The 72089-nt window shown below is 31.2% G+C and overlaps 3 protein-coding genes and 1 pseudogene across 3 annotated transcripts; all 4 read left to right on the forward strand.

Moving 5' to 3' along the window:
* The first annotated feature begins 9926 nt into the window (after nucleotides 1–9926).
* Nucleotides 9927–11582, forward strand: LOC128185154 (uncharacterized). The gene is made up of 7 exons (XM_052854826.1): nucleotides 9927–9986; nucleotides 10119–10317; nucleotides 10408–10515; nucleotides 10741–10897; nucleotides 11038–11156; nucleotides 11290–11346; nucleotides 11428–11582. Exons 1-7 carry the CDS (start codon nucleotides 9927–9929, stop codon nucleotides 11508–11510), a joined length of 783 nt encoding a protein of 260 aa, XP_052710786.1. The 3' UTR covers nucleotides 11511–11582.
* Nucleotides 11583–14792: 3210 nt separating this feature from the next.
* Nucleotides 14793–33177, forward strand: LOC128183380 (uncharacterized). The gene is made up of 7 exons (XM_052852369.1): nucleotides 14793–14995; nucleotides 15308–15397; nucleotides 15513–15708; nucleotides 15843–15950; nucleotides 16053–16239; nucleotides 16382–16514; nucleotides 32202–33177. The coding sequence occupies exons 2-6, from the start codon at nucleotides 15320–15322 to the stop codon at nucleotides 16509–16511; spliced, it is 699 nt and encodes a 232-aa protein (XP_052708329.1). The 5' UTR covers nucleotides 14793–14995; nucleotides 15308–15319; the 3' UTR covers nucleotides 16512–16514; nucleotides 32202–33177.
* Nucleotides 17377–26493, forward strand: LOC128183395 (uncharacterized; annotated as a pseudogene).
* A 3195-nt stretch (nucleotides 33178–36372) lies between the features above and the next one.
* On the forward strand, nucleotides 36373–38212 carry LOC128183374 (uncharacterized). The gene is made up of 6 exons (XM_052852362.1): nucleotides 36373–36542; nucleotides 36653–36869; nucleotides 36999–37106; nucleotides 37234–37414; nucleotides 37573–37676; nucleotides 37797–38212. Exons 1-6 carry the CDS (start codon nucleotides 36489–36491, stop codon nucleotides 38105–38107), a joined length of 975 nt encoding a protein of 324 aa, XP_052708322.1. The 5' UTR covers nucleotides 36373–36488; the 3' UTR covers nucleotides 38108–38212.
* The last annotated feature ends 33877 nt before the right edge of the window (nucleotides 38213–72089 follow it).

Consider the following 72089-nt stretch of genomic DNA (forward strand, 5'->3'; position numbering starts at 1 on the left):
AGGTTTATATTTTGTTTGGTTTTCAACATGATAACATGTTCTTGAACATAACTTTTCAGCTGGTTCGTTAGGCGATGATAGAGGCAGGCCATATCCTGAAGGAATAGCACAATCAGCGTAAATATACGATATTACCACCGCTGATAGTCATGAAGATCGGCTTTTAATAAAAAAGTGATGTACGAGGGTTGTTCGGAAATTATTGAGACATTTTCTCGTATTCTTTTAGTAAAAAAGATAAACTCTTGAAATTTCACCAAAACGTAGATCAGGATAGAGATTACCAATGTGAAAAGTTTCTTGTCCATGGCGTGAATAGATCATTCCTTCTAAGCTGACCAACGTGCCTTCGTCCAGTGACCCGGCGCAACCGTAAACTTTTCTCAACGTCATTTTAACGCTTCTTATTGCTCCTTTGTTTTAAACACGTTACAAACTAACGGAAATAAAAATTATTCTTTATTTCTCATCTTTTGTTTTCATTTCAAGATGTTATCATTTACATTTTCGCTCATTCTTGTTTTTTTAGGGAAAAAAATAGTTATTTTTACCCGAAAGTCTAATTACTGTGAATGTCTACAGCAGTCATTTTTTATATATTTTAGAACTGTTGACAACAGTTAGTATGTCAAAAATACTTGATAATTTTTAGCATTTGCGTGGCTTTAAATGGTCTTCCTCTGAGATTTCCACAAGTTGGACGGTTTTTAATGCGCCGCCTTGACGTCAAAATTCAATGTAAAGTCGTTGTCAGATTTCTATTCTTTGGTAAATATATGTGTACCATATCGGTATTTCAACTCGAACATCAGTGAAACTTAATCAAAAGTTAGTCGCAAAGAATAGCAAAATGAACATATTTAATTTGATTTCTTTTATCATAAACTGTAATTCTACGGATACTATAAAGTAGATGTTTAGGTTGTTAAATCTCTGAGTTCATGGCTGCGCCGGATACCCCGACCACCGACTTGTTTACCTACCGTCGTAAACAAAATATTAAATATTCTTTTAATATTACTTTGTTTTATTATTTGTTGGCGTTCCTTCAGCAACTATGCCTATTTTCACCAAAATTCGTCGATTAGAAAAGAAAATATTGGAGTTGTCTCAATAATTTTCGAACAACCCTCGTATTTTCCAAATAACAAGAGCAGCACATTTCTCGAAATCCATAAACCGTCTTAAGGTTATTCATTTGTAAAAAAATATATTTGAATTGAAATTGACGATAATTGAATTAAGCTTCATTAAACTGTTATAATTCATCAAGTTTATTATGCACTCAGTCAATAAATCAAGTTTATGATATTCAAACAATCTTGTAAATATATTATGCTCCCCCATATGTTTATTCATTTGTTTCGTATTGTATGATCTCGACTTGTATGCGTTGTCAGTTAACTATAGCTTATGAATATGTTGGGACCTATATATATTTCTTAATATAGTTAAATATTTTGACAAAAGAGCATGATGTAGTAAATTACATTTAGAGTGTTTTAAGGTGCAAGGTCCATTATGGCGTAAAAATTGATTTAGTATATCGTTTTCCCGTACTTTTTGAACATAAGAGAATTATACAAAAAATAAAACATTTTCTTGACATTCCATTGGAAAGTCTTTGAAAGTAAAACAAATACCTATTTTTAATTAAACATAATTTGAAAGCAGATGTCCAGAGATATGCTGTAATTTTAGAGACTGCAGGTACTCTGGTTAAATTTGAATTCGTCAAAAGCGGAAGAAACTTTGAAATTTGAAGCATATTTCACTGAAAAAACAGTTTAAAACTATATACTTACTGTGTTTACCGTAAAATTAAGTCTGGATTGAAATATTTCAAACATCAGTAATCTGTTGGCCTCTTTCCATTATACTAGATAGATTTCGATCGTTTTAACATTTTTTTTTATTATAATCAGATTATTTCAATAGTGTATATGTACCTGAATAATGAAAAGCTAGTGTGAAGCATGTAGAAAAAAATGTGAAATGTGCGAATTATTCAGAATCTTTCTTTTCTAAGTGTTAAAAGATGTGCATGTTTATTGTAACTTTTGTTATGTGTTTTCACTGATAAAATTATTTACATTTATGTGTAAGTTATGTATTATTGAAATTAAAATACATGTTTGTTTCGTTGTGTAAGTAATTTGTTTGTGATAATGCGAATACGACGTTTATTGCCATTTTTATCACTAACATTTTTTGAACTAACATCTACGCCATAACATACCATACTTTCTGTCCATTAATATTATCATTTTCAATGTCTTCAATACGTTAAATTAAGTCATCAAACAAGATACACAGTCGAATGTTTACGATAATTGGTTGCTAAAACGGGATAAAAGTCACAAGAACATAATGATACGTTATAATTACGACATTATAAGTTTGAAAAACATAATGAGTGGTTATGACACGACATTCATGTATTATGCATACATGTGTTATCTTGTAGCTACATAAGACAATGTTTCCCTTACAAACGACGTAACGCAACGACATAGCGACTACTTGAAGGATCTTTTGACATGTTTTCTGGTATTTATAAAATGTATCTTTTATATTACAAAGATAGTGTACAAAACTTACATGTATTTAATGTTCTTTGTCCTACTTATATTTGCAATAATGATCTTCTAGTTGATTTTTTTACTCCAATGAATGGTTTATATTCTCGTAATAAGGACTACAGTCAATTCAAGCATAACTTTTACAATATTCACCACAGGAGAGCATTTAAATCTCATACCATAGCAATATAATCTCATATTACAGCAATGAAAGCTAATCCCATATCACATAATCTCGTAGCATATATTCACGTTCTCATAAGTCATAGCATACAATAGTATAGCTTACAACATTAATTCAACTTGATTTTTTAATTTTTTTTTTCAGAGAACAAACGTTTACAATGGAGATCATTTTTTTTTTACTTTGAAATTGTTGGAATTCTATTTTTTGCAGAGGCCGTTTTATTTAAATCTCATAACACAGTATTTCTATTTCATACAGAATAGCATATAATTCTCATAACACTCAATAAATATCTCATAGCATATCATTAAAATTGCAATTAAAAGCACAGCATAAAATTCCTAAAGATATGCATGAAATGAATAAGTGATCTAATTACATGTGTATCATGCCTTATTTTGTTATACGTCCAAGTTGGATGTCGATTTTTACTTGTAAAACCCGTTATTGTATATACAATTAGTATGTTCGAACAACTGGCTCCTTCGTTCGTGTTCTGTTTAACATATATGTATCAAAATTACGACGTATCTTTTTAGAGTGTTATTTTTCGTATGTACAACTATATTTACGTATACGTCTATAAGTTCTGCGCGCGTGTATTCCTAACAATCGTATTTATTGAAAATAATGGCTGCATGATTCACCCTTCATATCATTTTAACAAACAAAATTTTAAAAAAAATTCCCAAAAGGGAAAACCCGTAGTATTCCAATTATCTGTGTTTAAGAAAGAATTCTTTTTTATGCACTCTACGCAAGCAACCAACAAAACATATAAAAAAACTTTCAGCATAAAATATTGATTTATGTCCTAATAACTTGGTCGATTTAACTCTTTAAATTTTCGCAAGTAAGCCTTATCAAGACCCCATTGTTTATAGAACCGACTAGGGCTGGTTCAAGTGAGATATATTAGCGATGACGAGGATCTCCGAAATTTCGCGATATTTTCTCGCCGGCGAATAATGGTTCTTGCAGAAATCAATTGGTCAGCTTACACAGTGTGTTTATGGTTAATCGTGGGCTAGTCCCTTTGAAGCCCAACAGCGTTAAACCAAAGAATTTTCAATACATCAATCTGACTTTATCTTAGATATGTTGATTGATATTATGAATATATCTAATATTACACCCCCCCCCCAAAAAAAAAAAAAAAAAAAAAAAATAAAGCCAAAAAAAAAAAAACAACAACAAAAAACAACAACAACAAAACAAACAAACAAAACACAAAATTCATAATAAAGGACATATAAAGATTCAAAATAACACTTTCAGTTTAAATTGCGTGTTTTGCTGCAAACTTAATTACGTTAGCATTCATTTATGTACCCGTAACGCCAACTTTCATTTGATAAGCTAACGTTCCAAACAAATCTACTGAAATTGAAGCTTTTAAAATCAATGTAAAATAAACATACACATTTTATTTGAAACTTTGTTTACTAAATGAATTCTCGTACTTGTTCATGTTCATGAAAATTACATCTAATACCTCAGATTTCTTCTTTTTTGTTTTACACAAATGCCTGAGATTCTTTTGTGTGTTTTATATCCCCCCCCCCCCAAAAAAATAACAATTACATTATGCATTTTTTCCGGGTCATCCAGTTTGTTTGATGAATATCACTATGTTTTAAACGGTGGTATAAAGAATACAGATCTAGAATAAAATATGTTATCGGCATCAATATGAAAGACTTATCCTTTATTGAACGGATTTGTCGCCCTCATTGAAGCAAGCCAAACTTTATCTAATGCATTCCTTAAAAAATAATGATAGAAGTAAGGGACATACCCTAATCGCTCATGAATTAATTTGCACACATTTTAAGAATCCTTTTGTCCATGACATTATCAGAATATCAACGAGTTTTTAAAACCACAAATAAATGTCACACATACTGCAGGAATTTTAAATGTTTGACATAGGATACATGTACAAAGACGCACTTTAACAGAACACGTGTATTCCTTGTTTGTTTGTTACCAGCCTTTAGTTTAAGAGTACTTTCAGTGTAAATTACTTTTTACCTTGATTGATTTGTTTAAAGACATTGGAAATTGACTTACAGACGTGTAAGAATGAGCAGGTGATCAGATTAGCTCTTGACAGTGTTATATAAGTATGGCTGAGATATTGTTTGCGGATTTCAAATGAATGAATTTTGTGCCATTTGTTTGATATGCTTAACATCTATTAAGTTTCAAATTACTGTTTTTGTTTAGAGATCCTTTACAACATGCACTTTATAATATCAGTATGTTCATTGTATAACAAGTAATCTCTTATCACTTTCTGACGATTTAAAGTTTTGTTTAAAGTGACGTAAACATTTGAGATCCAAATTGTTTTTCTTAATCCATATTATTGTATAAAATGGAATAGATTTGCATTTTGAATGATTGAGCAAAATTTGATTGTTAAGTGACATAACGGAAACCTCTGCGTTTTTACGAAGCTCCCGCGGCGGTAAACTGCACTTCCACAGAGATCTGCATGGCGATTGACTGCGTTCTCGTTGAGGATCTGCCAAGCGCGGTAATGTGGAAAGAGATTTTACCTTGCGTATTCGACGTGCTCTACGCGTTGAAAAAAATGATCTTTGCATGCTGATATGTAAATTTTATATCTGTTCAATTTTAATTACCGGGTACAAACAAGAATTTTGATTTTTACAACTAGAAAATAAATGATGAAAACATTGTTAACTTTAAATTAAATAATTTACATTGTAAATGAAATGTAACTTCATGTTTTCTAAATAATAGACAAAGAACTATATATAATAACTGCTGTTGGTAGTTAGAAAACATAGAGGGTTATTATTATTATTATTCCATTTACGTCCTTTAATAGGTCTTTAAATTTTCGTAGATTCTGAATTCTAAATAGTCATAAACATCAAGTTTGAGAATATTATACTGTTTGCTATTGTAAGGCCATTGTTCAAGTTTTTGTAGTCTGGTAATAGAAACAACGAAAGCGCGGTATAAACGCTAATGAAGGCAGAATACACGTCAAGAGAGACCAATGATCGCAGCAAAAGCTCTTTGAGGTTTCTTTGTGAACGCAGCAAGATGAAAAAAACCCACATTCAAAAGATATGGATGCGCAGTAAGAGCACGGTATAGACGCAGTCTGTGACATAACTAAGGACTCCGACGAAAGGTTTCTGTGCAGCCACATCCGACTTCTCACTGCATCTATACTGCCATTATGTACTTTACTTGAACGCACCAAAGCAGCTCTATTGGCGCTGTTGGAGTTCGCACCATCGCAAGGCGTTTAACAGTGTTCCAGGTGATCCCACATTGGCGGTGGTACGTCGCCATAGGAGACTCTACTGCGTGTACCATGGCGTTTCTCATCATTTAAGGACGCAGCAGGGTCGCTTTGAGGATGCAGCCCCTATGTGACAGGGTTAAAGGAAATAACAATTTTTTTGGCAAAATGACGCGCGGCACAAAAACCTGACTGATTGATTTAATTTGTTCATGAACAATATTATCAACAAAAAAAACCCCAATAAACACCATACAATTGATTTATAACTATACCAATACAACACACATGTGAACAATAACAAGACAAGCTTTATTTACAAAACAAAGAATTTCAAATTTGTTTTCTGTTTTTAACTTGATAATCGGCTTTAAAGTTTTTGGAAGCATGAGTATTTGAAATATGAATCATTAGAAATGGAAAAATAAATTTTACAATGTTGAGCTCAAATTGTGTCTTATTAATAAGAAAATTTTCCCTATTTTTTCCGCTTGTAGTTAACCCCCCCCCCCGCCTCCTTTATCTTTGCACCCATGGTAACTAAACATGTCTCAATTTTTTTTTTTTTTTTTTTTTTATAAAATTGATATGCTTGCATATCCTCGATATTCGTCATTACTATTGTGAGAAAGTAAAAATTTTATTCTGTGTGACGGAAAGTTGCATATTATTAAAAACATTTTTTTTGAATATGACTACTTTAGAAATTAGTAGACACATGTCCTGTTTATTAATCGCACGCATAATTACAGGTATAAAACACTTACAAAAACGAAATTTATAAAATCCCACGATTAAAAAAAAATACCCAACCATTTATAGGGGATTTTTAATGTAAAGCCCGACAAAAAAAACCATTTTGTAAATGTCAACAAAAGTCTTGTGAAAAAGACACTATTCAGTAACTTCCTCATTAAAAGTTTTAATGCGTGCGTTATAGTTATAGTTTAATAAATTTCACCTTAAAATTCAAAACGGCACTATATAACTTGAAATCGTATTTGCTCACATTGTAACAGAATCATAAGTTAGTTTTTTTTCTGAAGTATTCATTTTAAAACGCATTTCCTTATAGAAAACACTGAACGTCAGTGACTTTACTAACTCTTTTGAATAAATATTTACATATTATATTTTTCGTTCTTTCGGACCACTTGATGTTTAAATTACATTAACGACAACACCCGCAAACACACGCATTACAAATAAATACAAATGTGAAATTAATTTTTAACATTATTTTCACCACTGAGCATTTTATCAGTATTCATTTTTTCGGAAAGAAAGACCGAATCTTATATATCTTAACAAATAGTGAAAAAAAAATATTTAATTGACAAAATGACGCGTGGCAAACAATAATCACAAGACTGGTTTTCAAAAAACTATCAAAAGATTTGCAATAAGACAAATCTGAAGATTTTCATTCGATCTGAATTATCACAACCATAAGACATGTCAGTTCCATTTTCAAAACAACCTTAAGTCTCATTAATACTAAAGTGTTTATCCTTTAAAACTTGCGTCAACTAAATATATTTAACGGGGAGAGGGGTTATTGCTAAACTGAGCTGTCTGAAATATAATAATGACTACAATAAATGATATCCAACGCAAGCGCCTGAATTAACACTTTACAAATTAAAAAAATGCAATGTTAATATGTTGATCCAAATTTTTTGTTCCCTGGTGTACATACTTTGTCTGGATTACTTTCATAACCTATTATGTCTGCGATGCCTGATAATCTCGTCCTACACTTTTGGTCATCTCACACGTATTGATATACCAAAGGTGTAAGCAGTTATTCTGGTGCAGATATTTTGTAGTTTTTTGCAAAATGTCTTAATTTTTATGTATAAATAATGTTTGGTAATTTAAACATTTAACAAAACACTGCATATTAACAAATTTATACATACAACTCAAGGTAAAACAGTTATTTTTATAAAGTATATTGCATTCCTAGAAATCTTTACTTCATTTACTGTTTTATTGCGCCTGTACAAAGAACTTGTTGTTTAAATGCATACAGTTTACCCCCTGCGAATGTTATTTTCATTTAAATTTTAGATCATGTGGTGTTTTTTTTTACCCTTTCAGGTTTGCAGTAATAATCGTGTCTCGAGTTTATAATCTATTTTCTAAAGTCTAAGTACTTGTTGTCAAATATAAAATCTAGACATTTATTGATTTTTATCCTTTACCTTCATTAATTTGTGGATAAAATGAGTAAAAGAAATAAATGTGATAATAGAAAATACACATGTATATGTTTTCCCCCCTGTTGTTGCAACAATTAACATGCTTAATAGCAAACTCCTTAGGATTAATTTTTGATCCGCACCTGACCTAGTAATAGCATCAAGAGTGAAACAGACTATACTATTTAAGCAAAATATTCCTTGAAAATGGCTCGATAAACTAAGTTTTTTGTTAAAGCAAGGTATTGCACACCAAAAGCCTAAAACATGGCTATGATTTTATTAAGTAGCCCAATGTATATTTTGTCAACATCGTGCATAGTGCTTGAACACGAACAATAATTCATTTCTGAAAATCATTGTTTAGTTTAAATAACCGCCAAATGATGAAATAAGACATTTATCTTAATAAATGGTCGTGTTTTAACATAAATCAGAGTAGGGAATGATATATAAACGACCAGTACTTAAACATTTTAAGAATATTATCCGAACACTCATACTTCCGTTTGAAATTTGTCATGAACTGAAATCTCGGGGAAATCTCATTCATTCCAGCACCTCTGGATTTTTTTACATACTTAGCAACGATAAAGCAAACTATCCAAAAACATTCGCAGGGATGAGTTGTGACCACAAAACAAACGGGTAACAACCTGAAAGTCCGTGCGGTCAGAAACACCCATATGAAAATGTCTACGATGTGTTGTGTTCAATTTAACAGCCGCGGTAGAAAGTTAGTTTCAATGCAGAATGTAACTGTTGGAAATGATCTTAGGAAGAAGAAAGAGAACATAAAAACGAAGCATCGGGGGGGGGGGTGCACTGAAGTCTTCAACTCGAACGTGCACGTGGTTCGGTGATAGACCAAAATATAGGCTCCCGATTTGTTTATGTTAGACTTAAGACATATGTGGTTGTCTTAAAAATATGCCAGAATTGACATAGATCTGACAGTTTTGTAAAACAGCTGTGATGAGATTAATCACACATTTCTGTTTTAAGATAGATCTTAGTCCTAAGATAGTTTTGCCAAACGAGTATGGTTTCTTGTGTTTATAGATAAAATTATCCACGAAAAAAGCAAAATTTATATGAAAATTACATAAATACAATACATATATACATGAAAATATACTTGTACAAATATAAACAATAGCAAAACTCGAACACTGTTTACAAAAAAAAAACAACAAAACTATTTATGCAGTACTGTGCTTGTAAGAAGATCTTTTTTTTTTCAAATACAAGTATTCAAAATAACATTATTTACAACTAGTTGTAAAATTCTTTGTTGTTGTTTTTTTTAAACAAGGATAATGTGACAATTTGTTCTCTTGGATTCAAAAAATGCTGATGTAATAAGAGATGTTTAAACTGGGTCTATTATGTCGTATTTGTAGAGCACTGGTTTAAGTTGTACGGTTTAAAAACGTAGAACACCTTTCACGCTGAAGGGAATACCCTATTAAAGCTATAAAGGGAATTTTTAAAAAGAAAAATATTTAAGAATCTTCTATCAAGTTCATATATTATTTTCTGATGCAGTTGGTCTTATTCTATATGTAGCTATGTTTTTCACTTGGACAATTACTCTTTGGTTATTCATATGTAAAGGATTGTAATCTCCATTAAAAATCTTTGCAGTTGCAATGATTCAGATAACCATGATTACTATTCTTGTGGTTCTGAAAATAATATGTGGATTGGTTTCAACAAATAATGAGGTAATCTAAATGAGTTACAAGTATTATTTCTTTTTTTGCATATTGTCATTGATGATAATCGTGATTATAAAAATCTGGTTGTGAATACATGCAATTTTGTTAAAATAATAAATGAAAATGTTCTTTGCATAGGCAAGTTGTCCCGAGTCAACATTTTCAGCTGTGTATGTGCAATCATGTCCCCGAACAGTCGATGAATGGAGAGAAGCAGGCAATAGAAAAAACTGTAAACAAATTGCACATAGTTGCACATCTTTCGAATACCACTGTGTAATAAATGCATGGCAAAATGGAACTCTTGAAGTATGTGCACCAAGCCAACAGATTATTGGTAAAATATCAAGTTTGAAGTGTCATAAATTCGTTCCGTATTTTAGAAAGCAAATGAAATTGAATAACAAAACATAATTACGTTTTCCAGGAAAGGTTTGTGCTGAATTTAACTTTGGAGGAAATAGAATACAGCGGAATGATAACACACAATGTCAAAAATGTCCAGAAGTCTACAATTCTAGTGATGCTTTTAGATGTAAGTATCTTCAAGTGCCTTTCTAAAAACACTGATAATGTTGTTAATGATATGATACATCATATTGATCAGAAGCTAATTTTACTGATTTAAGTTAAGTTCAAAGATTTATGATTGCATCTTGAACAAGTCATATTTTTTAGCTGTGGGAAAATTAATTTTTGAATTTGCCTTGCTTTATAAAAATTAACAAAAAGGGTTAGAGAATTTGTATTATATTTGCAGATCCTGAATGTTATGATAATGTGAAGCGTACGGAAAAGATAAATAAATCACAAAGTACTAAACAGTCACTAGACGTTAGCAGTGATTCCTACACTACACGATACGTATCGATGTCGTCACAGGAAAACGTGTCATTTCATGTAGAAACAAAGCTAAGGTAATTTCTTTAATAGATTAAACAAAACCATTGATCGAAATATCAAGACTACATTTTCTTTCACGCTGTTAAAAGTAAAATGTATGATTATTTCATTGCATGTGCATGTTGTTTTATGACATATGTAATTTGTTAAACAGTGTGGTGATTGGACTGAGCGTTACGGCGTTATTCGTTTTGGTTTTCCTGATTATCCTCCTTGCTTTTCTCTGTATAAGTCGATGTCGACGACAAACCGAAGAAAACCAACAAACGCAAGGTGTATGCTCTGCGTTAAAACCTACGTTTGGTGTAAATTTTTGCAATTTGAGTAATTCCTAACAAGTGATTTTAATGAATGGTTCGACATAAATGATGATGCTATAACATGTGCATGTATATGTTTTTTCAAGGTATATTCCTCATTCCTCACTGTATTTCTTCACGTTTCAACAGCACGACAGGAAAAGGTATAAAATAGCGTGTTTGAGAAAATCTTAAAAAATATTTAGCAACACACAATGTTTGTAGTCCTACATATTTTTTTTTAGGTTGCACAAGAGTCGTCCAAAGCAGCAAGTCTGATGAGGAAAGTAACATGATTTCTGAAGCACAAGAAGAAAAATCCCTCTAAACCATGCACTATTGTATAGAAACATATATGTGGAAAACGTATATAGGTGTATTTTTTATAGTATCAATAAGGATGATATGTTGCCCGATGCTGAAGGCAGATAAATACATTTTACTAAAAGGGTTTCGAGTCACTAACGCTATTATTATGATACCTTCCCCCTCCTAGAAAAAATGAAAAAAGAGCGAATGTGAAATTATCAATGATTTGATAACATTTGTATCAATAAAAAAATCAAGATGTCTAATTCAAATGTCATTATCATTATCCTAACATTTTCAGAATTTTTGTGTTTGGCTATTTGCGCAGGTAGATTAAGGCAACTCCGAGTTAAATGGCCGTCAAAATTATGATCAAGTTCAAAACTGTTTATTTTTATGAAAATGGTGCTGAATATTAATACCAAGTGAATGTGTTCACCAAGATATTTTTCTACTTCGGAATCGATTTGATTTTTGAAGATTCTGTGCCATGGTATCACTTGACAGTTAAAAATAGATCACTTTTACCTTAACAAAAAATCAAAAAGTGTAACACTACCCTGATGTTCATTTGTATGTATGATACGATAATTTGATCGGCAATTAGTTAATTTTAACTAATATTTCTGCTAAAATCATGTTAATTGCATCAAATAAATATTGTCATTATTTATCGGAAACCCTCTCAACTTCTTCAATTTCATTGAAATTACTACGTATTTTTCATTTACAACAACAACAACGCACAGAATTCTTGCAGCACTTTCCAGGTGTTTTAGGTCATACACTTTCGATATTTACCAAATTCATCTTTCATATTATTCGGGGTAGTGTTACACTTTTGCCTTTTTTTGTACACACTGACAGGGGAAAGGCCGGTCAAGCCATATAAATGTCTATCTGCTTACCTTATAACACTCGCTTATAAAACAAAAAATATATGTCTGTTTTATCTTGATTATATCCTTACTGCCACTCACCTAAATCTTGGGTATCTGTATTAAATAAGTCTTATTTTGGCATTGTTTAAACTGCATTCCGATGATTTGTCTCCCGACATTGATTTTCTCTATTAAACTTGCTTGTGAGGCCATCAGTACTAGTGGTAATTTAACATAATACAGAGAAATCGAAGATATGTTCAACTGAAAAAGTTTCTGGTGACATTTAACGCCCTTAATGTTTATAATTTAAACCACAGATAAAGTTAAACATACATATTTCTGATTAAAATATGACATCAAACTGCTTATTGTGACGTCGTATCTATTGGAATAATTTTTACTCAATCGATCGCTGAAAGTTGCCTTATCATACCCACATTGAACGTTGAACTTTACACGAAGATGTAGCGTTATTCATAATTGAATATAATACGTTATATCAAACTTTTATTATTCTATTGGCAGCATTTTTATTTATTGAAGAGATGTATAGTTTTGATAGAGATATAATATTGTACAACCAACTGATAAACTGATAAATTTTAATCAAACAAAAATATCATATCTTTGTATTTTGTATATAGTAAACCCGATATCCTGATATTTCACCTTATTCATATCTTGATATAAATAGGTATCCAGATGAGTCCAGTCATTTGTACAACAAAATGCAAATCGCCCTGATTTCTTAATCTAACCTAGACTGCTTAATGCCATTAAATATCACTGTATATAAGAATAATTACTAAGAGTATAAGTATCACATCCAAGTTGAATTTCTCTGTAATCTCTCCCTCCCCAGGCAAAAATAACAATTACATTGAAATCATAGAAATATGACAGTAAGCTTTATATGCAAATACAGTACCGATCAGACCCAACCTAACACCAGAGTAAACCCCAACTAAACCCCGGGTTTACTTTCTTGGTTTACTCTGGGTTTACTTTTTGAAAATTTTGGTCCACTCCAGGTTTACTTTGGGTTTACTCGGGGTTTACTTTGGGTGTACTCGAAAATTGCTTTTGGAGTCAACTATACGCACTGAAGTGTGAAGCAGACCTGTATTTTATCTTATCATCCTACTGCCTGTAATTCCTGTCCCTTGTATATTTCCGAATACGCATGTAGCGTCTGCTTTCAGGGTATTCTTCTGATCGGGGTTTACTCTCTGTGTCCACTCTGGGTTTACTCGGGGTTTACTCTGGGTCCACTCTAGTAAACCCAGAGTAAACCCAGAAAGTAAACCCAGGGTTTAGTTGGGGTTTACTTTCTGTTAGGTTGGGTCTGATCGGTACTATAATTCTCCAACGATGTAAAAAAGCACTGAGTACAATAACTACTGCACCATTACACTTAGCCGAAAAAGAAATAGCAAGGTGAAGCTTCACGTGGGCGAGTGGTGAAACCTTACCGATTTACCGCTTTACACTGAATAAAAAACCCAGAGTGTGATGTGGGGAATGCATAGCAGATGTCGATAAGTTTTCTTAAATAATCAGTGCAAACCAAACGATAGATTGTTTTTCGTACCTATTCTTCCGATACATTGATAAAAACTGTTATCGTCACATATCATTCGGTTCTAAAGACCAAAAAATTATCTCTTTTTAACATATGAACAATTAATTGCTGAAGTAAAGGTTAAGGAAATAAATTAATTTTTTTTATAAATGAATATGTTCAACTTGTACATGTATGAGTGTGAAGAATGAATGCCTTGAGTAATTACATAAGTGTTACTGTTATGAATTAATATACACAGCTGCAAGTGAAATTTTATTCATTAAATTGCTCACATTGTAGATAAGTAAATATATTATATTTATTGTATATAGGTCAAATTTGGTTCCTCATGATAATGCAGTAAATAAGGATCAATACTCAATTGCATTAATTGTTAACAATATATCCGGTCATTATTGTAAACGATTTTAATGATATTTATTACATTGGTAAATATTTCTGATCATTTGAGAATATTGTTTAAGTATAAATATTTGACTTAACTAAATATATGTTTTGTGAATATCTGTGAAATGTGTGTGTTGTCTTTGTTGTGTGTTTATATGTTTTATGCATGTATTGCTTTAAAGTGATCTACAAAATATTTCAAGTAAGTAAAATAACATACTATTAAAAGCAGTCGAACTCTACAATCGACTTGGTGTTAACATTTAAGACGCATCAAGACCGGTTTACGATATGGACTTTAAAAAAGGAGGAAATTTTACTCTTTAAACCATGCATTGGTTAAAACATATCTTTATACTTGTAGATAATACAAATTTATGACTCATCTCGCCAACTCATAAATGTTCCAGATAAGGGAATACCCTACGCAGTCCATGATTAAATTTTGTAGCTTGATGTTTGTTATTATTATCAATATTATCATTTGCTTTTAAAGAAAGCAGTATCACTCTATCTTCACCAGCATTTACCTAAAAACATTGTCTTGCAAATATTCATACATACTTCATTTGGCTGCTTCTGGTGAAATTTCGGATATTGATTTTGTTTTGGTTGGATTGCAAGTTTCGTTAAACTAGCATTGTAAAGGTATGTTAGCTTCATTGCCCTAATATAATAATTTCAAAACTCAATATCTGTTTACGTAATAATTAAAACTTTTGATCAAAATGTTTTTAATTTACACGGCCAATTCTTAAAAAAAAATTATGAATATATCAATAAAAGTAGCTGTATATATTTTATCACATTTTTCATATTCTATTCTGTAATGTGAAAGTTGAATGTTAAGGAATGAAGATTAAACATACATTCGCACACGGCTTTTTTTCATTTTCTGTGCCTGCTATGTCACAAAATATTTTGTATCAATCTGTTTATAAGAGATGTTATCAAAACTAGGGAGTTTCCTACATGAATATGGCTATGCTGAACACGTTCCTTATTTTCGCTGTTTTTTATATAATTGTTACACTGGCTAAATCTAGAGAGGTGAGATTTTGAAATATTTGGCCTCAAATAAATAATGATCCAATGAGATTATGATTAATTTTTAAAGGTACTTTCAACATTTCACAAAAAATGTTTTTAGCATATAATTTTTCAGACAAGTTGTCCATGGTCAGACCAGGTTGAAAAAGTTGATTCATGTCCACAAACAGCTGTTGAATGGAAAGAAGCAGCCGCTAGGAAAAGCTGTAAAAATATATTGCAAAACTGCTCCTCACTGGAATACCACTGCGTTATTAATGCATGGAAGAACGAAACGATTGAAGTATGCGCACCCAAAGTCCTTATCGTCGGTAATGCATATAAGTACATCCTAATTAAATTCAATTCAATTAGCTATTTCTATCATAAAACGAATCAGATCAAATGTAAATTACCCATTTAAATTAATTATTATTAATTAGTTTTTAAATTAATAATTATTTAGGAAAGGTGTGTGCCGAATTCAATTTTGGAGGAAACAGAATACAGCGGAATCATAATGCAACATGTAAAAAATGCCCCAAAGCATATCACTCCAGTAATGCTTTTATGTGTAAGTATAATTTGCTTTTTATTTTCAATGCTAATTATTGAATGAAGCGGCCGATCTTTACTAAAATCGACTTGACAGGGATTCATTATCATTAATTGACAGACAAAGAATGTTATGAATACGTTGAGAGGTCAAAAGGATTTGATACATCACACAGTAACACAGAATCACCATATGTAAACACACATGCTTACAATAAATTATCTGATCAAGATGATGAACTATTGCCAATGGAGGGTCAGTTTAATCACACGAAGAATGAATCTTCAGTTGCAGGATTTGAATCAAGGTTCGTCCTTTTTCGAATTATATTAAAGCTTCACTTACCGACACAAGTAAACTTACATAATTTACTCGATTTGAATCGGGTTTTTCCACTATAACAATTTAGAAAGTAGTTGTTAGTAACTTTTGTTATTGTTACATTACAGGACCGTGATTGGATTAAGCGTGACGGTAACTGTAACTGTGGTAACTGTATTGATTATCTCCTCTGTATTGCTTCTCATTCGTCGACGGCGAATAAGACATCACGAAGTATACATGCATGTTCAACAGTGAAACGTAAGTACACACACACACTATATATATATATATCTATCTATCTAACTTTCTATATATATATATATATATATATATATATATATATATATATATATATATATATATATATATATATATATATATATATATATATATATATATATATATATATATATAAAGTTGCTTTACTCTTTTTTATACATACAAGTATACATGCATGTTCAACAGTAAAACGTAAGTACACACACACACACACACTATATATATATATATATATATATATATACACCTGACTTATGCATTTGGTAGACCGATTGTATTATTTTATCTTTATTAGGGAGACCAGTAGATTAGGGAGACATATTTTGGTCTCCGTATTATTTTGACCTTGTCTAAAATGTAATTGGCTTATCTTTAAATGAATGAACAGTGTGTCTTTGCCTAAAATGCATCAATGTGTCTATCATTTGACATCCAATAGTTGCCTTTTGTCTATATTTTTTCGTAAAAAGGAATTCAATCTGCCTCCATCGTATAATTAGCAATGACTATTTTTCTGCATTTAGGAGACCAACGAAAACTTGCAATATTGCAAAAAATCTAACATATATAATTTGTTTAGCCTTTAATTATTCTAAATGAACTTGTTTTCAAAATACTTTTTCACTTTTTATGTATAAAGCCTAACTAGAAAAAAAGTCGTTAATTTCTTGACCATGTTTGAACATTTGGCAAGTGCTCTCCGCCATTTGTTCCGAGTACTCTCGGAACGTCTCGGGTTAAAACAATGGACCTTTTAACGCCAGCGTGTTGCCTTTTAGGAATCAAAGCCATTTTATGGTAAGTACTTTTGATAATCCTACTACAATTGAACAAAGAAATGTTTTTATGAAGTTTTTTTTTTTAAATATTCAAATAAAATAGGGCGATAATGTGTGCAACTTGACTATTTTACACCAAATGTTGATTAATCTTCGAGGACATTCGAAACGAAGTTAACAATAAAAGCATGATTTTCATTTCCACTGTACGTTTGATGTAATATGTAATTCAAGGATTTATCAGTACCTTCTCCAGAGCAAAAGTCGTCCCCATTCCCAATTGGAAATAAGTTCACTTCAGCAGCTGTCCAAATTATGATCCCAATTAGTATAGCAGTATTTTTCCCCAACTGGTAAATAGTTCTTATGTTCATTTCTTATCAAAAAATACTTCGTAAAATAACCAGAATGTCCATAAATGTTCAGTATTAACAAATGATTAAACCCATTTAGCAAAACTGCAGTCATAAAAGTTTCCAAACACGCTGTAAACATCGCCAACTTTTAATCCGATTTTCCTCTGTTTTTCTAAAACATCGTTATTTTGTGGTATACAGTACAGTACTGTAAATGGTACATGTTTTTTTTTTTCACACACTAGACTGATATAAAAGTAAAAGGTAAATGTTATGAAATATTTCAAACAGAAAAATACATTCTCAATTTAAAAGGGGACGTTGATAAATTCTTAATAATGTAATACTTTTATGACCAGTGTTGAAGGTGTTTATTTCAGGGAAAAAGACTTGTTCTAATAACTAAATATAGGAATATTATACATATATCTATATTGTGAAGTTAATTAGATTCTATTCAATTAAAGTCTAGCTCTTTGATTTTCCATTATGATAATAAATTCAGAAATCATGATGTATGCAACATATGATTTCTCCCAACTGCATGAAATTGTCGATACAATTTTCCCAATTCCAAAAAAATTGGCATTTTCAAAATAAAAAAAGGCTGAAAAATCCCTGTAATTATATAGCTAGTTTATTGAAAATGGACAGAAAAGTTAACCGAAGAATGTCGCCTTATGTAAATAGATCGACATGAAGAATTTTCTATATTACAGTTATATGTACCAGTAATATTGTTTTAAATTAATTATGTACGGAATGTAGATATATGTACATGTACCCCTTGTTACCTAAATGAATTAAAAGCAAATTAAGATCAGTTGCTCTTTTTCACTTGTATAGTGGAAAGATAGCCGACTATTCTATGTATGAATTGACTTATTATAGGTAAGAAAGTCAGGCCTCGGGATGCTCACCCCACATTTACAATTGTGACCCACACTTACAAATGTGACATCATAGTATCACTCTCGTTTGGCTTTTCGGATATTATCAGGTTTGTAAAATTTTTGGCTTTTGATGATTAATAATAATGTAAACAATGTGTCTGCAGATTCCCGTTGGGCTGAGTGTGATCTGTTGACCAGGCAAAACATGTATGTCTTGATTACACAGCGTTGTGCACAATGTGCTCTTAAGAACATTCAATCCAGAAGCATGACCAATGTAGCAACACTTTTAAAACTACTTGTTGATACTTGTATTAATTTTAATGTTTATGCGCACCCGGGGCGCCCTTCCCCCTGTAACTGTTGATTTATTAGAATAACATGACATGTTTCATACATGATAGCATTAGAAATGGTCGATGGTTGTAAATATTTTGTTGTTTACCAATTTAATGTATGTTCTCACTAGAACATGCACATATGATATATGGTAGACTATTATCACATTCAACTCTCTCTCTCTCTCTCTCTCTCTCTCTCTCTCTCTCTCTCTCTCTCTCTACAGCAACGATTCATCTTATGAACTTTAAAAATCATGCACCTGCACTCTTGCGAGTATACAAAATGTTGTAAAATGTTCGTACTATATATTGTTCGTGCATTGCACTGCGATGATTTGGATCGCATTCAGTCGCGTCTGAATAGTGTGCATGTCCACAATTTTTAAGGAGACTTGATGCAAGCACTAAAACTTTGCCTGTTGCCTAATCCATTTGATTACTCAAAAAATATGTTTTAATTATAAAACAATATCTAATATAGTGATTTACTTACCGTTTTCTTGCAGGAAACACACCTCTTTCGAACCATGTTGATCTACCAAAAGTGATGAAAATGTGTGTTTCTTATGAATTATGAGCAGCATGTTTATTTTGTGCAGACAAACTCATTGGTTGATCGGTTGAACGGAATCACATAAAGCAATGAATTTTAATTTTAATTGATGATAGTTTACCTGCTCATAACCATTCATGATCCGTCCGCATTCAAGTACAGAACTATAGTATACCAGATTTTTATAACAAATTCTTTTAAATTTGTTATACAATTCGCATATTAATGTTATCGATAATATACAAAACATAACAACATACTAATAAAAGCCATTCATCTTATTTTCCTAGTATAAATATATTTTTTCCCCGTGGGTACGAGTTGACTAGTGAAGTCGTACTCAAATATTTGGGTACGAGTTGGTTTGGGTGCGAGTCGGGTTGGGTACGACTTGACTGTAATTCCATGCAACAAATGCGAGACCTCATGCAATATATGAGAGAGCTCGTGCGAATCTAAAACATTCCGATCGCAAAGAGTTGTAAAGTGCTCGTACGCCAATTGTGAATGGGGCTTAATGTAGATGTTTATGAATCCAAAAGTTTTCTTTGCATATAAACAATGCTTTCACACAGGTGCTTGTGGTTTTAATGTAGGTTTTGGAGTTATTAGCACAACCAGTCATGTCAGTGGAGATTTTCTCCTGCAGGAGAAACATTAAAAGGACAGGATGGGGAGGAGAGACTGAAGACAAGCACAGAAAACAAAATATTTATCTATAAATATAATGGAAAAGAACTTCGGTAATACGATTTATACATATTTACATGAAGCTGGAGGTATGTAGCTCCTGATGTAAAAAAAAAAAATGAAGCAACGTTTATCCAAATTTTTTTTTCAGACCAGGAGATACAGACCTGCAGCTAAATGTAATATATTAACATTTATGTATGGCAGTAATGTTTATAGAAATAACTATAAACAATTCTAATTAAGTCAAGCAAAAATACCAGTAATTATATGCTTCTTATTTAAGGTTTGATTTCTTTTTATGTACACTGTAGTATTGATGCTGTCAGGAGTGAACAACCATACATGTATCTGCCAGTTTGTAAATGATGGCAAGGACGATGCAAACTCCACCATAAACTCAGAGTGTTTAATGGAAGGGAATACCTATGATTGTTTGCTAAGAGAGACATTGTGGTTGGGGAAGAGATACTTCATGTATATGACTATGGTTGTGATGGGAAAAGCTTGCGGTGGCGCAGCAAGGTAGGAAAATGGTTGGATTAATTATACACAAAAAATAATTATTAAGAGAGAGTTTAGTGATTTACAATCAGGCTTTGGATATCTTGTTATCTGGCTTTGGTTTTGTTTTTGCATTTTTTCGTACATTGATTTGTTTTAAACTAATCTAAAAAATAGGTTTTTCTCAAGAATTTAAAAAGTATCAGAATAGATAATTTATATGTTTTTATTGAAAAACAAGCCTAAAACTTCTGTTAGTGTTGTTAAATAGGTTAAAAATCGTGATCAATTAATCAGAAGAATTGGTTGTCTCTTGCCATCTGATGATCGGTCAATAATCGAATCGGTAACAAATTATATTAAATTCAATAATATGGGGCACTAAATTTTATGCTATGTATAATCTAAAATATATAAGTGCTATTTTCACTTCCTTTTAAAAGCTTATAAGACTTTTGCTGTATTTTTATTAGGTAGAATGTTGCACATCTTTTGAGATTGAAGAAAACCCCCAGCTCACAACAGTTTTCATTTCATTCAATACAGATTAGAAAACAAAATGATAGGTATAATATTAATCTAATAAACCCAGACTGAGTATAATTGATTATAAAATCTAAAATCGATTATGATAAATCGACAACCTTTTCAACTGATCATTGATTGAAATTCAATCATTGTGACAACACTAGCCCCTGTTCATGTACATGTTTTTACCGGTACTAGTTTTGATTGATTTCAGAAAAGGCTGTGATCCTTTTGATTTTGGTAATGGTTTTGTTAGGTTTTATTTCACTTTATTTTGTTTATAGTTGTTTGATTTTCTTTCAATTTTAACATTATATACGGTTCTTGTGCTGACCTGAATAGATTTATTTTGTTTTCATTATCAAACACTATTAAATTAAAAGCTTGAAAGAGGTGTCCAGTTGTGCAGTGGACAATGCACCTGCTTATCACCACTGCGACCCAAGTTTAATCCCCATGATCGACAGTTGTTGTATATGATAGGGTACATTGGTCGCCTGCTTGGACACGTGGGTTTTCTCCAGTCACCCCAACTTCTTCCCACATCATGACCCACTCGCGCTAACATCCATGCCAACAAAAAGCTATTAATATAAGTCAGTGTGCATTGTGAATCTGTCACTAATGTGGAGGGTCTCCTTTGCAGAACAAAATTGTTTTTTGTTAGATAAATTACAAAATCTGTTTCTGTAGTAAATATGTATATTTTGCAAATTGTTTACAGAATGTACTTCTTGAAAAATATACATTTACATAGAATTATCAGATTTGGTAGGTTAGTTAATTTAAGCATCAATCTGAATTGGAATTCATTTTTCACAGAATATTGGTACAGTCTTGTTTTTGTACCATGGCTGAAAAGTTTGATTTAGTCAGTGGTCTGTTGTCAGATTTATAAAAAAGAAACATCAATTACCAAATGTGGTAAACTAATAATTGATGAATGTTTATGAAAGAAAATTTCATAATTTATAATATTGTTTTAATTTCTTTCAGTTCCCTCTGATGTGGATTCTGACCCATTTAGTGTATCAAACTACTCGCCAAGTTCTGATTCTGAATCAGATGAAAATAAGAAGGTTTTGGGTAATGTTATTATTTAAAGAATAATTTTGCATCTGCAGTCCATTTTCACTTTGCAAAAAATACCTGAAAGAACAAGAGGCTGAGAGCCCAGTCATTTTAATTCAGACTAAAGTAAATCCATTTATATTAACTAGATATACTTTGAAATGTAGTTGTGTATAACAATCTACATGTTGATCTGGTCTCCCTAATGCTGTGATAATGCATAAGATTTACATGATATGAGTGGAATGTACTGGATGTAATATATTTGTAACAGTTATATTTATTTTGTTTAATCATTAGGAATAAAATTTGCAATGATTTAAAAAAGTAAACGTAGAAGCTTGTATTTACAATACAATATATTGGTATTTTTACAGAGTCCACCCCAAATTCATTGAGAGCTAGCCGCAACACAATGGAAAAACAGGGTATCTTGACCCTCAGAGAAAACAGTGAGCATTTTGAAGCAGGTAAATGAATTAAATTCAATGTTGCAATGTTATTATGTTTTTAAGCAAGAAACATTAATACAGTCAGTTGGGTAGCTAGACCTGAAACGAAGTGCATGCTTAAAATGGCAGGGGATGTGGGGGCCACCATGAGGCCCCCAGTGGGTCCAGGACAAAGCCCAGGGGGCGAAAGCCCCTGGAAGCTCATGGATTCTGACGATTTTTAACACCAAAAATTAAAGCAGAAATTGAAAGGAATGCTTACTATTTAAGCCTATTTTTAGGCAGTTAAAATTGTTTTGGCTATAGTTTAGGCATAAAATAAAATCACAAAACTTATTAAAAGTTAAAAGAAGAATTTTTGTTTGACATTTGTCTTTGACCCACTCAAAGCTTTTATTCTTAAGTTCATTTTCACATAGTTTATGGTAATGAATATCTCAATAAAGCTGTGATATTCTATCGGGGAAATTGAAAATGTGTAAAACTAAGTTCAACTGCAAAATAAATAGTTGCCTTTTTAGGTACATGCATTGTGTACTGTTTCTTTAATATGGTACTTTAAGACCATATTGTGTGGCTATATTTGGTGCTTAATACGTCTTTGTTTAGCATTGATTTCGGATAAAGTAGGACCGAGTGACGGAAACGGGCTGATGGAATAACTAAGTATGGACCTTAATACTTGAATTCTTTTTTTATATATTTTTTTTCTTTATTTATTTTTTTACTGATTTTTCCCCCAAATGATGTGCATGCTCAGGCATATAAGCATACATGGTAGCTACGCCACTGGCAGTGTACAATTTACTACTCAAGTCTAAAATTGCTCTTGATCTTGGGGCTTGGTCTCCCTAATGCTGTGATAATGCATTTGATTTCCATGATATGAGTGGAATGTAATGGATGTAATATATTTGTTATACTTATAAGTACATGTATAAGTCATTAGGAATAAGTTTTGCAAAGAGATAAAGAAGTAAACTTAGAAGCATGTATTTATGATACAATATATTGGTACTTTTTTACAGAGCCCACCCCAGTTTCATTGAGATCTAGCTGCAACACAATGGAAAAACAGGACAGCTTGACCCTAAGGTAAAGCAGTGAGCGGAGGTTGACAATGGTTTTCGAGGGGTGTCAATTTCAATAGATACCCTCCCAAACAGGCACTATTCATTTTATTTTACTGAATGTCTTATTTCTAAAGAAAATTTTACTGCTTTTATTTAGAAATGAAGTAAATTCTACAACAAACCGTACGCTCATAATTTAAGCGCATGTAACAGTTCGTTGTGTTACCAATTGCCAAGTGTGTTGCTAACGCTGAGGGTAATAGAACCAATCTAAACCAATCAGATTTCAGTATTTAACATTTAACATGAAAGTATAATAAAATTGTTTGTCTGGTCTCCCTAATGCTGTGATAATGCATTAGATTTCCATGATATTAGTGGAATGTAATGGATGTAATATATTTGTTATATTTATTTTTATTAATCATTAGGAATAAACTTAGCAATGATATAAAGAAGTAAACTTAGAGACTTGAAATTGCAATACAATATATTGGTACTTTTTACAGAGTCCACCCCAAATTCATTGAGATCTAGCCGCAACACAATGGGAAAACGGGACATCTTGACCCACAGAGAAAACACTGAGTATTTTGAACAAGGTAAATGAATTAAACTAAATGTTGCAATGTTATTATGTGATCCTGGGGCTTGGTCTCCTTAATGCTGGGATAATGTATTTGATTTCCATGATATGAGTGGAATGTAATGGATGTACCGGTAATATATTTGTAATATTTATTTTAATTAGTCATAAGGAATAAAATTTGCAATGATTTAAAAAGTAAATGTTGAAGCTTGTATTTACAATGCAATATATTAGTACTTTTATACAGAGTCCACCACAGATTTATTGAGAGCTAGCTGCAACGCAATGGAAAAACAGGACATCTTGAACCTCAGAGAAAACAGTGAGCATTTTGAACAAAGTAAATGAATTAGAATCAAAGTTGCAACGTTATTATGTATAACAATTAACATGTTTGTCTGGTCTCCCTAATGCTGTGATAATGCATTTGATTTCCATGATATGAGTGGAATGTAATGGATGTAATAAATTCTCCTATATGTAATAATATTCCTAAATATAAATACATTGTGTTAGAGTAAAATCCCAAGAGATCCGAATATCAACATGGTGTGTAATTTTGAAGCGAGCAAAAAAGTGTTGATTCCTTCAATAATATGAATTAAATATTTAGATGAAAAGTATTTACAGCCTCAGAATGGTTTGTTATGAATAATTTGACTGTTATTTTCAATACAACTTCATTATTTTTCTCAAAAATCGATTCGGAGCGATTCTGCAATTTTCTGCTACATTACGGGTATATGGGAGGCATTCCTGTCAGATTATTATAACTAAGCAGAGTGTAGTGAAATTAATAGCATTATTGTAGGCTTAAAGCTTGGTTCTGTAATTGTAAACAATACGGTGCGTCGATGTAGTGAATGTCCGATATCATATGCAATGTCAACCCGTGCACGCACGGGTCAAAGTCTAGTAAGAATAATTAATTTTGACTTGTGAAAGAAAGTAATCATTTTAAGATTGATAAAGCCACAAAAGGGGCAACTGTTTCTTTAAAAGATTTCTTGTTTTAAACTTTATTTATGCAATAACGATTCTTTGATCTTTTGCAGTTCCATACCATTGTTTTCCCTCTCTCAGTTCCTGTGATGAAAGAAGTCAACTTGATAGGTTTGTTTCAATCTATTTTGTGAATGTTTTTCTTGTTTGATAATAGGATAGTCATACATATGTAGCTGCAACAATGTAGCCCTCTCCGATTTTTTATAACTGATGTTTACTCCCCCCCCCTCCCCCCAAAAAAAAACAAAAAAAAAAAAACCAGGAGAGGGCTACATTATTGCAGCTAGGTGTTAGGCTTCTGGCTTTTGAATGACAATGTATAGATGGAGTTATTTCCTTGTGACTTGTGACAGAGGCTGTAGTGCACAATTCCATTTGACTTTCAAGAAATGTTCAGATAGTAATGAAAATGTAAAGTGTTTAATAACATTTGCTGAGTACCACTTTCAATACTGTAAAAGGGATTATTTACATGTAAGGGAAAATTTACACTTAAGCTTAAAACTGGGTAAAATACCCCCACATTTGCATATGGGCAGTGCTTTAGTGTGGTAAATCACTGTGTATGTATTTCTTTTTCTTTTTTCTTCATTAAATAATTTTTGTATTTGTATACATTTTTGAAATTTTATCTAAAAGGGTGAGTGTCGGAGTTACATGTGCACAATCCTAAAGGTCCAAGTACAGCACCTGAATCACATGTGACTGAAGAAGATTTGATGTCCAAACCCTGCGAGAGTGGAAATGCAAATGCATCGGATGTTACACCACAAGGTGATCAGTCTTTTTTTTTATTTGTGTGAATCTGTGTGTGGTAGTGGTGGGGGGGGGGGGGGGGGGGTAATAGAAGTCATATTATTGAAATGATAAAAACTTTTCTCAATAATTTTCTTTCTCTCTTTAAGATGACAATGGTACATTGATTTGCATCGTTTAATAATTAAAACCCATCCATAATGTTTGCTCTTTTCATTACGTTTTATGCATGCCTGTCCTTAGTATTTGCAAAGTAAGATATTCATGATATTGTTATTACAGAGTGCTTCTTTGAGATCGAAGATGATAATGGAACTAAAGTTCTTGCAAGCCCAGTTGCAGCCAAGAAGACTAAAAGCAGCTCAGGTGATATATCTTTGTTGCTTGGTCTATCTATCCACAATTTGATGAATTAGCAATTTTTAGGTCACCTGAGTTTATTGCAATCCGTTTTCGTCCGTTATCGTGCATCGTGCCTTAACAATTTTACATTTTTAACTTCTTCTTAAAAACTACAGGGCTGATTATTACCATTTTTGATGTGAGGCATCTCTATGGTGAGAGGAATCTAAATTGTAAAATTCATGGCTCTACTACCCCTGGGGCGCCACATGTGGGGCCAAATTTGCAAAAAAAGAGCCAAATTTTAAAAAATATTCTTCTCTATTCCCACACATGTTAGGAAAAAACTGGTTGCATAGTTATAATGTCCATGAAGCCCTCTACATAAATTGTGAAATTCATGGCCCCTGGGTCAGGGGTTCAGACTCTAGAATGGGGCCAGTATGGCCATATAGTATATATGTATTTAATCTTAGAAAATCTTCTTCTCTACCCCATATATATTTGTTAAAACTAAATGCATGATTATGATGTCCATATTGTGAAATTCATGACCCCTGGGTCAGTGGTTCAGGCTCTAGGGTGGGGCCAATATGGCCATATAGTAAAAATGTATTAAATCTTAGAAAATCTTCTTTTCTACTCCCATATAAATATATATATATATATCTGGTTATAAAGTCCATGAAGCCCTCTACCAAAATTGTGAAATTTATGACCCCCGGGTCAGGGGTTCAGGCTCTAGGGTGGGGCCAATATGGCCATATAGTAAAATGTTTTAAATCTTAAAAAATCTTCTTCTCTACTCCCACACATGTGGGCAAAAAACTGAATACATGGTTACGATTTCCACTAACTCCTCTACCTAAATTGTAAAATTCATGGCCCCTGGGTCAGGGGTTCAGGACATGAGGGGGGAGGCAATATAGTGTTAATGCATATAATGTTATAACATTTTCTTCTCTATTCTCACACATCTGTATAAAAAACTGACCTATAATTATGTTTACCAGGAAGTCCTCTACTGAAATTTTAATTTTCATGTCCCCTGGAGTATGGGTTTTAACTCTAGGGCAGGGCCAAAATGGATGTATAGGTGTTATTGCATATAATGTTAAAAAATTATCCTTTTTACTCCCACATGTACACACCTGAAAGGAAACTGAATTCATGATTTTGTAGACCCGATCTTTTAAGTTTTTTGCCAAAATTGTAGGTTTCACAGTTCTTTTTGAAAGATTTCAGGCAGGGAGGTGGCCGTCATTACTAATTTATAATTTTTCTACTCCAGAATAAAACCTAATTAATTAAATGCATATATGAGACTCCTCGACAAGTTTGTGTATGGGTTATATGCTACTCAAGTGACCGTTACAGGAATAGAAACAAATTTCTCATGGAGATTTATAATGTGAAATGTTTACATCTTTTCACCATTCGGAACCCACTTGAAATACCTCATACAATTTTTCAATTATGTCATCCAGGCTATTTCATGGCCGATGCAATGCAAAATCCCTATAGGCTTTCTATTTTGGGTTGTGTATTGAAGCTAAAGCGGTAGAGGGGGCATTTCAAAACAGATAATCTTGACATATAAGTGGATGAATGTAGTTCGAGCATGAATGTATTTATGAAAATCAAAATATTCAGCAAGAAGTAGTGGAAGCAAAAACCATACAGAGTATGGTATGCCTTGAATCAATACATAGGTATTATCCTTTTTACATGAATATGTAACAATATAATAATTCTGATTGTTCATATTATTTTTAAAATCTTTTCAAGGTAAAAGAGAAATCCAGGAGTTTTTGGAAAAACATGAAATGTATTCATTGGAACGGCTTGATGAGAGGACCAAATTTTTGAAGATTAGATCTAAAATCTTCAACGAGAGAAAAACAACAAGACTTAGGACATTTAAAAAATTAAATGAAATGAAATCAATGAAAAAGCAAACATAATTCTCATCATTTTACATATAATGTAACTGTAATGTAACAACAAGACGTAGGGCATGTATGATAATTTATTTTTAGCTCACCGAGACGAAGTTCTGGGGAACTTATGCTATACTGCTTGCGTTGGCGTCCGGACCTGGTAAAAGTTTTTGTTGCAGGTCCTTTATCTTAGTTATTTCTTGTCCTATCTTCACCAAACTTGCATGGATGATGCATCTGGACCTTTTTATGAACTTGAAAAACTTGGATGCTGAATCTGGGCAATGAATTTTAGATGCTGGAGGTTAAGGTTTTTGGAACAGGTTAAAGTTTTTGGTGCAGGTGGCCTTTGATAGCAATTTCTAAATTACTACTGATCCAAACTTGCATGGATGATGCATCTTAAGATACTGATGCACCTGAAAGGCTTGTATGCTGAATCTTAGCCATAGGTTTCGGATGCTGGATGAGGTTATGTTTTTTGGAACAGGTCATATATTAAATTTATTTAGTACTATTTCAAACTTGCATAGTTGATTTAACTATAATATAAATGAATTGCAAAGGTAGCTTCAGATGCAGAGCCTGATCTTCATAATCAAGGATGCTAAAAATATATCTTAGTAATGACTGGTCCTAACTTAACCAAACTTGAATTGATGATGCGTCTTATGATACTGATGCATCTGGCAGGCTTGAATGCCGAATCTGAGTCATAGGTTTTGGATGCTGGATGAGGTTTAGTTATTTTGGAACAGGTCACATGATTTATAGACAATAGCTTGCATAGTTAATTTAACTATAATATAAATGAATCATAGAGGTTGCTTCAGTTTCAGATCCTGATCTCTATTATCAAGGATGTTTAAAAAGAATATCCTACCTCACTCTAACCTGATTGATAGATGTGTTTGTTGTTAAATGATATAACATGATTCATATGATATAGTATTGTCAGATTTGATACACTATTATTTTATATGATACAATGTTATATCATATATTATATTATAAAAAGTTAGTAGGATATTGTATCAATATTTTTGTGCATAATGATATGATATTGTATCATTATATTGTAATGTAAAGTATTTTTTATTATGATGCAATGTTGTATAAAATGATAATGTATTATATACTATTTTATCACATGCTATTGTTTCATATTATATTGCCATATTTAATATGGTATAATATGATACAATATTGTATTGTAATATATAATATCTTATCACATGATATGATATTGTATAAAATGATGTTGGTTTATATAATATATTATTTTATCACATGAAATAGTATTATTTGATATTGGAATATATAATATTGTAACATATGATACGATAATGTATAAAGTGATATTGTATTATATAATATATTACTGTATCACATGATATTGTATCATATGATTTGATACAATGTTGAATCAAGTTATATTGTATCTTATGATACAATATCATATTATGTATCAAATATGATATAATATCATACAATATCATACTTAAGTATACAATATAATATAATGTGTTACAAAATTGTGATGTATTATGTGATATGACATTGTATCATATATTATGATATTGTATTATGTGATCAAATGCAATAATGTATTTAACATGACACTATGTCATATCATATGTTACAATATCATATTGCATCATTATTTATTACAGTATTTTATTTTTATTATTATATGTGTGTATCTTAATGTTAATATATGAAATGAACATATGATTATTATCCAATTTTTTAACATATGATATAGTAATATGATATTGTTTCGAAACAGTATCCATAGATATCCAAGATCATTAACTATGATTTTCAGGTAATATGATAAAGGTGGTCTCATAAAGGTGATGCTTTATAAAGGTGATGCCTCGTCTCGGTGCTTTGTAATCTGTGATTACCTTTGTTTCTTATAAGGCAAGAAAGTGGCCCCTAAACGTGATATGTATTGCAGACGACATCCTAATGTCTTTATGTTTGAAAATTTTGAATTTTTTTTAAGCTGCATAATCCTGTTCGTCCTTTAATATTTTTTTTGCCATGCATTTGATCAGTCATTTTTGCTCCCAGAGTAACTTTTAAACTTTGTCAATTTCTTACATGTGTACTTATTATCAATGTTATTCATTAACATTTCTTAATGAATGGTTCATTCAATACGTGATCTTTGATCACCTTTTTTTATTGTTATATATGAATTATGAAGAATATTAAGTAAATCAATTTTAAAAGCTTTATTTTCTTGAAATGTATGAAATTTAAAATATGAAGGTTGAAAATAGATTATGAATATTTTGATTTCATAAATTTACAGATCCTTACATACATGATTTTGTTGCACAGAAAAAAATGAAACTGTTGTAATTGAACTGCAAGTTCACCAAAATAATGGACATGTTATGTACACTGAATTTTGAATGGAAATGATTGCTCTATTAATAAATTTGAAATGATTAATTGTTTAAACTTTCAAAATTGAACTAATGTTTACACCCTGGTCCATAAATTATAAATGAAATCTATTTGAAAATAGTTTTGATGATTAGTAAAGTTTGTTCATGAACTTGAAATGTTTTTTTTTTTCATTTATTAATGTGAAATTCTAAAACACATTAGGATACATGTAGAATGGATTGAATTGAGAAGATAATCTTCAGTAGGGACGCAAATTTAAAATGCTACATATTTTCCCCATTTTCGCAAATTTCGTGACATGCGAAAAAAAAACCGGACAGTGAAAATTAAAGGGCTTGCAAATCACGAATGTTATGGTTAAAAAAAAAGAATGGTCTACCTAAACCCTAATTAAGTAATATTAATAAAAATGTATTATCGGTATCCCATAGCCGCATAAGACAGTAGCAAAATATTAGAGGGACAATATAGTATATTTTTAAGGGCTAATAGTAATGAAAAATTAAAACAGATGTGAGATTATTGCCATTCCACAGACCTCTAAATGACCATCTATGAATATTAAAAGTCCACACCATCAACTATGTGAGATATTAACAAAGCTTACATATACATGCACATGTACACAGTGACCTTGCAGTATATCTTAATTCTATGTTGCGTGGCGATAAAAAATGAATGAGCACTTGCAAATCAGGAAAATTATGGGAAAAAAGAATGGTCTACTTAAGCCATAAAAAATATATATGAAAATATATGCACGGTCTCCTTAAGCCTTATGAGAGAGTAACAAAATATAAAGGAGACCATTTTTGCTGTATTTTTTTAAGGACAAGATATATTGAAAAATTAAAACACATGTAAAGTTATTTGAATCTTGAAGACCTCTAAATGACTATTTGCAATAAAAAATATGCACATATAAAAATTTTGTATATTGTCTCCCTAAACTACATTTTAGGGTATGGTCTCCTCAATGCCTAAATCAGATTTATATATATATATATATATATATATATATATATATATATATATATATATATATATATATATATATATATATATATATATATATATATATATATATATATATAAAGTGTCTTTGCTTTTTTTTTTTAAATTCCTTGACTTCAAATGGCTCTCTTTTATAGGTTTGTTTTTTACTCGCTGTTGTGATAGATGTAAAACAAGCAACGATATACATTATACGTGTATTTAATGTAAAAACAACGGCTTAAGTGAAAATTTAATGGATTTCAATTTATTTATTTATTTAATTTACAATGTTATTTTGAAATTATGTTTCATGTTTATCATGTTTTCAACAACAACTACATGTACACATGGTGTAGTTTTTAATTTTTTTTAAGGTCACTTACAAGAGGACTATAGATCAGAGGACCACCTTTTGACGACAGATGACTAAGATGTTTAACATGGAATATGCATTGAAATATTGTTTTAAAAAAAGTTTACAAGCAAATGATCTCATATTTTCATATGAATTAAAATGATCTCATATTTTTATCTGAATTAAAATGCTCATCAGAAGCGTCAAATCACATTTACTCAATGAATGCAGCTTTGTACATGTAAGTTAAATATTCAGTTATATTTTATATGTGTTTTTATTATGTAATTTTGATGTGGTAGCATAAAATATGGTTATTTGTTCAATAATCGACAACGTGTATTACTTAGATTAGATATTCTCTATTTTGTTCTTTTATCAGCATTTACATTCATAAATAATAATATAAATAATGTAGTTTATATTCTTGTTCAAATAAAGACAAAGACAAAAAAGTCTGAATTTGTCAGCTATTAAAGTTATACATTGCTGAAACAGTTTTATGTAATATAAATAAATGGGCTCTTCTTTGGTCCAATGAAGTTTTATTTTGAAATAATAACATAAAAGTTATACATGTATGTATGAATTATTCTGTTTTAAGTTTTATTTTGTTTTAAATTTGCTAGCTGTCACAACTTTTGTTAGATACAAATGCACATTACATACACAACTGTTTTGAAATGTATCATCGTTAACCTTTAGAGATTTTTCAATGTTTAAGATAAAACAGTATAATAAAGTAGCATAGTGTATTTTGCGTTTGATCATGATTGCCGATTGTTATCACTTAAATGAAAGCTTGTTTTAAAGTGGTTTGCTGAAATAGTCTTGCATTTCTAATGTTTAAATCTCTTTTCAATGGAAAAAAAAAGTTTATAAAATGTGCACAGAAGAAGACAACTGAGATTAAAATGATTTTTAACTTTCACAGTGTTGAATGATGTAACTTTAAAATGTGTATGTTTACATTTAGATATTAAAAAATATAAACATATTTCTTATTTCTATGTCACACCTAATCGGGGACACTTATCAAATCTCGGTCGTTTGTGAATGAAGTTTGATTTACGACGTGCAGATAATGCGTGGGAAAATTAAAGGGATTCATGTTCGTCCTTGACCGTTATCCATGAATCGTCGTTTTAGTTTAAATTTTGTTATTAGACCGAAGTAAAGACCGATGTACTAAACGCATCGTTCGATTTAAAGATAAAGAGAGAACCAGTTCAGATACATATATTCATATATACATGTGACTTCAATGAATCAACATTTGAAGGAAAGAAACAAAAAGAAATATAGGATCTGGATTAGTGTTTGTTAAAAATATGCATTTGGTAATGTCTTACTGCTCTCTCCAAAGCTTGCACAGATAACATAAAACCTCATGCTGAGAGAGAGAGAGAGAGAGAGAGAGAGAGAGAGAGAGAGAGAGAGAGAGAGAGAGAGAGAGAGAGTATTAACTTACGGTAACTTTAAATCTTTTAATCATACCAAGTTGTGCTAAGTATTGAACTATGCCACATCTGAATACGTGTTTCTATGTCCATGCTTATTTTGGTCAATAGGTAGGAAAACTTATCAATTTCAAGATTGTGTGTCCCTCCTTCCCCCAAAATATCAATAGATGACTGGTTTTCAAACACGATTAGGCTCTTGTTAATCAAGGTACATGATTTGTCTACAGAGATACTTTTTATCTTTCTCTCTGTTGCAAAAGAAATACATTTTGTTTATTCTATACTTATGTTGACCTAAAATAGAAAAAGGAAAATTTCATTTTTTTATTATATCATTGACAATACAATTAATGTTGTTTTAAACAGTGAATGTTCTGAGGAGGATTTACACATGCAGTGCATGGCAAATCTATTGTAGCGCTTAGTACTCGTATAAAGTATGCAAAAATTGTATTTGTGTCTCTTAATTTTAATTCATGTCGATGTTGAGAAATAAAAAAAGGTATCCTTACGTTGTTTATATGCTACCTTATTAACAACTCTAAAAAAGACAGCATCATTTTACAAGTTCAATATGATTGTGTTATGCAAGTCATAATTTGTAATCTGAAAAAAACTCACAGTTTTTGTAATTTTTTTTTCACAACACGTCAAGTGTTTTTAAACTTTGAAAACACCCCAAAGAGCACAGGTTATTAGTGATTGTTTGGCCTTCACAAAGACTTTAAATGAGCTAACATTTAAACGGATTATCATGTATGATGACTCACCACTCTGTACCACCCTATCTGGTGCACACACAAAACACTGACCGAAAAATGAAATGATCACAATTGCTCTATTATGAAGCATCTCTCTCCTCATGGTTTTTGTCCTGAAGTATCCGTGGCAATGAATACTATTTTGTGCAGTCAAAGAAGATTAAATTTATGATGACGAAGATTTAATCTATTTTATTTAATTTAACAAAAAAATATGTTCTGAAAATCACTAATTATACATCAGCTGGTTTGTAAAACTAGTCGTCAGCATTTATTGCACCGGTTCTTTAAAATGATTTAAAATCATCCAAAAGGATCGAGTAAATTTAGCGGTCCTCATGCATTCAACGAGTGACATATACTTTTCACGGTTACAGACATGAGTCATGCTTAGCGTTTAATGTTACAGTAACTGCAATAGAGAAAGAAAGATTCGCCCGTACAAACAATAAATTGAATAGTCTGAAAAACTTGTCAGCTTGTAAATCTCTGAATATTGACAAGGCAATCATACACGTCTCTCGATTTAACTCAAGAACCAAGAAGGCAAATAAATAGTTTTGTTTTGTTTTTTGTTTTTGTTTATGTGAAATTAATTATATAATACATTCTTGATCGGCAACGTGTACTTAAATTAATAACAGAAAAGGCTATATGTTTAGAATTTAATTTATTCAAAATTCGATGCTGTGATAATTATGCATGCTTTATTTAAATTTAAAATTAAAAAAATGTGAATTGTAAATATCTAATTTGTATCAGGATACCGTTTTATCCACTAGATTTTAACACAGTTTTGTACAGGTCGACATTGATGCAATTTTACTTCAGTGATTTTTTTTTGGCTTTGACTACAAAGTTATAATTAACATATTGATTTTAAAGCATAGTCTGATGGTTACTGTGCAGTAAATTAAAATTTTACGATAGGAAATTAGAAATTTAGCTGGCATTTCTTTATTACTTCAAAGGAAGCACTACTTTCAGTTAATAAGAACAAATTATAATATTTTATACTCTAGTCTAAGAAATTTAATCACATCTCTCAGATGTTTTTCGATTAAAAGATAACTGTGTGGATATTTTTTGCTATAAACATTTTTATCTTCTGGACTTTTTGTATAAATTCATTTAAACTTCTTTGAATAATGTATATTTCAATTTGGCATAATCCTAATACAGTACAGTATAAAAGATGCAGACAAACCAGCCTTTTTTTAAACTCCGGCATGAAGAAGGAGTAAAAGTTGTGTAAGACTTTTTGATGATGATTGTAAACTTTTGGAATTTATAAAAAACAAACATGATATCACTAACAAATGTATTACGCAATATACTTGAACACCTATTTCTAAACACTAAAAATCATAATATTGTATTGTATAATTTTGTAAAGTTGTCAATAACTTTACCTTGTTTTTTATTTGATGTTATGCTCAAAATGATGGTAAAAATATGTTTACTGTCGTACTAGATGATCAGATAAAATGATATATTTAATAAACTTTGCTCTTATGTTCAAAGACTGCCTCAAAAGTATGCTAGTGTGACTATAAACTAAGAGATATTATACTCTTTCAGCCATAGTTAAATAAAACCAAAACATTCATTAATCATAATTATTGAATCAGCAAAAATGCATCAAAGGAGAAATTTAAAGAAGGTAACTACATGCATTGCTAAAAGATAAAAAAAATCAATATTGTGTTAGATTTTGTAAGGGCTATATTATCTTAAATAAGGTATAATATGCAAAATTACCATTTTAAAAAAATACGTTGATTTAAACACCTTTTGTACGTCTGTTATCTACACAATGTGGCTGTTATGAAAATACCTGTCTATTACCGCATTTGGGAAATAACCTTTAAATTTTAGATCTAAAATTAGTTGATACGCTTGAAGCGGATCTTTGTCGCATATATTTAGGCTGCAATTGCTGCACGATTCATTTTAGCTCGAGACAGTGAAGTGATAAATTGTTGATGCGGCATTTAAGATTATTTATAACCAACTGACAGTTGAGTTTAAAGACATTCTCTATTCGTTTGTTTACGATTAATTACTAAATACAAACAAGATATGGAACTTTATAGATTGGTTTTTGTTTGTTTGACATTAATTGCATTTTCTAAGGTAAGTTTTGATTAAAAAAAATAATTCTTTCTTTTGTTGACTTCTTTCATCTTTTGTTATCTCAGTGTTAAAACATGAATGTTAACTTTCTTAAAAACTTCATTTTGTAGGTTTTTGTGAATTCTAATAAATGCAACGACAACTCAGCAGCAACAGCACAAATAGTGAAATCATGTCCGCAAAACCACAAGGAATGGATCAAAGCAGCTGCAAGGAAAGGCTGTGAACAAATGGCACCCTTTTGTTCATCACTTGAATACCACTGCGTAATTAATGCATGGGGAAATGAAACAATTGAAGTATGTGCCCCCAAACTGCAAATTGTTGGTAAGAATGAAAGTACTCGACGAATAAATCATCAAATATATGCATATCATTTCAGTTGCATGAAGTAATTTCGTATTTTTTAAAGCATGACATTTTTTATGTAATTATTTAACTAACTGTTTTCTGCAGGAAATAATTGTGCTGAATATAGTCAAGGCGGGAAAAGAATTCAACGCAACGGAATTGTACCATGCAAAAACTGCCCGTCTCATTACTTTTCAAATGAAACTTTCAAATGTAAGTTGTATATGTTTATGAAAAATTAAAAACGCAATGACATTTGTTTAATCAGTTTAAGTATCTTTATTCATAAATATTCTCTTAATGACCTGAAATTCCAGAAATCATATTGCTCTTCTAACAGATCAAGAATGTTATGAGCACGTCAAAAATGCAAAAACATCACATACAACACAACTGACAACCGAATCGATATCAGTCGAATCAACTGAAGGAAAAGTTAACCAATCTACATCAGTAACTCCTATGGAGATTTCAGTACGACTAGTTCAAAATATTGATAACCAAAATACACCGAGTCATATGTAAGTAAAATCTATAAAAAAAAAATGCCCATTATAATAATGGCGTAATTAAGAGACTTTGCAAAACATTAAAATAATTCAATTATTTTATTAATTTTTAACTGTGTTGTTATTGATTCAGATATTATCTAATCAACAAAATGTATTTATGTTTTTAGCATCATCATTAGTGTGTGTGTGGTCATCGGTTTAGCTGGCATAATAATTGTTTTCACAGTTAAACAACGATCATGGGCAAATAAAATTTGCTCTCATTTTAAAAGTAAGTATTTGATTTTAACGAAACTTACAAAATTCTTTTGTGTCAAATACTAGTTGATTGCTACCAAATGTTTATTTGATGTTTTAAAATAAATCTTTTATCTTGTGATTTGCTTTATAGGAATAGTTTTACAAAGTGAAGAATCAAAAATGACAAATCAAGGTACGTTTATTTTTTTTCTTCTTCGTCATTCATTTAGAAGAAACATTGGATATTTAGAGGTGAAAAATGGACGTGTATATATTGTACATGTTGGATATATTACATTCGTATTTATATTAACTTATTTTGTAGAATCTGCTATTAGAAATGTCGAGGAAGGCCCCGAAGTACAAAATTGTTTACTGGAAAAGGAAACGCAAATACAGGACATGTTCTATAAACTGAATGAATCTTCAGACAATGCCAATTCAGATGCATTCTCAAGCTGACACATTTTCTATTAAATGCAATATTTGTATGTTCTGTTATTTATGTATTTATTGTTATTATTCATGTTTGTATTGACTCTAAATGGCAGCTACTTATTAAATGAATTAAACCTATAACAATCTGGCTTTCGACATAATATATGGATATATTATTGAAAACAATTGAAGAAAAATCAATGTTTTGATAGAAACAAAAAGGTATAACTTGACATAAAGATTCCATCAAAAGTCTTAATCTTTGTACAAATGGCCCGTTTTTAAGGTGACACTTTTCCAAGATAATTAGACCTATTTGAAATTGCCAACATCTTTCAACTTTGTGAAGAAAAAAATGTTTTAGTACCAACTTTTTTTTTAATCCTTTAGTTCATTAAGATAAAAAAAAATTATATATGTACAAAAATGAAATTTTGAACTGGAGCGGAAACCTAATCTTAAAAGATAAAACACAATGGGGAACGTGCAGTGTTAATCAAGACACTTAAAACACTTCCGTCCTTTATGAATATAGTTTTTTAAAAGGATCTGATAACGCATAGACAACCTTTAAAGCCAATCCTTGTCCTTGGTCTATATATCAAACATTGGTTTTATCTTGTCTATCGTGTATTAGTCATCCTAAAGGTCCTTCAAATAGGATATATCGATGATGTATCTATGTATACAAACCACCGGCTGCAAAAAAATATTATTTTTTTTTCTCAAAAATACACAAAAATATACTATGTACTAGTCTAATATTTCTACATATATCAATAATTTACATGTAAATAAAAACAGGTTTGCAAATAAAGACATAGATAATGATATGAATTTCCATTTAAAAAAAATACATTCGTTTAATAGGATACGTGTATTTATTTAGTCTTGATGAATCGTTTTCAGAGAGTGATTCGACCAGATATCGTTATGAACAGTAATGATAAGTTGTTAGCCTATACAATACAAACAATGGTAATTACACTGTATTCGGAGGTTGTTAGAAAAGTTCGCAAACAAATTGATGTACGGCAAAATTACTGTGTATTTTGTGAGATGGCGTATGTTTTATTAAATGACTACCAATTGAAAATAAGTATACAAAAAATCATTTAAATTTGAATATTAAAAAATAAAGATGTAGCGTTTTTCACTTTGCATAAAATAGATTTACGGAGCACCATTTCATATTTCCACGACGTCAATGACGTTAAACAACCGAAAGTAAAACCTGTTAGTCTCATTCAAGGCAATCATCTTTCAGTTCCACAAACTTTTCAAGTCATTTAACCCATTTACAAAATGCACTTTCATACCATTAGTTGTCAAGTTTTTGTACAATTTCTTTTGTGGCATTTCGGAGATCATTTAATAGGTAAAAAAATATCTGCCACGCAGGTAATGAAGGTGCAAGACCCCATTGGAAATAACCTTTTTAACAAGGCTTTTAGGGGCTCTCCTTAGGTAATAATTATCATTTGTATGTCATGTAATCTATATAATAACAATATTGAACAAATTGATTCTTATGAACTTGCAAATGCATAGAGCTGTGATAATGTCTGGGGTTTTTATTTGATGTATGTTACATGTATATGTGTAATCATAACATTCTACATGTATGATGTATTTACCTGAATTAAATTAAATCCGGGCTGTATAGGGGATTAAGGTGCTGCAAGAGTTCAAAATATCTGTTCTACTATCTTCAAACCTCTGCAATTTTTATTGTAAACCATTGTCCTAAAAAGGTAACAATACCTTATGGTCTCCATCGGATAGTTTCCTGTGTGCACAAAAAATTAAATGAAACTCGGTGCTCCAAAATGTCAAATGTCAACGTTTTTTACTCATTTTTCAAGCGTTGTTCGTCCAAATTCGGCGATAAAACGGTCAGATTTTTATCAATTCAATTGAAACTTTTACAAAATGATATTCGTAGGTTTTTGTGAAATGATATGAAATATCATTAATATTTATGCGCTGAAACGATACACTTTCTTATTAAGGAAAAATGCGCACAAAATATATAAAATGGAAAAAAAATGAAGAAACCGTGAAGCATATTTTATCAAAATATTTAAGTTGTATATTTTCATGCTGCGTTTAAAAACCCAAATATTTACATATTTCTTAAAAAATACGTCAGGATTAAACCTGAAAAGTTCCACCGCTATCATATTAATAGTCCGCTCACATTCAAATTTGTCCACGAACATTTCTAACAACCCTCGTACACTTCGAAACACACAGTCCTTATAATTGCAACTAGTGGAAATGTAAATTAAATGCACTGCAATGGAGTAAAAAGTGAACTATTCTTACTACGAATGTTTTAAATTAAAATTGAAAGATTTAGATTTAAGTACTGATATGAAGCTTAAGAATATCTAAAGCGTACCCAAAATGTTTCCTTAGATAAACAAAACAGCTATAAATCAAAGTATAATTAATACGAAAACGTAACTTTATTTTTTGATGAATTTGAATAGTCTGTGTAGGTGAATATCGTAATAAAAATGCATAAAAACAGCTGATAGCACCCAACCATGATATCTTTGTTGTCAATGAAATCAAAAGTGAATAGTAGTGATAAACATGAATGACAAAACACGCCATGTATTGAAAAAAGTAGACTAGACTTTGACCCGTGCGTGCACGGGTTGACATTGCATATCGGACATTTACGAAATGGGTACATCGACACACCTTTTTATTAACATTTACATAACAAAGCTATAAGCCTACAAAAATGCTATTATTTTCACTACAGTTTCCTTAGTTTGAATAATCTAACTGTGTCTCGGGAAAGTCCCTCGCCACAGTTAGAATGCCCCCCTTATACCGGTAATGTAGCAGAAAATTGCAGAATCGCTCCGGAACGATTTTGGAGAAAGTTAATGAAGTTGCGTTGAAAATAACAGTCAATTCATCACAACAAACCTTTTTGAGACTGCAAATACCTCTCAACGAAAAATTTTAATCCATAGAATGAAAGAATTCAAAACCTTTTCGCCAACGTATACGTATTTTCTTTGTAAAACTGGGTCCGTAGGACATTATTCATTTTTATGATAAAACATATTATATCTTCACTCTCCTAACAAATATAATGTAACCTTTTTGCATGTAATTAAATATTTCTGTCATCACGAAGACAAAAGTGAGTTCTAAGTTGAAATGTATATTTGTTATTTTATACTTCTTTTCATAGGAAATCAATAATATATATGAATAGAATATATAACAAAAGTCCAATGAAAATTTACCCGTATTTGTATTATTATTTCTGAGTTTATTCACGCTGATGTGATAGTGTGGAAACATAAACTGAAGATCCCGTTAGCGTGAATGTATTGCGCAAGCGCAAGATTGTAAAGTCCAAAAAATCCAGGTGATATCCGGGATTTTTTGAGGAATTTTCATTGATTATTAAATAACGAAGCTTAACTGAGAAAAAATAAAAACAAATTGGGAATCTTCACGTACCAATGATGTTTAAAATATATAAAACACAAGACAGTATTTTTCTGATTTCTCGGTATTAAAGACCAAAAATTCGATTCTATTATTTTTATATAGTAGTATAGATAGAACACTCTGCTGATCTAAATATATCAAACGATGTCAATCTGAAAAGAAATGGAAAGCATGGGTAAACTTAAATGAATAATATCATTTGCAATGTTTGTGTAAGAAAGAAGCCTCTGTATTTACAAGATAGTTAATTGTTAAATTTTATTCAATTTCGATTTGCAAGGAAATAAATGGAACGTATAGAATCTAAGTTACATATAATTCTGCAAAAAAAAAAAAAAAAACACAAAAAAACCCAACAAAAAACCAAAAAAAAAAAAACCACAACCCCCCCCCCCCCCCAAGAAAAAAACCAAAAATATTATGTATCATGTAACGATTAAACAGTGAAACAACGAACCACTGCCAAAATTATAGATAAAAAAAATAAATAAAAAAACCCAACAAAACTAAACATACAAAATAAAAAAAAAAAAGAAATAATTTTTGCAATGAATTTGATTGTTACACGTAAATTTCTACATTGATGGCGTCTTTCTTAAAATGAAATTGTCTGTTTGTATTTGAATCTATAATCCCCTAAAATGGCTGCTTTACTGTTAGTGTTTATCATACTAGAAGCACATCATGCAGAGCCGTGTTAGCAGGGCTGAAATAAACCAAAGAAAACAAATAAATCAAAACTCATTGAAAATATCTTCGTTTTTCCTTTACAAAAATAAAACAACTATATCAGCATATGCCCCATGGCATTCGAAGAAAAAAACTCTTTAGTTGATTTAATAAACTCCCGTTTAATTCAGGCCATGTTGATCTAAGCTGGTTAAGTGTCAGGTCCTAGAATAATCAAGTTTAGTTTATCTGATTTCGCTTATAATTTGAATTCTTCATTTTATGATGGACACACGAAAAGATAACTTGGTGATACTGATATCATAGAATCCATTGACTGCTGGTCCTTTGTTTCCGTAAAACGTATTTCTAGTATTTTTACATGTCCTTGCAAGGTTCATTTACCCTCAACCGGAGTATCATATTCTAGTTATATTGATATCAAACTCCACTCCTTAGATGTTTAGAAAAAATTCTACATTTTTTTTCAGTTCGTGTTGGCTAGGTTAAATGCCTAGTTGAGCATTTATTCAAGGTCGTATGACACTCCTGTTTTATGAATGAAATATTTCAAACTGTGTAATTGCATATCAAACAAGTTAAGGGGTATTTTGCTTGTCCATGGGAGTTCTCCTCCTAATGTATAGGGGATCATTTAAAGGGGTATCTTGTTCGTCTTTGATCGACAACCTGTAATTTAATTCTTGAAATAATTGAAAAAAAGACTGCTTTCACGGGATTGCTGGTAGAAAAGCCTGATGATTAAACAAGCAATACATTTTCATAACAAAAGGGAATACAGTGTAGGCGTATGATGTCATTTTAGCTGCACTTTATTTATATAGATAAATATATATACAATAAGATTTTCTACAAGGTAGTTTCTGTTAGCAACTTGCAATGATTAACTCGGTGAACAACGTAAACATATATAAAATCCCTAACAGCAATAATTTAAATTATCGACACACATTGCATTGCAAATATAAAATGCATATATGTAACCGAATACAGCTGAAGTTAAACATCCTTCCACAAATACAACAAAGTCTCACACAGTGGGGAATAATACAATAGTGATGTTGAAAGGTTTGTCGACATCCTTCATTACCAGTTATCCTCAAAACACTGTTGTGCATGCAATGAATCAAGCAAAATGTGAAATCAGATGTCGTGAAACTGAATCTTGATCATGTACTGATAAACGTTGCTTCTTTATAGAGTTAGGACACTTTTTCTTTCATATCTATGAAAAAAATCAGCAGTCAAGAAGGTACATTTATTAATGAACTGCAAGAAAATACCTGCCGAATACAGAAATATTTAATTGATATATCCTTGATTTTCAAATGACACGGAATAATGTACCAAATGACATCTTGACATGCAAAACTATTTTTCAGAAAACCTCTTAGATTACCATTGGTTTTATTTAGCGAACAATAATTGCGTAAAAGATAATGCAAAATGAAATTGATAAAAGAATTTTCCAAATTAAAAAAAAGAACCTGCTTCCAATATTATGTTAATTTTTTTCATTTAATATTCAAAAACATGTAATAGATTTGCAGAAAATGTAAATGTAAAGAGATCACTCCGTATCCCAATCTTTGCCATTCCCCCCCCCCCCCCCCCAAAAAAAAAAAAAAAAACAACAAAAAAACAAAAACAAAAAAAAACACAAATACAAAAAAAAAAATAGAAAAATAATAAGTAAAATTTAAAAAAGGTAGTGACGGATGGGCAAATCTCAGTGTACCTAATGTTATATACAAATACATGTAGCTATAACCCAGTTACTATGCACAGTAGCTGACTCATGAGGATTTACCTGTACACTTGAAGAGGTTTTATTTATCAGATTTAAGAATACACGGCTCTGTGTCATATACAAATGAAAACAAATATTAAGGTTTGCTCAATCATATTTTTGCAATGCAACTCTGCTTGTGCACATCTCTAGAAAAGTAAACATTTATTCAAAAACTAAAAATTGTTCTACATCTCACAGTTTAACATATTTTGCTTGAGAATCACATGTACATACATGTGTATCTAGAGTTTGCATGGTTGTATTATTGGGTTTTTTTTTTTGGTACTAATGTCAACAATCATGTAAACACCTGATTGCACATATATGTAAAACTGTATTACATTTTCAGGGCGTAATGGAAACTGTGTATTAGACATTATCCAGCTCAAAAGAAACATGATAACTGTAAATTGTTGGTAAAAAGAAAAAATAACGTCGTCTGTCTTGCAAGGTTTTCATACTGTATACGAAGAAACATGCGATAAAAAAATGATACTCCTAATTAACTTATAATTCTCTAACAAATGTGAACAAATAAGATGTCAAATAATATAGTGCCGTTTTTAAATGTAAGGAAAAAAGCACAGCAGACTCAACGTAATATAAAGTTTGGGTATTTCTTTTAGCTGTACGTGCACCATCTTGACGTCATGTTTTGAACCTGAGCTGATAACACATATACAACTTTACACTTTTCCTTGTCTTGACTTTGAAGAGGATATCAATTTTTTGTTTTATCTCTACTATTAGTCATCGATTAGTCATCCTACAAAAAGTAGTTCAAATATATAACGTCTACGTGTTAACCGACCACTCTACAGTGCAGTCGATATCAAATATTATCAAACGTACGTTATTTATCATCTTGTTTGCATGTGTGCATTATAATACGTGTGTTACTGATCGGGCCTGTAATCATAGTGTTCCAATTTTCAAGAACACACTTCTTTAATATTTTGACACTTCAGATTAAGACTAAAACGATTGAAATTTTATTTTATCCTGCAATTACCAAATATGCATTGACCAAAAAACTTAATAAACCAAAGTTATATTCGGTTAATGCCCCAAAATAGCCTCGTGTGGTTTTCACTCGTAAAGATACATGGTAACTTCATGTTGTTTTTGATCTGTTTACTCAATTGTGTCATGGTTTTAGTACAGATATACACCATACCTTTTCTATCAAAGCTCGTTTGAGGCGTAGAAAGTACAGTTGAAATATCATACTGCAGGATTCAAAACATACATACCTATCTTGAACTATAAATGATATTTGGGCGCGGGTCGAAAACGTAAAGAGGGTTCAGCAAGTATTGTCTCCTGTCACGTTTTCTTACCTTTGTCCAAAGATATTAAATATATCATATTTAAAGACAGTCAGTATATAACCATGTGTTTTATATGAAATATGGACTATCGATTATGCGGAAATTTCTAATTCAGAGCCCACATCGCCGAAACCCTTTACTACATGTAATACCAGTATTACAATTGTGATTACATGTAATGTCATCATCTTGCAACAAAAGCATATAAAGAATATGGTACGTTTAGGTATCAGTAATTTTACCACAAGTTTGGTTGAGTAATGTCGCAAAGCTTACAATTTGAATGTTTCATTTGTTCATGGAAAACAACTCGTCAAATGGGTGTTAACACTATCATAGTATCAATTTACTGTTGTCCTCGGATTTAGTATAACGTATTTTTTATTTTATTTTACATGTACATGAAAGGTAGATTTACCCTCCACAAAAGTCTTATAATTGATATATATATATATATATATATATATATATATATATATATATATATATATATATATATATATATATATATATATATATATATATATTGAGAGAAAACTGCACTTTCACTTTTAAGAGATAAATTCAAACATTTTGAGTTCATGTTTGGATGGATGACGAATGAAATGCTTGGTTTAAAGCCTACATTTGGCATTTTTTCAAGGCCATACGACACTCCCATTGTATGAATGAAATATGTTTATACTATCTGCTAGTGCACAGGAAACAAGTTAAAGGGTATCATGTATTCAAAGTAAATTGTTTGCCCTTCATCATTTTGCAAATGAACCCATTTAAAAAAAATTGTTGTGTGTGTAATTCACATTATGTAATTAAATTCATGATCAAATGAAATATGTCCGCTTTTACTGGATTACTGGTAATGAAGCTTGAGTATAAACAAACATTGCTTCTTCAGTATAAAAGGGGGTGATCGTTGAGTATAATTTAGCTTTACTTATATTATATACATAGATCATGTTCAATAGGAGTTTCTAGCAGGCGTTTCCAATCAATGTTTAACGAAGTGAACAACTCAAACAACCCCAGCTACCACAAAAGACATCAAACTTAATTGATGGACACATTATGTAACAATCAATTTCTATCAGCAATAGCAGTTAAGAATATATTACTGTAAAGTGTCAGTAACATTACGACAAGATTGGTTGGTTGATGTCGCTATTCTTACAATTTATATCTTTAATTTTGTTATGCAACATACGTTAAATTGATGTTACTGCTATAATGCACTTTAAATATCTACAGTAAAACTCGTTTAGTATGAACACGGATATAGCAGAATCTTGGATATAGCTAAGTTTTTTGAGTCCCCGGCAAAACTCTTAACAAATATGTGCAAAATGTTAAGGTTATAACAAATTCGGATTTAACGAATTTACAAATATAGCGAACTGATTTTGAGTTCCGAAGAGGTGAAGAATAACGAATTTCTTTACAGTTTAAAAAGTATGCATTGCCATTTAACATGATAGTTTGAATAATTCAATTTTCACATGAATTCTTCATTACACAATCCAATTATTTAAAGTATCAACCGAATGTTATTTCATTCTAAGCCTCATTTAGCAAAAAATGTAGTCTGCCGAATGAAAACATGCATATAGCGAATTGGCTATAGTCTAATTACGAATTAAATATACGGATATAACGAATTACGGATATAACGAAGTAAATCCATCAGTCCACTTCGCTATAACCGAGTTTTACTGTAAAGCCCATGTTTTTTTCGAACTGGGATGAAGTTAAAAAGGAAAAACCCCTCTTCACAAATAAAAAGATAGTTCCACGCACTGAGCGACATAGCAAATGTTATATTGAAGGTCTGTTGACGTTTTGTAGTATTAATAATCCTTGAAACCCATATACAAATATTATGCTTTCAACAACGAATCAAATGCAACTTCAGGACAGAAGTCTTGAACCCTGTCCATATACTGATAAACTCTTAATCTGCTTTAGTTAAGAATAACAAAAACAATCTTTCACATACACTTCGATTACTTTCATTCGGTTATTCCCCTTGTATTTTTTCATTAATAGTAAAAGTATTTTGAACATTTAAAATCATGTTCATATTTTGTAGAAAATAGAAATGTATTAAAATGATAATAAAGAATAGGGGTAGTGGCGGATTTACATATTTCCATTTTCACATACAGTTTCCATATTTTTATATACGATACGCTTTGTCCAAGTTCTCATACACAGGTATCTGACTCATGGGAATTTACCTGTACACTAAAAGCGGCTATTCATATCTAATTTACAATACACGGATCTGTGTCGTATACATATGAACAAAAAGAGATATTAAGACTTGATAATATCTTTGTAATGTAGGTCTGGATTAGGACTCTCTAGAAAAGTAAAGTAAACATTAATTCAAAAGCTATATTGTGATGTGACTTCTACCTGTCACCGTCTTACTTATTTTGTTTAAAAAGAATTAGAAATACATATCTATAGTTTTCTTCTGATATCATCTAGAAAGAAAGGCATGTCATGGTATGCTTTGGAAATCACCTTTTAATCATATAACACTCGGTTACAGTCGGCTCAAGCATATCTTTTACAACATACACCATATCATAATATAGCATTGAAAGCTCAAAGCATAGCATAGAAATCTCACAGCATAACATTGTAATCTCATACTTAAATACAATCTCATAGAATCACATTTGTCATATCATACCATAGCATACTATTGCATAGCATACACTATTATTTTAACTCGGTTTTAAATGTTTTAGTTGAAAAAAAAATAAATGTTGACATAATCGCTTTGTGGTAAACTTTGTCTACTTATCATTTTACTTCGAAATGTGTGAAATGTTTCTGTTTATGGAGGCGTTTTTGTTCCAATCTCATAGCATAGCATAGCATAACATAGCATACCATATCATTAAGCCCTTTATTTGAATTTCTCATAGCATAGCATACAAATCTCACAGCATAGCTTACAAATCTCATAGCATATCATTAAAATCTCACACCATACCTTAGCATAAAATTATTAAAGATATGCATGGAATGACTGAAACAATACATTGAAGTTAAAAGTCACGGACTTTCATATAAAATATATATTGAAATAAATGGGTACTTATTTTCTTATTTGGAAATATTGAACACTACGTATATACTAAAAGTCATTTTCTATTGAAAGTATCAGTGAATGCTTATTTTGATATTTCCCAAACAATCGGAGGTAATGGCTAGAAAGGCATGTCTTTTCAATAAATACATACTATACCCAATATTATGTGAATTTTCGGTCCCATGAAAAAAACATATTTGATGCATTCGTTTGATAAAATTTTTATCTATGAAATATAAACATATACATGTAATAGGAAACGTATTGCATCGCAATATATCAATAATACTTGTTTAAGTTACAAATAAATAATCTAGACATGGACTTGCTTTGAAACTAAAAGTGCGTCAGGTACATGTAATTTGTCAGAGTTTTTGTTTTTTGTTATCAGCTTTTGTCGATTGCGGTTTTGTCTGCATAAGGCATGCGCCAAATGTAACCAAATATAACGTTTCACACTACCATGTTAATTAAACAGTGAAAGCTTCGTAAAAATCTTATGTAAATGAACATTATTTTTGCGATTCAGACATATACTAGAATACGGCTTCAAAATAATTCGCATTAATGTTAATCACAGTATCCGTATAGATTTATTTCGAATAAAATATTTAGCCTACTTAATTGAGAGCTTATTCCATACTTGTTATATTGGGAAGATACGGAAGCCCGATGGTGCCATTTAGGAACAATATTTTATTTGGCGGCCGCCAGATAATTTTGTGGCGGCCGCCACATAATTATCTGACGGCTGCCAGATAAAAAAAATTACTATATGGCATCAACGGGGTTCCGTAGGAAGCAACGCAATTGCAACAACATGTCAACAAATGTATTGTAAATTGAATAATAATATAAGATTTCCTCGTCATGTCATACATCCTGTATGTAATTAGGCTGAATTATTAGTTATCTATGTTCCAAAAAATTGATAGTACCATCAAAAGTACAAGTGATACGATTTGAATTTTAAGATTTACTATAGCTATGAATACAATATCTTAGTAGCATTTTTATGTAAAAGCTCAAAAGTACTAGAGGGAAACACCTGTATGAACCACAGGATTAAATTTATGAACGTTTGTAGCTCCTTAAATAAAAAAGTATTTTCCCCTTATCACTCTAAATAGGACACAAAATGAATACTTAGTGTAACGTGCACCAAACTACATTTTTTTTTTTAAAGCCAAGAAAGCTTTCCCCAATTCTAAATATAGCGGCACTTACAAAAGACACCAATCAAAACGATTAACGTTTACACATTTAATAGATTGCATATATATTAAAACACACAACGATAAGCAAATACAGAATCACTGAATCACTTAATCTTAACAAAGTTTCACATATACTCAGCTGATAGAATGGGAGGAACATGACAGGTCAGTGCAGTTTGACGGGACGGTACGCGTGCACGGACGAGTCACATTTCGCAGAAAGGTCACAGTTATAACAGACGGATAACAGTTCACAGAAAGTTGAAAACTGTCCAACAGTCACAGTCACCTGTAGATCCCGCACGACATGACCGAATTACCGACGATTCCTCAGTGTCTTTCCTCTCCGAATCGTGGCGTCTCTCTAACCTCGCAGATGACACTACACTTCCTGTCGCGCGGTATGACGTCACACATTAACACAAAATAGCTGATTATCATTACATTAGTATGAATCAAAGATGAAAGTGTCTTATGAGCTAAACATTTAATTCTAAAATTGCAAAGTGCATTTCCAGAAATCATAACACGAAAAACTTTATCAATCTCGGGTTAAAACCAAATCACGATCAGGATAAATTTTTCATAAAGTTTATAAATTTTCACTGATTTAATATTCTGTGATAATTAAAATGATAAAAGAAGAAATGTCTAAGATATATAAAACCAGATTGCCTATGATCTGAAGAAAGTTGAGATTAAAAGTATTATTTTAATTACGATTCAGTTCGTGAAAAGTAAAGGATACAATAATTGACACCATGCATTTCTAACGCATCTTTTTTTAATATCTATGAGTCTTTGACACTCAAATCTTTTTTTTTAATAGTGCAGTTAATGTTACTGCTAAAATTATATATTGAACACTGTCCTTGTTAGAGCAGCGTTGAGGTCGTATTATATTAACAATCCTAAAATCAAAAAAAGTATGGAATGTTTATATCTTGTAGCTTACACCTAACGCCTTTATTCTGATGACTCTAATGATGTGATGTTAAGATAGGTTTATGGCTGCCTTTACCATTTAAAATGATTTTAAATCATTCTATACATGTTCTTTGCTTGTGTTATCTGCATAATGCTGATCCGTTTTAAAATATTACTCTATTACAACAATATTGAAATTACGATTAAATCGTTATCTCTATTACATGTATTAGTTTACACATTTTAAGCGGACCTGTGCTGCGTACATATAGTTTGCAAATGCTGTACAATTCATTCCAAGAGATTGAAGAGATATGTTGTTGACGCGGCTCTTTTACTGTTTATACAACCATCCATCCTAGTATTATTGTAAACAGTTTGCTTTTTTATGAAACAGTTGATCCTTCAAGAAACATAAATGATGAATATTAATTGCTTGGTTTTCGTTTGTTCAACAATTTTTGCATTTTCCAAGGTAAGTTATATTTTGAAAATTTTAAGTTTTACTAAAACTTCATGTGGATGTACACTTTATTTGGTATTTAAACATTTTCAACCTAAAAGTGTTCGCTTTCATTGCATACTTAGTTTGAAACAATGAGATTGCGTATTTTAAATACATAAAATAATCTTATCATCATTTACAGGATTTTGTGAATTCTCGTGAATGCATAGAATCATCAGCAACATATAAAATTGTGAAATCGTGTCCTCATACTGTCAAGGAGTGGAACGAAGAGACTGCAAGGAAAGGTTGTAATAAAATGACACATTCATGTTCTTCGTTTGAATATCACTGTGTAATCAATGCATGGGGAAATGAAACAGTTGAAGTTTGTGCTCCAAATGTGTGGATTGTTGGTAAGAATGCTAGCACATATTATTAAATGCCTACATATCAATTATTCAGCTTGTAGATTCATAATTTTTCGAATCAGTTTTGTCCAGTTTTCTTATTAATCATTATTTTACTCATTAACTGGTTCATGTAGGAAAAGTTTGCGCAGAATATACTCCATTGGGACGGCGAATTCAACGCAATCATCTTTTTAAATGTGAAAAATGTCCTTCGATGTACGATTCAAATAAAAGCTATAGTTGTAAGTTTTCTTTTGTAATGCAAATATAATATATATATATATATATATATATATATATATATATATATATATATATATACAGACCCTGAAACGTACTACTACACCACACGCTCGCTGCACGCTCGCTACACGCTCGCTAAACGGTTCACACGAAACGCTGAACGGTTTACACGAAACGCTGCACGCTTTGCCCGAAACGCTAAACGATTTACACGAAACGCTGAACGGTTTACACGAAACGATTCTCGCACGAAACGATTTGCTCGCTTTTCACACGCTTTGGACACGCTTTTATCCTGATCGATTCGGGTCCTCTTGGATTTTACCCTTTGTCTTTCTTCTTACTCTGTTAGTAGGAATTAATTTTAAGAAAACACGAAATAATTGAAATACTGATATTAGAAACATATATGTACATAAGTATTGAATTGATTAATTAAATTAATTTGGTACTTATATTTAAAGCAAAAAATTATTTATTCACAGAACTAGTCAAAAATATTACTTCTATAAAAATATTTATTGCTCAAAAGAAATATCCATGATTCTTATTAGTCCGGTAAATAATAAAAATTCCAGAGAAAAAAGTTACCGTAACACAATATTCAATACCAAAAATAAAATCCGTCTGATTACAAACTGAAATCGGTTTTTCAGTATTCGGCAGGATTTGTTTTTTCTTCTCACATTAATATTTTTCTTGGTTTCAGAGAATACGATGTAAAAATACTAACTGTAAATAAACCTGTAATTATTTACATTGATAATTTGGTTTTTCAGTATTCGACGGGATTTGTTTTTTCTTCTCACATTAATATTCTTATTGGTTTCAGAGAATACCGATGTAAAAAAAACTAACTGTAAATAAACCTGTAATTATTTACATTGATAATTTTGAAAGTTATGTAAAATTAAATTAGTCACATAAGTTAGAAAAATGCTATAAAACAACCAACTAATTTTTTTTAAGTCGAATCATTCGCGTAAATAAATGTTCCGTACATAATATCACAGAGAAAAATCAATGGATTCAACAATAGAGAAAATTGTCATTACTATTTTGGATTTCGGAAAGAACAAAAAATAAAAAATGATTTAGATTTTTGTCTCAATATTCGTAAACATAACCGGCGCCCTGCATAACGGCGTACAATATATCTATCATAAATTAATCTATTGAATTAAGTACCATGCATATAGATTCCCATAATAATTAATTGCATATGTACATTGTAGGAAAATTTCAGTGTGTAAATTATTTGTTGTTTTCCGGTATCAGTGTTTAAATAATTAAAATAATAACTTGTAGAAATATTTTTAATCGGGATTCAGAAGAATTTACTTCCCGCATTTCATAGAAATGAACAGTATATTTTCTTTCTATGTTTACATTTAATTTTGTTTAAATTAATGTTAAATAATCTATCATTGAAATTGTGTGCATCATCAAATACTGATTCCGACTACCTTGAAGTCATTAAATTTCTATTGGCTATTGACAAAAAAAGAGACGCGTGACCATCCAATGAAAACGAATACACAGAGTTTGATTGACAGGTTCAGCCAGGTGCAGGTCTTACCCGATGTCCGAGGTTACATGTATGTGTACTGGTTGTACACAGCCTAATAGTCTCAGTAACTAGTCTTCTTTCAATACGCGTACTTTTCTTTTGTTTGTTAAAAATTAATTCAAGTTTGTAAAAAGATAAGTATATTATTTCTTATAGATTTATTTCACGAGAATATCTCAAAGGAGTTTTGCCAATCAGTTTAAAGTAATGTTTAACACGAGCGCTATTTTGAAACATTTAAATTGTCAGAGAGTTCCGAATGAAATCTGATGAACGTTTCACACGGTTCTCGCACGCTTTGCTCGAAACGATTTACACGCTTTGCCCGAAACGCTGCACGCTTTGCCCGAAACGCTAAACGGTTTACACGAAACGCTTCACGATTCACACGAAACGCTAAACGGTTTACACGAAACGCTAAACGGTTTACACGAAACGTTTCTTGCACGAAAGTCGCACGCTTTTTTGGTGTAGTAGTACGTTTCAGGGTCTGTATATATATATATATATATATATATATATATATATATATATATATATATATATATATATATATATATATTATCAAACATAGTTGAATAAAAACTAGCTTGATCCACTTTTAATCGTAAAAAACAACAAATCGTATAATTATATTTTTAAGATCAAGAATGCTATGAGTATGTCACAAATGCAAAGATGCTACACGTGTCAAGAGCACGTCTGACAATAACACAGAAAACCCTTTCCTCATCGGCAAGTGAGTATTTTTTCTCAAAATCCGTTGCTTTTCTCTTTTATTTTTTAGGAATTAAGGTAGCAATTTCATATTTTTATTGTCCGTATTGGCCTTTGGAGTCTTGATTATTGGAGATTTGTTAGTATGCATAATACGAATCATAAATTTGTATTTAGCTCATACTGATTTAGTATTTTTTTTCCGTTTTAGAAATAAGAAATTTAGAATTGTCAATCTGGGAGTTATTTCCATTCAGTAAATGGAATGTATTAATATCAATTTGATTTTAAATGTATTTAAGTTATATTTTTTTCTCCATATTTCATTAATTATATCTTTTAAGCAAGTTAAATGTCATTTATTCGCTTATGACACGATACATTTTGTATATGATGTCACGTCCATCAACCACATTATTCATAATTCATTATTCATGATAATGCATAAAGTTGTTTTCGTGATTTTAAAAACAAATTTTCATCAGTATTCTCTATTATCTATCACAAGGAAATATTGTTAGAATTGTTATATTTTTAGATAAACAAGGAAAGCGTATTATTTCCTTTCATGGTACTTATTGATGTTAAAGTCAGGACATATCTAATATTCTTTTTAAACATATAATTAATGTAAATTACGTTTTGAATAGAGATAAACAATAAATTGTTAGTTTTATAAAATTAAAGAGATGGGAGGAAGTGATAATTTAAACCGTATTACATTAGTTCAGAGACTATTCAATTATGATCACGCATATTTTCAATATCGGGTTTAGTTATATAAATCCAACTCTTGTATAAAGTATATATAAAATCTATCATAAGTACATTTCTTTCTGTATAAGAAAATGATGCATTAAAAACGAATTATTACAGACAAGTTAAATAAATATTTACGCAGATACACATTCCGCGTACGATTTGTTGACATTATTTTCATTACCACACACCCTAGCTGATTGCCGAGAACATTTCAGCCTGAAATCAAATATCAAACGGAAAATAACGGGTTCTAATAGAACGTGGGTTTTAATAAATATAAATTATATCATAAATAGTTTTGTTTCTGTAAAATATGATGCAACAAAATTATATTGCATAAAAGTTAATGTTTACGCAGGTATACACTCTGCGTACGATTTAATATATTCGATATACAGGTAAATATGTTACCTTGTTCCTAAGAACTTCATTTTTCATTTTCAATTTTAACATATATGATTTACATATAATATTGGTTAATTTTGATCTAAAAAATTTAAAAATTAGTATCCTGACGGAATGTTGGATAGGATTTTACAATTTTTGTTCGATAAATATTCGTATACGGCGCACCGAACGAGTTGCAACTTAGTAATAAATTTACTTGCTTATGAAAAGGCACGAAACGATTAACACGATAGGATAAACGGAAGAATTGTTGAAATTAAACGATAAACCTGATAGGATTAACGCAGATAGGATAGGATTAACGCACGATAGAACAGTATACACGCACGATAGGATAGAATTAACGCACGATAGAACAGTATACATATATCTATCTATCTATCTATCTATCTATCTATCTATCTATCTATCTATCTATATTTATATATATATAAATCCAAAATGAGTGAAAGGTAATATCACACAGTATAAATAATCAAAAAAGAAATATTATACAATTATTTAATGCTTTAGCAGTCAATAGACCAGAATATTTTTCCCGAGGTGCAGGGAACAGCTCAGTATGATCTATTGCCCGAGGCCAACGGCCGAGGGCAATAGATCATACTGAGCTGCTCCCTGCACCAAGGGAAAAAATTCTGGTCTATTGACTGTTCAAGCGTTAAATAATTGTTTTATTACCTAATTCCTTTTTTAGTTTTCGGGGTTTACAATTTGCATATTGCAGATGATTTTCGTGCCATTATGCAATATATTAAGATTTTTTTTTCATCTTTTACATGCACAAAACCTGTTGCATGCATTACAACATCTCAATTTAATATTAGTTTACACAAAGAAGGGGGAATCTTCAACCCATTAGATTTTAAATACATGTAGACTTTTACCTTATATGAGGTTTTAAAACTATTGATTATTTGATACTCCATTTTGATAACATTGAATTTGGTTTCACCAAGTACTAAAAACAGCGTTTATGTAAAGTAATATACATTCCATGAGAACTATCGAAAGGATGTAACATTAACATACCCGCGTTCTTAAATACGTTGTCGGTCCAATAGATCGCAATCTATTGACCGGCGGTCCAATAGATCGCAGTCTATTGACCGGCGGTCCAATAGATCGAAGTCTATTGACCGGCGGTCTAATAGATCGCAGTCTATTGACCGGCAGTTCAAAATAGACGCAAATATTTAATATGTAATAGAACAACAAAATCCCTTTGATTAGGTAATAAATATATTTTATTTTAGCCTGTATGCCAGATTACAGTGAAATAAATTGTACATCGGTGTGTCCTTATCCTCACCAAGGAAGCGACTGTCCAAGGACATGTAACTGTAGCAAAGATTTGTGTGATATATCAACAGAACATCAACAAATTACCACAGGTTATATGCATATATTTGTATAAACTGCTTCTATTGGGTGGAAGAATAAAGAGAGAATAATCAAGGTGTTTTAATCGTTTCTATTAGAAAAAAATAATAGATACATTACAAATGATTTGAAAATTTGTATTAATTAACCCTTTGTTACATGTAATGATAGCATTATAACATGTATAATCATTTAGATATAATAAGGAATTAATCTTTGAAATTATTTTTCATTTTTTGTTTTAAATTTAATATTAAGTAGATCATACAAGATGCTTAACTGGGTACTTTGGAAGATACTGTAGAGCAAAATGTATGTATCCTTACTATGGAGAAGAGTGTATGGCACAATGTAATTGTAGCGAGCCATTATGTAATGCAACTACTGGATGTATAGCTTATGATGAAGGTATGATTCAAATTTTCACCAATTTTTTTAATCTGTATGAAAGTTTTTTTTTCATTAAAAACATTGTTTCGTCATCTTAATTTGTATGGACTTTTATCATTATACCGGTAATTGTGTTATCTCTTTTTATGCATTGTATAACGTTTTTACGTCACTATGTTTTGACGTCATAATCAAGTCTTCAACACTTTGTTTGTATAACGTTGCCTACCTAACGTCACGAGATTGACGTCATAATGTTCTTGTTAACTTTGTTTAAGGTCGGTAGCGGGTTTAAAATTTTGCACCCTCTGCGCAGGGTATTGCGCATAACTGTTGTAAAACACAAATTTAAAGTAAAATGTTCAATGCTACAGGTTATCATGTAACTTTTTATTTCAGAAAAATTACTTATCAAAAAATTATTTTAAGTGAAATGAATCATTAGAATAATGTCAGAAGTATTTTAATTTTTTCGCCGTTTTTTCAAAATCGACGTTATTGTTGTCGGAGTCAACGTCTTAGGATGACGTCAGTTGAGACTCTGACGTAACAATTGACAAAAATTAACGTTGTGCATTTTCTATTACAGCGTCAATAATTAAAATCAAAACTATAATTTGCAAAATAAAAACATATACGCGAACCTTCTACGTTCTGTGTGAGTGGAAATGTATTTTTTCTTCTAATACAAATAAAAATAAATTTGATTCGTAAACATCCTTTTGTTTTATACAATTCTATAATGTAAAATGGCTGGCACGGCACGTTTATAGGATCAAACTATGAGGACGGATAGCCTAAAAACCATCCCGTCAATTTCGTTTTAATTTGGCACAAAGTTTACTTATACGTTAACCTTCCATCGCTTAAAATTTAAAGAAAATCGTATGTTTGTAATTTTCTAAATATGAAATTGAAAATGAAAACCCTCATTTTCCTGTATAATCCTAAATAAAATTTCGGTGATGAATCGGACATACGACCAAAATTTGAGCGCGACAAACAGATAAACTATCTGGTCAATTTACTTTATATTTTGCACATAGTTTACTCATAAGTTGACATTTCACTGTAAAAAAATTAAAGGAAATCGTATGTTTGAAACATTCTCCCCCGAGACTCCTTAAATCTACTATAGAGCGCTATAGATAAAAGTTGTTTGAGCATTGGACTTATTCTTATATATATATATATATATATATATATATATATATATATATATATATATATATATATATATATATATATATATATTATACATTTATTACATGGCTTCGAGGGCGACATACCAGAATATTTGCCCCGAGGTGACAGGAAAGCCCTCTAGTGTTATGTCGAAGGCAGAGGGCGACATATCACTCCGGGGCTTTCCTGTCAACGAGGGACAAATATTCAGGTATTTTCGCCCGAGAAGACATGTAATATATGTTATATAACATTTTTTAAAATAATCTTTTTTAGAATATATTTACCTCATTAACATGTGGATTTCAACAATTAATGCATCTTCATATCTTACAAATCAATTTGTAAAATGTCGATTGATGCTTTCAAAAAGAATATAATTTTTCAAATTAAACAATTAATGTAAGTTTCTCTGAATAGCAGACACTGTCATGCCATTTTTATTTTTTAGGAATTACGTTTGCTTAGCTAAATTTGGAACCCGACGTAATTAATATGTAGAATGATTGCTTGCGAGGGTGATATAACAGTTTCGGAAGGGCAATATATCCATTTCCTGTGAAATATAACTTTTTCCGATGTGATTCAGACATTTTCAGGGCATAGTAATAAAATTATCTCATTTGTGACATAACGAGAAAACTTATTCATATATATATATATATATATATATATATATAAAGCACTAAAAATGGCTAACGACACGAACAATAGAAATTGTCAAATTTTCGGGACAACCCGTCCCTTCTTCAGGACCAAAAAATAAATTACATAAGTAAAAAACAAAGAAAACAAAATCTAAAGCTACTACTAAACTACTTAAGAAACTATGAAAAAGAACAGCTACATTATACACATCATTTGATCACATTCTTAAAGGTGTTGATACTGTCGCCGATCGCTATGACTTTATAGCGATCGGCGACAGTATCAACACCTTTAAGAATGTGATCAAATGATGTGTATAATGTAGCTGTTCTTTTTCATAGTTTCTTAAGTAGTTTAGTAGTAGCTTTAGATTTTGTTTTCTTTGTTTTTTACTTATGTAATTTATTTTTTGGTCCTGAAGAAGGGACGGGTTGTCCCGAAAATTTGACAATTTCTATTGTTCGTGTCGTTAGCCATTTTTAGTGCTTTATATATTCAGTTTACTGGCTTAGTATCTATATATTAGATCCGACACCTTAAAGATGCCTAGTGTTGTTGATTCTATTCAGTGCTTTTTATATATATATATATATATATATATATATATATATATATATATATATATATATATATATATATATATATATATATATATATATATATATAAGAAGCACTAGCAAACCAACAACACTCGTTATCTAAAGTGTCGGATCAAAAGATACAAGGTTATAAGATGAGATATAAAAAAACACTAAAAATAACTAACGACACGAACAATAAAGTAAAATATTGTCAAATTTTCGGGACAACCCGTCCCTTTTTCAGGACAACAAAATAAAAACTACATAAGAAAGAAGAAAAAACATCTACAAAACTAGCACTAAACTAAATTAAATAATATATAAAAACTAGATAATGTTTAAACACCGGATCAAAACGTGGCAGCTACATCTTTATATTTAAGAATTCGAGCCCGAGAAAGAAAAATCCCGTCCGACGCAGCGGACGGTCTGTGAAGAAGTGCTGAAAGATAACGCGAACGAATTAACTTGCTAATTGGGGGTTGCTGTTAATTAAGTTGTACTAGTAAGATAATTCGTAGTGAAAGTTTGTAGGGAAGATTGGCCCTGTAAAAGACCACATAAATAATCATGTATGTAAAAACTAATGGAAGTGAAATAAAGCAAAAGAACAAAACCGATTAAGGAAATAGCTAATAATTTGAATAAATAACATGATTAATAGTTTGTACATGGACCGAAAAAGATGAAGATGGTGATATTGCTACGAAAACAAATCAGTACTTAGTTGATGTTCATTTTGGTGAAGTCACTTAATTTGTTAATGCCGTCAGGGCGGAATGACTTCAGTCTATGCATCCAAAATGTTTCTTTATTTTTTCTCTCCGCATCTGTCCAGTTAGGGTTGTGATCAATGACCAAAACCATCATGTCCTCCCATTTGTGATCATCTAAATTAAAATGTTCCCCGACGGGTTCTTTAATTTTCTTAGTTTTGATGGTGGAACGATGATTATTGATGCGCCTGCGGAGGAGGCTATTATCTATTCATTCCGGCTTTTCGTTTCTCTTTATTACGCTTTAATAATGTCAATTCAAAGTAGCCAAACATTTAAACTCCTTAAAAATCAGCATAAAAAATCTATAACATCTCAACACAGGATCTCCAATATTGAAGCATATTTACAATGTGACACGATACCAAAAGGTTTCAAAATCAATTCTGAACCAAATGTTGGACTGGTTTCCAAAAATTTCATGATACGTTGGGAAAGCATTCTCAAGAGATGCTCAAAAGAACTTATGTCACTTTGCCTTTTTTGGGACCATCACAAGTTACAACAATACGAGAACAACATCACAGTTTTGAATTTATCTCTTACCAAAACTAAGTCTGACGCGGACTTGAGGGAAGCCAACAATATCATTCGTACTTACAATGAGGCCCTCACCAAAAACTTACTAAAAACACAGGAAAAGAAATTCGTCCGTGATAATATCAGTTTAAAATTTAACAGCAGGACAAACAACATTACTAACGTGTCTCACAAGAAAACCAAAGCACCCCGTTGTAGACGCTTTGTACGGAAAACAGTTCCAACAACAGACGGGGATAATTCTAACGCTAAGGTTTGTCCTGTACTTAACGTTTCTAGTGTGTCTCTTACCGAATCCGAAACATCACTGCTTTCCAAAGGCCTCAACTTTTGCCCTACACCCCGGAAAGTAAACGAAAGAGCTGTAAGAGAGGACACTAGGGCTTTTTTCCGTAGACTTAGACTGAAAGAACATTTCTCTAGAAAAGACTCCAGTTCTGATGTAGGTGACAAGTCCCAAACTTCTTTACAAGACCTTGAAAACCATAAACTATATAGACCTAAGAGCAACTGGGAACCAGCCCCTGGTAAATGCGGAGCTTTAGAATCATATATAGAAGCTGTCGAGTCAGACATCGAGAAACTCCTTTCCAAACAACACAGACACCCGGATAATCTAAATAAAGAAGAAAGATCAGCATTACAAACCCTAAAGAACCGGGAAGACATCGTCATTAAAAAAGCAGATAAAGGGTCAACAATTGTTGTGATGGACCAAGACAAATATCTTGCAGAAGCATACAGACAATTGTCAGATGAACGTTTTTACCAAAAGCTTGACACTGATCCTACAGATGACTTCTCAAATACTATTACCAAAACATTAGATACTATGTTTGAAAATAATGAAATTGGTTACAATATTTATTCTACCCTTCTTCCTATCAACTGTAAGCCCGGCCAATTTTATGTTCTTCCAAAAATTGACAAACCTGGAATGCCGGGACGTCCCATAGTAAGTGCCATTGGACATCCCACTGAAAAAATTTCAGAATTCATCGACCTTCATCTCCGTCCACATGTTGAAAATTTACCGTCATATCTTAAAGATACAACGGATTATCTTAACAAAACGCCATCTTCAAATCTTCCAGATAATACTATTCTCGTGACGATGGATTTCACATCCCTTTACACCAACATTCCGCATGACGAAGGTATTGCAGCCTGTAAAGAGGTATGGGACGCTAGAGAGGTTCAGATCCCTTCAACTGAATCTCTCACCAAGCTCCTAGAGCATGTTCTAAAATTCAATAATTTTATGTTCAATGGAGAATACTACCTTCAAGTCAGTGGCACTGCTATGGGCACCAAAATGGCACCATCTTATGCCAATATATTCATGGGTAATCTAGAGCGTAACCTACTAACACAGTCACCCTTCAAACCTCTTAGTTGGTTGCGCTTCATAGACGACATCGAAATGAAGTGGGTTGACAACAGAAACAACCTCGATGATTTTATTACCTTTGTCAATTCTTTCCATCATTGTATCAAATTTATGACTGAAATTTCCTCATTCAACAACACGTTTCTTTACACTACTTCAACTTTAGTCGATGGTAAACTCGATTTCAATCTTCATACTAAACCTACAGATTCCCACCTCTATTTAATGACGTCTAGCTGCCACCCACCTCATACGTTTAGAGGCATACCAAAAGGCCTAGCCACCAGAGTCAGACGTATTTGTTCAACTCAAGAACTATACTCTGAGCAAAGTCAACTCCTAAAATCCCACTTATGTGCCAGGGGCTACAGCTCGCACTCTGTACAGAATGCAATTGATGATTTAGCTAAAGAGGATCGTTTATCCCTTCTGAAATATAAACCCAAAAACGAAGACAACAAGGTCCCATTTGTCACTACTTACCACCCTGTCCTTAGGGGCCTAAATGCAGTCTTAAAGAAGAACCTACCAATCCTTTACAGCAATGATAAAATGGTTCAGGTTTTCAAAAAAACCCCGATGGCAGCTTTCAAGCGCCCTAGAAACCTTAAGGACATGGTGGTAAGAACCAAACTAAAGAACCCTCTGCCTAATGGTGGCTTTAGAACTTGTTCTGACACCAGATGTCTGTTGTGCAAACACAGCTCTGATGCGGACGACTTCTCTAGCCCAATTACTGGCCGTACTTACAAAATTTTCGCAAATACTTCTTGTCGTACGGACAATTGTGTGTATCTCATCAATTGTAAATTTTGTCAGAAACAATACGTAGGGGAAACAGGAGACCTCCGCAGGCGCATCAATAATCATCGTTCCACCATCAAAACTAAGAAAATTAAAGAACCCGTCGGGGAACATTTTAATTTAGATGATCACAAATGGGAGGACATGATGGTTTTGGTCATTGATCACAACCCTAACTGGACAGATGCGGAGAGAAAAAATAAAGAAAAATGTTGGATGCATAGACTGAAGTCATTCCGCCCTGACGGCATTAACAAATTAAGTGACTTCACCAAAATGAACATCAACTAAGAACTGATTTGTTTTCGTAGCAATATCACCATCTTCATCTTTTTCGGTCCATGTACAAACTATTAATCATGTTATTTATTCAAATTATTAGCTATTTCCTTAATCGGTTTTGTTCTTTTGCTTTATTTCACTTCCATTAGTTTTTACATTCATGATTATTTATGTGGTCTTTTACAGGGCCAATCTTCCCTACAAACTTTCACTACGAATTATCTTACTAGTACAACTTAATTAACAGCAACCCCCAATTAGCAAGTTAATTCGTTCGCGTTATCTTTCAGCACTTCTTCACAGACCGTCCGCTGCGTCGGACGGGATTTTTCTTTCTCGGGCTCGAATTCTTAAATATAAAGATGTAGCTGCCACGTTTTGATCCGGTGTTTAAACATTATCTAGTTTTTATATATTATTTAGTTTAGTTTGGTGCTAGTTTTGTAGATGTTTTTCTTCTTTCTTATGTAGTTTTTATTTTGTTGTCCTGAAGAAGGGACGGGTTGTCCCGAAAATTTGACAATATTTTCTTTATTGTTCGTGTCGTTGGTTATTTTTAGTGCTTATATATATATATATATATATATATATATATATATATATATATATATATATATATATATATATATATATATATATAATGCTGTTGTAGATTTACTGTTGTAGATATTAAATTTTGTTTGCTAAACTATAATAATTTGCGATCAGCGGAATGAATATACAAACAATAACGCTTTTGATGTGCGAGAAAGCTACTGTTTGAACACACTCGAAATAGATATCTTTTCAAGAATATATCACACAATTAACCTGGACGGCAAAAGATAAATAATCGTAACAAAATATTTACATTCAGACATCGTGGTTATAATTCATGCGCGCGTGTATATTAAGGCTTTTTAAAATGTGGATTTTTTGCCAATCGTCATGTGTCACAGAGTGGCAGGGTTTAGATGGATTTTTGATGTCTGAAAATAAGCACTCTCAACATAGTATATTTTGTGTTAAATTTGTTAACTTCAATTTATTAGGTCACATAGTTTGAAAATCTGTGTCTTTAAGATATCAACCAACATGTTATGTTTAGAAAGGTAACCACTTTAAATAATAGGGAATTTATCTTATACATTTTATATTTATATTTTAATAATCATTCAACTCCAAAAGAATTTGATGCTTGTTTCTGTTTCTCAAAATTAATGAAAGGAAGAAGTGTACGTATCGGCTATTAACAATTTTGGGGCATCATGAGGTATTGTGATGGGTTCTGACAAGCTCGATCTAGCGAACGAGTTACATCACTATGTAGGCACTTACAGTTACATGTATCTAAAACAATGTCTTGCTAATTCTCGTGCATACTGAATAAAACTGTTTCGAGTTTTATTTGGATACTTTATTTTTGTTTGATTACAAGCATCGTTAAACTAGCATGGTAAAGGTAAGTAAGCTTTATTGCCCAATTATGTCAGTTTTCAAATTCAAAATATGGTGAAATAATTATTTTCTGTATACAAACTGTGTACTATTTATTCTATGTTTGTTGATGGTTTTACACATATTTTTGTAAATGCCTGTAATATTAGTGCATAAGTTGAATGTCAAGAGAACAAAAATACTTATATTTACACAGTCAGGTATTTTTCTTTTCATTTTCAGTGCTTGCAGTCTTTGAAAACAATACATTGTTGTATCTTACTGTTGATTGCAGATCATTGATGTAATCAAACTAGTTGGTTGCCTACATGAATTAGGATATGCTGATCATAAACCCTAGCTATTATCACCGATTATATACAGTAGTTGTACATGAACTTAATCTACGGAGGTGGTATTTTGGAATATCAAACCTCATAAATATTGATTCAATATTATAATGAATGTTTTGTATATTTTTTTTCAACATTTATAACAAGTAAAAGTTATCCATTGTCAGCCATGGCTGAAACAGTATATTCATATCCACAAACAATTGTTGAATGAAAAGAAACAGCTGCCAGAAAAAGCTGCAAAACTACAACTATATCACATACGTTACCTGCATCGTTATTATTAACAAGAAAAGTGATAAGTTTCACGCACGATGGAATAGGATTAACGCACGATAGAACAGTAAACACGCACGATACGATATGTTTGATAAACGATATAGGAAAGGTTAAACAATGCTCGTGATAAATGTATAATTCCGATAAACAATCTTAACGATTAACCTCAAAACAGCTGAATTTGATAATGAACGCATACTAATGAAGGTAACACACACTTTTTTTTTCTTTTTTTTTATTTGCAAATGTCGAGTTGTTAATCTTTGCTGCGTCATTTATGGAATATTAAAAGGTGATAAGTTTAAATTCATAAGGGAAAATGCGAGCTTAAATGGTAAATAATTAGATTGTATTGTTGACATAGCTTTCATTACCGATCGCAGCGAACATCTCAGTCCAATAGCAAATCACACGAAAAAAAGGGTTCAATTAAAATACAACTCTGGGTCAAATAAGTAATAAATCTATAAAAATTCTTTAGTTTCTGTAAAATCAAATTCATAAAATACCGAAATATATTACATACAAGTTAATGTTTAGGCAGTTATAGACCCCGTGTACGATTTAGTATTTTTAATAAATGTTATTAATAATGCAAATAACATGTTACCTTGTTTCTAAGAGCTTTTATTATGTACATTTATCTTTCATTTCCCTAGCCAACAAAAATTAAACGATAGACCTGATAGAATAGCATTAATGCACAATAGAACAGCATACACGCGCGATACTGTAGGATTGATACATGATATGATAAGATTAGATTGTTTAAAAGTAACGTTGCAGGTGCTGTACCTGCTTCTCATTCGAATCACACTGTGTTAACATTGCGTTGATGAACAAAACGATTGAAGTATCCGCACCCAAGGTAGTTATTATCATGATTGATAAGGTTTAAGTTACAGTATCACTGAAAGATGATTATTAACATGAATTTATATCATAAACTAAATAAAATCAAATGTTTAATCAACCAATTAATTTCGTTTTATAGGAACTCTTAATAAAAATTAAATTGCAACATCTGAAAAATTGTCCAAGCCTATAACTCCATTTATGCTTTTATGGGTAAGATCAGTATGATTTAACATTCCATCTTCAATACCAATAAAAAGAAAATTGTAGGTTTAACTGCATTAACTGCTTTAAAGTTTCGACGTGTGTCTTTTTTACCAGTGTTTTGTACCAACTAAGCCTGCGACTTTGTGTTTTTCCTTATTCCTTTTTTTAATAATGCTATTTGTCATTTGATTTAATCACAAATTTGTCGTTAGGCAAATTCACAAAATTGTCATTGCTTTATACTTTTATTTATTGATAAATGATCAAATGACACAGACAACCTAATTGAATTCTTTTATAACATTCAATATATATGTATCAGACATTCATAGCCTTAGAAAATATTTATAAAATTCCAAAATAGTTTAAATCTTCTATTGCTAAAATTGACAAATGATTTACAAAATGCTGAGAATAATCTTGATATGTAATTCTATATTGACAACTAATTACCAATTTTGTTTCCGTAACAATTTGTACCATTTGATAAAATGTTCTGCATTATTAATGATGTTATAATAAGAACACTAATGATATAAACGCGGAAGTCATGAAAAATAGTTGCTTCATTATTTTATAGTATTAAACCACGACACTTATTGTACCACTTCTCTACTAGTAATTATAATATTTTGTTTCCTTTAATATTTGAATAACATGTTTAATAATTGTCAAAGCATACTTATGTGGTCAATAGGGAAGTGCACACTTTTTATTTCAGATAATCATAATATTTTGGGGATGAAAATTATGGTACATATTTTCTTTTGAAGTCAACGTACATATCATGCATGTGAGAAAAAAAGATCTGAAAATGACAGTGAGCTGTACCTGAAAGAATATGTCCATGATTAACAGCTACTTTGAAAGTATTAGCCTACAAAAATCATCAAGAAAAAGTACATATTTTACAGTTCGATAAATAGATTGTTGGCCATAGGCAAGATTAGTAATTGCCTTATATTGGAATAAAAAACAATAAAAATTACGATATGATAACTACTAATTATGAAATTCAATCATCCGATATGCTATTCAAAATGAAAAGTAACTAAAGTCAACATTAAATTACAGTTTCATACTCTATATAAACACAAATTAAATAATTAGAAATTGAGGAGAGGTAACCGGTTCAAATCCTACATTTCTATAAATGTGTCAAAACTTAGATTGTACTAGTTCCGATTGTGTTTTATTTATCACATAATATGCGTATGTAATCAATTATAACTTTCGCCAAAGGCAGTTTGGACAAAAGCCTAATAATGGCGGTCAATTGGTAAACTGAAAATTATGGCATTTCACTTTGTTGTTATTAACTTAACTGTTATATAAGGACCCTCTTGATATAAGCATTTTAACAAGGCTCTTATGGGTTATCCTTGGAAAATAATTTTACATACATGTTAATGTTTAAGGAGGTATACACTCTGTGTACATTTTAATTTATTCGATATACTGGTATATATGTTACTTTGTTCAAAAGAACTTCGATGGTTTACATATTTTTACATACTTATCAATCCTATCGTGTTATGCGTGTATACTGTTCAATCGTGCTTTTATTATATCTTATCGTTCGTGAATCCTATCAGTTTTATCGTTCAATTTTAACATAGTTTTCCGTTTATACTATCTTGTTAAACGTTTCGTAAATTTTCATAGCAAGTAAATTTATTTCAACGTTACAAGTCGTTTAATAGGCAGTATACGATAATTTATGGAGCAAAATATGTAAAATTCGATCCAGCATTCTATTATGATAGCAACTTTTTAATGTTTTACATCACAATTTAATAACAATAGAAAATAAACAAAAATATGTAAACCATCGAAGTTCTTTTTTTATGCATTAGTTTAAACAGAAGGGAAAGTCTTTATGGTATGTTTCATTTTTATTAAGCAAATAGAGTTATATTCTTATTAAACTTGCTGTTTTCCGTGTAATGTTATCTTGGGCAAAACTTTTCTCGGCTATCTGCTAGGGAGAACGGTAATGCAAACGATGTTAAAAAATCGTATGCGGAGTGTATACAGTGTATCTGCGTAACATTCATTTCAGTAGTAAGTAATATACTTTGTTTTTAATGCATCACTTTTATACTTAAAGACATGTGTTTGTACATTTAATATATTTTATATTTATTTAGATCAAGACTTGCATTTTAATTGAACCCTCTGTTTATAATTTCAGATCGTGTATCAATCCGTGCGTGTATACTGTTCTATTGTGCGTTTATCATATCATATCGTGCGTGGATCCTATCTTATCGATTATCTTGTAAACAATAACGTTTCATGTAATGTACACTGAGTCGTTTACTCGCTAGAGTCATTTGAGAGATGCCCAAACCTAATCACGTTCAAAAAGGCTTAAGGATCCTAATAAAAGAACAATTTTTACGAAAGTATTTTGTGATGACCTGGATACGTTTAATGTCATAAATATTTGTCAAGACGAAAACAAAAATTTACTTATCACTGCCAAACAAACTGATTTATATAATGCTGCTTGAACTTTGCTTGCTGCGAGTAAAAGGGGTTAAATGAATTCCATTTCCACTTCAAATATTCACCTTAAAAATATTTTAACTCCCTACCATTCGATTTTTTGCATTTTTTCCATGTTTTATTTTCAAAAGAATAATATATATAGAGGATATCTATATTGTGTGATTTTATATTTGCTTTATCCAACGAGTTGAAATGGTGTATATATTCGCGAGGCTTACCGAGCGAATATAACCATTTCAACGAGTTGGATAAAGCAAATATAAAATCACACAATTATAGATGTTCTATTTATCTCATATGAACAGTATTTTTTAGTTTTTGAAATGTTCCCTAAAAGCGACGATTGATTTTTTTCTTTTCTAATCGATGGTGCAATGCGGCGGAAGCAGCTGATGAAACCTTGCGCTGCTCAAAATAGTGCGTATTTGAATTAGAAAGTTTTTCGCATCTGAATATGAATTATCACTGAAATAGACCTTGTTCTAAGATTTTGTTTTTCTCTTATTTTGAATTAAGCCTTACAATTACAAAAGAAATGTTGCAGATTAGATTTTAAAAATTAGATTCAAAACAATTCAATCAACTGGAAGTTCATTATATACATGTAGCTGGATTTTATGTTCATTTTGATTTCTTGGCTGGTGGTGGCTGGAAGTCCTAGGAGGCATTTTGGTAAGTGTAAACATTCATATTGTTTATGTGCAAGATTGCCCCTGCAAACAGCGACAGGGCCTGTTGAATGCTTCCTGCGGCTGACGCTTGTCCGTGTGGACTTGTGGTTGAATCTGTGTTTTTCGTTGTAGACAATATTTTGGACATTTCTTTTTGTTTTGTAACTGTAATTTCGGAATAATTGTTGATGGAATTCACATTTTTGTGGCCAGTAACTTGCATTAAATCCGTAGGTGCTATATTGTTTTCCCTGAGTTTTTGGACACAGTATTTTCTCGTGCTTGTGTTTGTGAGGCGCTTTCCAGAATCTGCAATTTGTGGACATTTTTCAATCATTTTCCCCATAATTTTCCCGATTTTGTTTACTCCAAGCCTTTGTTTTATGAACCATATATCGCTTTTTTTGTCCGACAATGGATTAGTGCGGGTCGCAATATAAAAAGGATCGTTTGGTTCACAAAACCCCTGTGGTCTTAAACTTGCATATTTTTTATAAACTTCAATTGGGTTGTTTTCATTCAAATGGGGAATTGAAAATATTTTGCCAAGAACTGTTCTTGTGTCACGCGTGTTAGCACCGGTGCGCGTTTTTGTTTGTCTCTCATAATGCTGTAAATATTCTGTGCCATCAGGGTTTTTATGTAATGAAATATCACCCCAACAGAGGTTATAGTGTTCCTGCTGTCCACACAACCCTAAATGGATGGCATTGTTAAACCATACCGTGTTCAACAGCGACTGGAGTCATAGAAAAAAATTAATATCGTCGTCAGATAACGGATCTGCTTTTTGTGGCCTATTGCCCTTCCCTTTTTGTTTGGCTTTCAGAGCTTGTTTGGTGGCTGTAAATATATTATCAGGCGACTGCATGATGCTTACTTCGTAGCGGTGTCGTCGAAGGGCTCTATCAATACTGGAAATCATACTTTTCAATTATATCGGTTCAAACTCCTCTCCCCCCTTTTTCGAACGCTTAATATAAAATTGGCAATAAACACATCTAATTCTGTAGGTGAAATTTTGTAGAATTCTCGCATTTCATTTTTGGAACGAAGGAAAGAACTGAACAAATTGACATCATACAATGTTTTTTCTCAATGTGTTTTTGTTTTCTTTATCTTGAATGAATTTTTCAATTTCTTGACTCTCGTAATGAACAAATCTTGACTCATTATGATTTGACAAGTTTTCTGTCAAAATTTTGGCATTATCATCATTATTTTCTTCTGAAAGCTCTGATTCAAATAATGCACTCAAAACTTCTAAACGCTCAATTTCGGAAATTTCTGAACCAATAACTGGCACTGGCGTTGATTTATGGGTTTTCTCACCTTCTGAAACTTCACCAACAGCTGTGTTTAGATTTTCTTCGCTGTCAATGTCTTGAGTTTTCGATAATTCATTGCAAATGACGAAAAAATCTCCGTATTTCTTTTCTTCACTCATTTTCCAAACGCCATCAAATTATTAAGCAGAAAAATTTTGATAATTGATTGTTACGTCATTTTCACGAACGTGATTTAGATCCAATTATTCATATTTTTTCATAATTTTATTATTTTTTATTCATATAATTGTTTTTAAAATAAATTGTTGCATACAAATGTAAAATAGTAATGTTCAATACAGCTCCACTTAAACTAGGTCATTGAAGCGTTGAAGCGAGGGGCTGTGTCAAAAGTAGTTCCGACCGGAAGTATTTGATATAGCATCATTATCACCTGTGTGATATAGCAAAGGTTTATCACACGGGTAATATACACCACACGTATGAGATAAAGTAAATTTTACTGTCAGGTTTTGGCATGGTATCCATATACCTCCAGTTTCGTTTAAAATAAAAAAAATTACCCTGTGTCTTCATAATTTTGTAGTTTTGATACATTTGTTTAAGAGATCATAGTAAAATACATAGTTCATTAAATATAATCTTTTGATATCCTTTATCTGATATTATTACATGTATGTAGAATTGGATATGTAACTTTATAAAAAAAAATATTTTAATTAAAATGCCAAAGACAATCTCGTCTGATATCGTATTGAAATAAAATTGTCATAGATATAAGAAACAGGTTGATATTGAATGGATTTGCATTGATTTGTACACTATTCAAACAATTCAAGGGAAAAAAAATAAACAGAAAAAAATAATAAATTTATCAAAATTCAGCAACCTCTAGCAAAGTCAAATTTTAACAAAACATTTCTTATGCTGCAGTATCTTTTTTTTCTTATTTGTTTTTAATCGTTTGTTTGTTTTTTCTTATTTTTTGAATTACGTCTAAAGTAAAGGTTCTAAAATCGGATACAAAGATAAAATATCACAACCGTCGTTTGTGCTTTGTTTGTATGTCTTTTTGATTTGCAGTTGTCTTCGTTTTTAGATTCAGAATGCGATTAGTTTGAGCCTAAATGCTTCAGTCTTCTTAGAACATTCGAATGCGTCAAATTGTTGTTGTATACACATGTACCCTAAAACTATTTTTGTATTTCTGCTATTAATGTCGGATTGCAAATGTCTTGTTAAAAACGCAACGTATATTATCTAAAATTCAGCGGAGTTCTGTTTGACAACAGAGATTTGTAATAGTTAAAAAGAAGCCTTGAAAATAATTTCAAGATGTTTA

Source organism: Crassostrea angulata, chromosome 5, assembly GCF_025612915.1.
Source record: "Crassostrea angulata isolate pt1a10 chromosome 5, ASM2561291v2, whole genome shotgun sequence".
NCBI lineage: Eukaryota > Metazoa > Mollusca > Bivalvia > Ostreida > Ostreidae > Magallana > Magallana angulata.

Bases quoted from the DNA above. Each gene is read 5' to 3' on its own strand.
- LOC128185154 (XM_052854826.1), top strand. From the start codon at position 9,927: ATGATTACTATTCTTGTGGTTCTGAAAATAATATGTGGATTGGTTTCA. The intron at 10,898-11,037 runs GTAATTTCTTTA...TTTGTTAAACAG, and splicing joins CATGTAGAAACAAAGCTAAG to TGTGGTGATTGGACTGAGCG. The intron at 11,157-11,289 runs GTGTATGCTCTG...TGTTTTTTCAAG, and splicing joins AGAAAACCAACAAACGCAAG to GTATATTCCTCATTCCTCAC.
- LOC128183380 (XM_052852369.1), top strand. From the start codon at position 15,320: ATGAATATGGCTATGCTGAACACGTTCCTTATTTTCGCTGTTTTTTAT. The intron at 15,951-16,052 runs GTAAGTATAATT...ATTAATTGACAG, and splicing joins CTCCAGTAATGCTTTTATGT to ACAAAGAATGTTATGAATAC. The intron at 16,240-16,381 runs GTTCGTCCTTTT...GTTACATTACAG, and splicing joins GTTGCAGGATTTGAATCAAG to GACCGTGATTGGATTAAGCG.
- LOC128183374 (XM_052852362.1), top strand. From the start codon at position 36,489: ATGGAACTTTATAGATTGGTTTTTGTTTGTTTGACATTAATTGCATTT. The intron at 36,870-36,998 runs GTAAGAATGAAA...TGTTTTCTGCAG, and splicing joins CCCCAAACTGCAAATTGTTG to GAAATAATTGTGCTGAATAT. The intron at 37,415-37,572 runs GTAAGTAAAATC...TTATGTTTTTAG, and splicing joins CAAAATACACCGAGTCATAT to CATCATCATTAGTGTGTGTG.